General features: G+C 37.5%; 1 long non-coding RNA gene and 3 pseudogenes across 1 annotated transcript; all 4 read left to right on the forward strand.

The window, feature by feature from the left end:
- The first annotated feature begins 22,159 nt into the window (after positions 1-22,159).
- On the forward strand, positions 22,160-28,394 carry LOC139180396 (olfactory receptor 5D18-like; annotated as a pseudogene).
- A 2,313-nt stretch (positions 28,395-30,707) lies between these two features.
- Positions 30,708-38,999, forward strand: LOC139180397 (olfactory receptor 5L1-like; annotated as a pseudogene).
- Positions 39,000-41,620: 2,621 nt separating this feature from the next.
- On the forward strand, positions 41,621-49,538 carry LOC139180399 (olfactory receptor 5D16-like; annotated as a pseudogene).
- A 13,029-nt stretch (positions 49,539-62,567) lies between these two features.
- On the forward strand, positions 62,568-70,292 carry LOC109566373 (uncharacterized). Its single transcript, XR_011564656.1, has 2 exons — positions 62,568-64,480; positions 69,252-70,292. It is a non-coding gene; the product is annotated as an uncharacterized lncRNA (long non-coding RNA).
- The last annotated feature ends 1,797 nt before the right edge of the window (positions 70,293-72,089 follow it).

The following is a 72,089-nucleotide window of genomic DNA, read 5'->3' on the forward strand; positions in this document are numbered from 1 at the left end:
AAGCTTGAGATGGAATCATAAAATTCAGAATAAAGACCTAGGAAAGTAAAAGAAGACAACAGAAATGGAAGTAAGATGACAGAGACTCAAATTACAAACTATGATCATCTTTAAAGGAAAAAAGTGGATCAAAATCAACTGTAATAAAAAAAAATAATAATAATCTCTCCGTAGTATAAAAGGACCTGACACCAATAGAAATAAAGAAGTGTCACTGTGTTCATGGCAGATTTAATAGGTAATGTGTTTCCTATCAGCTTTATTCTTTGAATTCCAAGAAAATAAAAGTCATCTTGAAATCTTCTAAACTTAAAAAAGGTAATTTCCAAGAATTAATATATAATCAATAAAGTTTCTATTTTTGTTTCTCTGCAGAAAACAGTAGAGAAATGCCTTTGGGTTTTAGTAGTAAAGTTATAGAGAGGTGATGGCACAAAAAATATGCTAACCAGTCAATTTGCTAGTCATGGTTGAGAGCAAAATGACAATCTCAGATATGTCTATGAAAAAGATTGCTTAAGATGTTAATTCATCCACTGGAAAATGAAAATGAATCAAATTTAAAACTCTATCATTGGGAAGTCATAGTAGAATGGTAAAGAACTAGCAATAAGCCCTGAAAATTGCAAGAGAAAAAACTTTAGAAATCACTAAAAACTAAAGGAGAAAGATTGATGTCTAAAATAATTTGCGTAACTATGGTAACTAACATAGGACACAAATGACAAAATATACTTTAATAAAAGCATTTATTTACCTTAAACAACAGGGCCTACAACCCCAGATTAAACTAACAAAAAGTATATAAAGAGGGAAAAGAGCAAAAGAGCATATATTCTTCTTACTTTTCCATAAAATGGAGTTAATTGTAATATTTAGTTTTCATAATAACATCACAAACAGAAATTCAATAAATCTATAAAAATTGCTAACCTTACCACTAATAAAATTAAAATCAAGTTCTCCATTTTCCAAATTATTATAAACATAAGAGCATACAGAATATCTTCTATTCCACCAGGGAAGCCCTATCCAATAGAACACACACAAAGGAAGAAACAAACAACTTGGCTAAAAGAGGCATAAAATTAACAAAAGTCAAAACCATAAAAACAATTAGAATCAATTACAATAAAGGTAAATTCAGATGAATCATGTGGTTCAAACAAGATTATGCCCCTGGTCTTGGAATAGCTCTAAGTGGCTATAACTTCACAGGAAACACAGTATAAAATACATTGTTATATACAAAAAAATTTAAAAATCAAAAGACTAATACTACGGCCCAGTCTTCTTGATGAACACAGATACTAAAATTGTAAATGAAGTAACAGGGAACAGGAAACACTCCATGGTCCTAGCTTGTTTCCTCTCCATTTTGGTAGTTCAGCAGAGAGCTGGCACAGGAGACCTGAATCCCCTCAAAGAAAGGAAAGGCAGCCTCAACTTTCCAGGGGTCCTCTTTTCTAGAAAGACCCCTTCTAGGCCTGGGAGCATCCATTCTTGCATACTCACATAGATGCTCCCTGGCTGTCTTCATGAATACATAGGGCAAGACTAAGGCTCCCTCTACAGACAGAGGAGCCTCCATATACCAAGAGCCTGATGTGTATGTGTGTGTGTGTGTGTGTGTGTGTGTGTGTGTGTGTGTGCGTGTGTGCGTGTGTGTGCGCGCGCTCAGTCATGTTCAACTCTTTGTGACCCCATGAACTAGTCCACCAGGTTCCTCTCTCTGTCCAGGGAATTTTCCAAGCAAGAAAACTGGAGCAGGTGGCCTTTTCTTTCGCAGGGGATCTTCCCAGCTCAGCGATCAAACCCACATCGCTTGCATCTCCTGCATTGGCAGGTAGACTCTTTACTACTGTGCCACCTGGGAAGCACATTTTTGTTCAATTGCTCAGTCGTGTCTGACTCTGCTACCCCATGAACTCCAGCACACCAGGCCTCCCTGTCCTTCACTACCTCCGTTCCCTAAACTGTGGGACAGTGAGATTCTAGGTGATCTGTCTGTGTGAGACTGTTCTCTGCTAGGCAATTTCCTCCATATTAAATCTACTCTACATTGTTAATGATGTTGTCCAGGTGTTTTTGTACAACAGGAATAGAAGTCAACAATTTATTATGCCAAAGGACATTCACTTGACTAATGAAAAGCAGATTGTTTATAAAATTGATTAACATCCTGTGCTGTGCTTAGTTGCTCAGTCGTGTCTTACTCTTTGCGACCCCATAGACTGCAGCCTGCCAGGCTCCTCTGTCCATTGGGATTCTCCAGGCAAGAATACTGGAGTGGGTTGCTATGCTCTCCTCCAGGGGATCTTCCCAACCCAGGGATCAAACCCAGGTCTCCCACATTGCAGGCGGATTCTTTACCATCTGAGCCATCCTCAGTTCAATTCAGTTCAGTTCAGTCGCTCAGTCCTGTCCGACTCTTTGTGACCCCATGAATCGCAGCATGCCAGGCCTCCCTGTCCATCGCCAACTCCCGGAGTTCACCCAGACTCATGTCCATCGAGTCAGTGATGCCATCCAGCCATCTCATCCTCTGTCGTCCCCTTCTCCTCCTGCCCCAAATCCCTCCCAGCATCAGAGTCTTTTCCAATGAGTCAACTCTTGGCATGAGGTGGCCAAAGTACTGGAGTTTCAGCTTTAGCATCAGTCCTTCCAAAGAAATCCCAGGGCTAATCTCCTTCAGAATGGACTGGTTGGATCTCCTTGCAGTCCAAGAGACTGAGCCATCCTATGTAACATAAAAAAGATAAATAACAAAAACTTGTATTACCTCCTTAATGGGATGGCAACAAAGCAAATGGTAAAACATGCTCATTTCTAATTATAACCCTTTAAAAAAGACAAAAAGGTTGGATTTAGAGAGTTTATTTCAAAACAACACAGCATCATGCTCAATGAGGAAAGAACTAACGTCTTTTCCTTTCAAATCACCAGCAAAGGAAATATTTCTATTAATTAAAAAATAGTGATAGTTCAGAAATTCTTATCAATTTAACAATTTATAAACCAAAAAAAACCAAAATCATAATAAAAAAGCAGAAAAAAATTTATGATGATTTGTAGAAAGTAACATGCAGAAGCTCTAGAAAACTAACCAATTGAAAAACAGAATTCATAGATGAATTCAGCAAAGTGGAAGAGTAAGAATTAGATATGAAAAACATCAATTCCAATTCTATATACCAAATTCAAGAATTCCCATCAGAGATAGCAAAAATTAAGTAAGAATTATACAAATGAGAAAAATGAGTGGTCTAGAGACAAAACTTTTAAAAAAAGAAAACATATTTATATCTAAGACAAAAAACTATATCAATTTTTTATACTACTCAATAGTGTCAAGATTTTAAATATTCCAAAATTAACCTATAGGTTTAATGTGACTAGAGTAAAATCATAACAGGATCCATTTTCAATACTGAGGAAATAATTTAAACCCCATCTGCTAAAATATCTGGTAACATCTTTGAAATCTTTCCAAAAAGATAGTAAACCATATATTTAAAACAAGTTGTACACTTATGGTAATTAAACCATTTGTTTACTTTTATATATTGATGAGCATACAGATTATTGCAACAGATAAGGTGACTGAAAAGAAATTATATTTGCATGTATGATAAAAGAAGCATCACAAGCCAAGGAATAATGAAAGGATCATTCAATAAATGGGCCTTGGGGGAGTAGGATTCATGAATTTCTTCAGTTTTTACCATGCAACGTAATTCACTTCTGATGAATCAAAAAATTGACTTAGTAAAGAAGATCAGAGAAAACTGATATGAGTACTTATCCATTTTTGAAGAGAGTCTGATTTTCTAGTTAAACAAACATAAAAAGAGGAAATAATCCTATATTTAACTCAATAAAATTAAAACTCTTTCATGTGAAAAAGTTAATAAGATCTAGAAGGTAAATAAAAGATTGGGCTCAAATTTACAAAGAGGTAATAAACAAGTGATATCTTTATAAACCTCGCTAGTGTTTTAATTTCCTTTTATTTAGTAACTACTGAGATCAGCACTTTCTTACATGTTTACTTAATAGCTGTAGTTCTACCCTCTGTCTCACCTGTTTGTATCACTTTACCATGTGTCTGTTAGAGAGTCTTAATATTTTTCTCATCATTTCACATTTGGGAAAAAGATTTTTAATAAATAAAGCAAAACAGATAATGCTTTTAACGCACAGAATTAGACAAACACCAAGCCCCCTAGTTATCAAAGAAATGTAAGCCAAAGCTATAGTGAAAAATGTTTACTTGCTAAATTAGCAAACTTTTTTTAAAAGATGATCCCAAAAACTGACTTAGATAAACTGGAATTTTTTCCTATTTGAGTTTGGTAACAGTGGAAGTTTGAAATTATGATTTGGAGAGCAACTTATAATTATAGGCACTATTTATAAATTATTATAAAAATATTAATAATAGTAAGCTTATGTTCTAAAACAAGTAAACAAACAATTCCAAAATATGGGAAAAGCTATTTAAAATTTTTCTAAATAGCCTGTAGATCCAGCAGCCCAGGAATGAGAAAGCAAATTGCAGCACTCATACAGGGAACTCAGTACTGTCATTAAAATGATGATTATGAAGATTGCATAACAGCATGGAAATACTTATGATGATTTTATCATAGGAAAACACAAAAGCAAAATACAAAATGATGAGAAAAGTAGCAAAAGGGCGGGGGGGGAAGGAAAGAAATGCACTAAGTAAAAAACTTAGTCATTTTTTAAAGAGAATTAAAACGAAGTCCAATTCCTTTGAGTTACAAATTTACAATCACTACTCAGTAATTAAAACTATTCAGTTATAGTGAACTGATTCCACCCCATTCCTCATTCAACAATAAGACACCCCTTACTCCCACCCCAGGTGGGGCTGGAACTTGAGGCCTGGGGAGGAAGGGCTTCTCATCTCTGTTTCCTTCTCCCCCTCCCTAGATTGGAACCCTGGAATGAGACTCCTTGGCTGTTGGCTTCTCCTCACCCTCTGAAGCGGTCCTCTTAGGCAGAATTTCTTTTTAATAGATTTGATTTCTTAGAGAAGTTTTAGACACATAACACAATTGAGTGGAAGACACAGAGATTTCCCACTTACTCCCTGATCCCACATTTGCATAACATCCCCTAGGTCAGCATCCCTCACCAGATGGTGCATTTGTTACAACTGATGGTCTTGCATTGACACGTCATCACCCAGAGCCCACAGCTTACTTTTGGTGGTACCCATTCTAAGGGTCTGGGCAAACATATAACGATAAATGTCCATCATTATAATATCACACAGAGTAGTTTCACTGCCCTGAAACTCTTTTGTGCTCCACCTATTCACCCCTGAGTCCTAATTAGATTTTTTCCTTCTTCTTCTTCTTTTTTGGCCACGCTGTACACAAGGCTTGCAGAATCTTAGTTCCCCTACCCGGGATTGAACCTGGACCACAGCAGTGAAAGCACAGAGTTGTAATCGTTGGACCCCTGGGGAACTGCCAAATTAGGCAGAATTTCTTTTTTGTGGTCCGCAGGAAATGCATCCTCATCGTTCGTCCGTGGAGATTGCAGTAACCAAGAGTGGCCTTCCACTCCCTCTGCCTTGCTCTTGGACTTGAAGTATGAATGGAAGGAACCCACCAAGAGCACCCTGAGCTGCTGGAAGCCCACCCTTCCTGCCTGGAGAAAAGGCAGCAGCACCCCACTCCTTCCGAGGAGGCTGGAGCTACGCACACAATGTAGCTCCTCTCTCCAGAGAGACTGTGTTACTTTTCTAACTGGAGTGTTTAATTTGCAGTGTTGTGTTGGTTTCTGCCATACAATACCATGAAGCAGGCATGGATATGCATATGTTCCTTCCCCCATGAGCTTCCCTCCCTTGCACCCCCGTCACATCCCTCTAGGTCATCACAGAGCACCAGGCTGAGCTCCCTGTGTGATACAGCAACCTCCCACTAGCTGTCTGTTTCACACCTGATAGTGTTTATATGTCAATGCTATGCTCTCAATTCGTCCCTTCTTCAAAGACTCTCCATTCTTTTGAATTGAATGAATGGTCAAGGGGTTTGAGAGCTGTGGATAGGATTCTTGGACCACCACTCTGAGTATTCCTCTGTAATCGGGTCCTTTAATTTTAATTCAGTCGTGTCCAACTCTTTACTACCCCATGGACTGCAGCCCTCCAGGCTCTTCTGTCCCTGGGGATTCTCCAAGCAAGAACACTGGAGTGGGTTGCCATGCCTTCCTCCAGGGAATCTTCCCAACCCAGGGATCGAACCCTGGTCTCCCGCATTGCAGGTGGATTCTTTACTGACTGAGCCACCAGGGAAGCCCCTTTAATTAACAATTTTAACAAGCTGTCTCAAGTATAAAGAACACAGAGAAGCTTGATAGGTCCTAAATGTCACTTCAGCTTATTTAGGTGATTAAAAAATAAATATATAAATAATACAATAAAAAAGAAAGATAACCAGAAATTGAAACTTCGATATCTTCTGGAACCCCTATTTTAATATTTTTATGCCTTGGTCAGTCCTCCCTGAGCTTCTATTCCTTCCTCTGAAATTGGAATAATTAATAATAGCTCTTTTCCTTCTTCAACAGTGTGTTATAAAGAGTTAATTGTTTACTACAAACATATCAACATGAGCTAGTCTTATTATAACAATTGGATATTTCATAAAGAGAAATATTCTGGTGTATTCTGTTTTCTTCTTAATACATGTGAATTGCTATGCTCTTCTAAGTGGTGGAATGATCAGTAGGGAAATAATCAGAAGTGAATACCTAAGTCAAAATTTACCATTACATCTGATGCATTGAGGCTTATCAGAATATCCACCAAGCATTAACAAAAATACAAAACAAAACAAATTACCTGTTAGAATCTGAAGGGGAAAAAAAGAAAATTTGTGAGAGATAGGTTTTGTTTTGCTTTGTTTTTTCTTCTTTTTTAAACCAAAATTAGCAAAACTAAGATGTAACACATCTGGAAACAAAAGCACATCAAAGCTTTTCTTTTAATGAGCATAAAAGACATATTGCTGAGGTTAGATACTTTAAAACGAGTGAAATGAGTTTAGTATTGAAAGAAGCTTTTTGTTGAAGATTACTGCTTTTATTCAGATTCAGATGAAATTGTTTATTTTTGTTAGACAATGAATTTCTTCCTTAAGAGTAATTTCGCTGTAAAGTAATTTTTATCTGTGGCAATTTATATCTAATGTTAGGAGAGAATGATAATAGAGATAATTCATTCTAGGTTTTTCTGGGGTGGTCACCTCAAATGGGAGTCATGTCCGACTCTTTGCGACCCCATGGACCACACAGTCCATGGAATTCTCCAGGCCAGAATACTGGTGTGGGTAGCCTTGCCCTTCTCCAGGGGATCTTTCCAACCCAGGGATAGAACCCAGGTCTCCCACACTGCAGGCGGATTCTTTACCAACTGAGCTATCAGGGAAACCCAATAATTTTGAAATGGGAGTTAAATAACAATAGGGTAATGAAGCATGATAGTTCAACGGAACACGGAAATGTTTACATTGGTGGTTTTGACAGAATTATACAATTTTAATGTAAGAAGCCTTTCAAAACTGTCCTCGTGTCTTGCACATGAGGAAACTGAATGATGAATATCAGAACAAGAGGCAAGGTCTCTTCATTCCTGGCCCATCACCTCTGTGTGTATGTTTTACACAAGATCCTTCAACTCTTAGGTTTTGTTATGAATCATATTGAGAAATACTGGCTGGAACTGTCAACCTGAGACCTGACTGGGCCGTTGTAACTCCTTTAAGAATCAGGAGAGAGGAACAAGGGGAGTGAAGCTGCTGGCCCCTTCCCCCTGCTGACTCACTCCCCAGAGCGACACCGCTCATAAGCTTCCTCCTTTCACCGCCGTGGGAGTCACGGCTCAAACTTCTGCCATGAGTGAGGGGACTCGGTATTCCCGGCAAGGCGTAGCACTAACTGCTCCTGCCATCGCAGCCACCTGGGAGGGCGTCACTGCTTGCCCCCCGCCCCTCACCCACTGTATGCCACCCACCGTTTCTATATGTAAGCATGTAGGCCTTGGCCCCGTGCTTTGGAATTGCCCAAACACGGGTATCCAGCTTCTCCACAGAAAAAACAACCTCAGTTTCTCATTAGTGCTCCCACCGCCATTTCCCACCCCAACGTTGCGATTTCCACCTCACAGGGGATCACGGTGATTGCTATCCTACCCACGGACTGCGACACTCCTGGTACTTCTGGCCTAAGATACCCGCTAAGCAGCAAACTTTGGGTCCTGAGGGAGATTCTCCTTGGGGAGGGCCACATCTCCAGGGCAATTTGATCTTCCCTCTGGGTATGGGAAACATGGCCCAGTACAGAACAGAGACCCTGTGAAGGATCATTGCACTGAGATGACTGTAATTCAACTCAGAATTCTATACTTTCTCTTCCCCCCAACACACTCTCCTCCCCTCCCTTTCCCTACCCACCTTCCACTCATGGATGAATATTTACAAATCTCTTTGCTCAAATAAGTTCTTTGAGAATAAGATCACGGAGGAGATTATCTCAATTACAAAAGAAAAAAAAAAGGCTATTTCTAAGTAAACAATCCAAATGTCCTTCAATGGGTGAATGATTTAAAGACGTGGCCTACAATACTATGGAATACTACTCAGCAATAAAATAGAATGAACATAGGCACAATAACCTGGTTGATTTCAAAGGAATAATGCTAATTTAAAAAGTCAACCACATAGTCTTATGTACTGTATGATTCCACTTACACAACGTACTTGAAATGACAAAAAATAAAGATGGAGAAAAGCCTAGAGTTTTCCAAGAGTTCAGGAAGGATGGGGAAGTATAGTGATTTTGGCTATAAAAAGGTAGCTCAGGAGAAGCTTGTGATGTGAATATTCTGTATCCTGACAGTGGTGGTGGTTGCCCAAATCTACAAACGTGATAAAAATTTCAGAGAACTAAATACACACACGGAGAAGGCAATGGCACCCCACTCCAGTACTCTTGCCTGGAAAATCCCATGGATGGAGGAGCCTGGAAGGCTGCAGTCCATGGGGTCACTGAGGGTCTAACACAACTGAGTGACTTCACTTTCACTTTTCACTTTCATGCATTGGAGAAGGAAATGGCAACCCACTCCAGTGTTCTTGCCTAAAGAATCCCAGGGACGGGGGAGCCTAGTGGGCTGCCATCTATGGGGTCGCACAGAGTTGGACACGACTGAAGTGACTTAGCAGCAAATACACACATAGGTACTCACATGAGTGCATGTAAAACTTACGAAATCTGAATTCGTTCTGTAAATTATGTCAACGTCGGTTTCCTGACTGATATTATACTATTGTTATGCAACAGTTATGTTATGCTTTTGGGGAAAACTGAGTGAAAGAGCCATGGAATCACTGTATTTTGCACAACTGCATGTGAATCTATAGTTGTCTCCAAAAGGTTTAAAAAATAAAAAATGCTAAGAGAATTCCCTGAGGCTCCTGTAATTAAATCATTCTGCCTTTGGACTTACCTTATTAAAAAGGATGTCTATGAAAAATCTCCAAATTAAAAAAGTGGATTGGTAAAAATACATCTTAAAGTTATTGAAAATTCTTTGTAAAATATAAGTGTAGAAGTGATAGACAAATAGATGACTTTGTCAACTATATTTTTCTTTTAAAAATAAAGGCGTAAAATCAGGCATTCATTGACAGTATTTGCAATACACAGACTGAGTTTTGTTAGCTATTGTTGACTTTTCTGATTTCCAGTCACCAAATCCAAAAATAGCTTGTCATAGACTTCTGACATCTATCATCCAGGTGTTGTCTAAGATCAATTCTGCTTGGGAAGTTCACACATACACACAATAAATAAATAAAGTCAGCCAGAAAGTAGGAGGAAATGAGAGCAGGAAACAGATTTTGTTTGTAGATATCTTTCTTGCTCTTCCCACCTGATTTACTTTTAATGCCAGACATTTCTTCTTTGGTCTTCACTTCCCCAAATTATTTACCAGATTCTAAGCCAGAGTTGTGTAAGTCATCAGGGGAGAAAATGCTGACTACTAAAGTTTACCTGAGCAGCATCAACCAGGCTGAAGCAATGTATACCCTGGTCCTGTGAATATTCTAGAGTCTGGCATTTGTCTTAGTGCTGTTTGCTGGATAACTTCTATTCCCTTGCTGCTGTGATGTTCTGCATTATTAACATTCATCCTTTTGTTTACAAGTTTTTCATCGCATCTATGACAGTGGCAAAAAAATCTCTGTATGTCCCTGTCTCCTGCAAGTCCCTCATTCAAGCAGTCATAGACAGGCTGGTGCCGTGAAATCCTCAAAGCCCCTGCTGCCAACATCACATTGACAATAATAAAATGTTTACATCACTGTTGAAAAAGAGGAGGAACTGTGATGTTAGTTTCAAAAAAAAGTCACTGAGCTAATTGATCAACTTTCAATTGGTAAAATTTAAAATGTCTACTCTGGTAAAAACAGGGTTTTCCAAACTTCTGGAGCTGAAGAATCAATTGCAGGCTGATACCCCTTTAAAATTCAATAAAATAAATGATTAGAAAAGCAAAGAGAAAAAAAAGTTATAGATGTAAAAATACAGCCTCAAAATATTATTACTAATATTTTTTAATGTGAACCATTCTTAAGTCTCTATTGAATTTGTTACAATATTGTTTCTGTTTTATGTCTTGGTTTTTAGACTGCAAGGCATGTGGGTCTTACCTCCCCAAACAGGCAACCCCTTCATTGTAACTCTCCAACCTGTAACCCCTACATTGAGAGGTGAAGTCTTAACCACAGACCGTCAGTCCCCAGTTATTACTAAATTAGCATAGAATTACTCTATCAAACTGCCATAAAAATTCTAAACACTTAACTCTCAATTTCTGTACTAATTTCAGTATAAATATTTCATAAGCCAGCATTTTGAGTAACACTGAACTAAAGGACATTCTGTCATCCGGTCACCCTTCCTCACTTCCTTAAACCTTTTCAATACTCACATTTACACCACTCCTCTCCATTTTCTTTCCTCTGCTGCTGCTGTTGGCAAAGAAAGACAATCAGAAAAAGCCCCCAAGTCTACATAATCCTCCACATATATGTATTGTCTCACTTAATAAAAAAAAAAAATGGCAGGTCCAGCTTAATATCTGACTTTTATTCTCTCAGTGGCTAAAAGGACCATGCAAAGGAGAAATTATTTCAGGGAACCCAAGTAAAGTCAACTTGTAAGTTGTGGGAGCAGACATCGAATCTGTAATTTTTTTCAAAAACCTGAATGTTTTCTGCACCATTTCCATTTTCTTTTATAATGTTCTAAAAAATATTATTGTGTCTGCATAAGTCAATGTGATGTGTAGTTATCTGCACAGTCTAGCATAAAGAGTTCAGTACTTTTTTAGAGTTCCTTCCATTACTATTTAATTGTTCATTTATGCATTTCTTTACTCCCTCAAAGAGAACATACTCTCTTCGAAGGCAGAGATTTCACCTATTAACTTTTCATATCTTCCACAGCATCTAACACAAGACATAAATCAACATTCTGCAAATATAAAATAAGGAAACAAGTATTAGTCTCTTATTGTTAGTTGAAAACTTATATATGCAAATTTTCAGAGAAAACTGAAATACTTCAAAACAAAAGCAATATTTTAAATATAGAAATAAAAATAAGACAACATAAATTTAATTCTCTTTGATAATTAAAAAGGCCTTCCAACATCTTAGAAATCAGCTTTTGTTGGCTTGGCAAAGTATACGTACTAGAGCAATTATAGTTATTTGCTTTTTCCTTAATTTGGGCCATTGTAGTTATTTTACAAAGCATTTTGGAGGACCCTGAAGACAGGGCTGAATTGCCCCTGGTTAATAAGGACACTTAGTTAATAACAAGAACACTCCAGCTGTTAGACCAACCTCAAGAAGCAACTGATGACCCAAGTTGGATCGTTTTCCAATATACGCTCACATCTTGGCCTTGCTTCTAAGTTGACAGAATCTCTACATCTGCTTTAAAAGCTTTCTACTTTTTATTTTACCAAAGCCTCTTTAAACATTGCCTATGCATACTGAGGCTTTTTCAAACAGATCAGAGATTTTTATGTTTCTAAAGCAGCTATGAGGACTTTACGTTTTCACAAAGGGAATAAAAGATGGAGGTGGTAAAGAGTGGTATATGGGAGGCTTTGTACTTATAACTAAAATGTCTTAATGAACTTATTGATGCATACAAAATAAAGGGAAATGGTTAAAAAAAAAATATTTACTATTTTGACCAGTGAACTTATGTCAATGAATTTTTCTACTTCTTTGGAGAAGAAAATTAAAAATAATTAACATAATTAAAATGATAATAGTCCTCTAAAATCTCACACATTATAATACTATGTATTAGTTTCCTAATTTAGGTTCTAGACAAAATTTTAATGGAACAGGTTGATATATATTTAATTATATAATTCTATTTTTTTTCTAATATTCTAGGCAAGCTTGAAAGTGACAAATAATATCTAAAAGATAATAAATAAGATTGCAAAATTTATAATGAATCTATTACATCTTATAATAGCTTCTTCATTTATAGTCCTGAATAATCACACAGAACATACATTTCTAAGAAAAACATGCTATTTTACTAGGTATTTATTTGCATAGTAGGTATTTAATTACTATTTCCAACATACCAATATTATTATGTATCAGCAATAAATTACCGTTACATTTTATGTTCTTGATACAGATGAAAAACTCCTCATGATATGACATGTATGTTCAAGAAAAGTAAACATTTAAATTGATAACAAAATATAAGAAATTCAAGAAAAGTAAACATTTAAATTGATAACAAAATATAAGAAATTCAAGAAATGTAAACATTTAAACTGATGCATGTTCAAGAAATGGAGAAGGCAATGGCAACCCACTCCAGTACTCTTACCTGGAAAATCCCATGGACGGAGGAGCCTGGTAGGCTGCAGTCCATGGCATTGCTGCATCGGACACGACTGAGAGACTTCACTTTCACTTTTCACTTTCATGCATGGGGGAAGGGAATGGCAACCCACTCCAGTGTTCTTGCCTGGAGAATCCCAGGGATAGGAGAGCCTGGTGGGCTGCCATCTATGGGATCTCACAGAGTCAGACAAGATTGAAGTGACTTAGCAGCAGCAGCATGTTCAAGAAAAGTAAACATTTAAATTGATAACAAAATATAAGAAATTCTTATATTTCTTATAACAAAATATAAGAAATTCTTTAAATGGCCCAAACTGTTCACCGACCATAACATGGTTTGATAGTCCTTTATAGTTCCACATGTACCATAGCTCTTTCCAGAGATAAATGAAACATTATCCTACTCTATTTCTTATTATATGAAAAGGTATATACCCTGTGGCTAAATGATATCAATGAACTCTCATGAGCATTTATCAAATGAATAAATGAGTGAATATGTGAATGAAGGACTGACTAAACATACAAATACCACTATGCTTAACTAAGACTGAAAAGAGTGTTATGTTGCTTTTTTATTTCTTGAGATCTCATTCTGTATCCAGCATGATGATATTCAAATATTTCCAGCATTAATAAGAATTTATTGTTTTTATTAAGACAACATGATTAATATTATATTATATATTATATATATTATATTAAAGATTATACCATATATTAATTATATTAATATATAAAATATATATATTATATAAGTATATTTATAATATATAACATTATATATTATATATTATATTATACACATTATATTATATTTTTATTATATTATATATAATTATATAATAGTTATATTATTTTATTTATTTATATTTATTATATATAATATATACAATATAATATATAGTATATATAAATATATATAATTATAATTATATAATATTATATCATATTATATATAGTATATCTTATATATCATATATTATATATATATTATATATATATATATATACATATATAATATATGTTACATATGTATTATATATAATACTTATATATAATATGTAATAAAATATTATATAATATATATTACATAAATATATATATTATATATTTATAATTATATTTATAATTATATATTATATTATAATAATATAGTATTATATATTATAATTTATTATATATAAAATATTATACATTATTTATTATATAATATATATAATATATTATAATATATACATATATATATATAATATGCATATAATATAATATATTGCCGGGAGCAGGAGCTCTGCCTGTGGCAAAGGTCATGAGGACAGCTCTGACATTGGCCTGGACTTAGGGAAACTTCATAATCAAATACAGACCCTAGAACACTCTTGACTGGATTTTACCATCGCTGGAGCAGCTAATGACTTTTTTCACACTTTCTCTAACTTTATTTCTGGAAAAAACATTCTGTCTAATATCCTTGGTTATGTCGCTGCTGGTGCTTTAATTTTGCTTCTCATAATCATTCTTCCTTGTATTGTCAGGATTCTTTGGCAGAACATTCATACACTCGCGACTGAGCTGCATCTGGCTGTTTTAAGAAATAAAAAAGGAGGAGATGCGGGAGCAGGAGCTACACCCGTGGCAAAGGTCATGAGGAAGGAGGCTCGGCATATGCAAAGGCGGGATCGAGCCTAAGGAGTCCCCCTGGAAATTCTCTAGCATCTATCCCCCAAAACCAGAGTCTGCCTACTTTACTGCTTTGTGCTCTCACCTACACCTCTGACTTTACGGGGGAGCTGTCCCCCACTACCTCTCTCTGAAAAAAAAGAGTTAACTTACAGCTCCAGTTAATAAAGTTCCTGGGCGTGATAGTGTTTCAACCTACAAACTCCTTTGGAAGTCCTCTAGCCTGCCTAAATAGGTTTTTCCGGCCACATGTGATTGCTCAGAGCCTCCCAACTGTGAGAGGCGTGAGATGTTCTAAACTGTCTAAATACAGATTCCTTTAGAAATTGTATTGGTGAAGGGTTTTTCACTTGTTGGGCCAATGTTTGCTACTAAGTTTCCATATCCCTTACCTGCTGTGTCCCTGGCAGTGTATTGATTAATATAATTGGTGTAAGTAGTAGCTTTAATGTTTGTAACCTTGGACCCTTGAGTTAATTCTTTTTCTTGTTGTAGCCCACCACATCTTTGCCATATAGGAATGGCAACTTTATCTAATGCTTTTGGAGGGTGGCTCCTGACCAATCACCTTTAGAGAAAAATAAGTTTTCTGAAGAAAGGGTCTTAAAATGTTAACAGGCCTCTGGGCCAGAAGATGATGCAAATCACCCAAACTTTTGCATAAGTTTGCAGGAAGAAAGCCTGGCTTGCTGCATGACTCTACCCCTTCCCCCATTATCCTCTATGCATAACTTAAGGTATAAAAACTAGTTTGGAAAATAAAGTGTGGGCCTTGTTCACCAAAACTTGGTCTCCCCATGTCGTTCTTTCTCTCACCTTCTGGCTGAATTATTCAGCCTCTTTTCTCCACTGAATTTCCTCACTGAGCTATCCTTATTTAACCACTCTTTATATCTTTAATTAACATTTAAATAAGCTGTTGTTTCCTGATCACCGATGCCGTCTCCCCTTAGAATTCCCTGGATCCACCGGGGCTGGACCCCGACAATATGTATATAGTATAATACATATAATGTACATATACGTAATACATATATAACACATATAATAACATAATACCTATTATATATATATATATTATATATTATATTAATATATTATTATATTAATATATAATATAATATAACAATATATGTGGTTATAATAATATTAATATATTATATTAAATATGTATTAAAATATTAAATTTAAATGAAATATATATTAATATATTTTATATATTATATACTTTTTAATATATTTATATATTTATGTATATATATTTATGTATATATATTTATATATTTAAATACATATATTTTATATATTTATATATTTATAAATGTTTATATTTATAAATATATATATTTTTATAAATATATATTTATATATTTACATTATATATTTATATATAATTATATGTTTTTATATTCATAATTATATATTATATATATTTATATGTATTATATATAGATATTATATTATATATTATATGTATAATATATATTATATATTACATATACATATTATATATATTATATAATTATATATATGATATATATTACATATATGATATATATAACATACATATATAATATATATTATATAATAAATATTATTATATATAAATTATATTATATTATAAATATTAAAATATTTTAAATATCATAACAGTCTTCACAACTCAGGGATGGAACCTGGACCTCCCACATTGCAGGCAGATTCTCTACCATCTGAGCCACCAGGAAAGTCCTGTATATAAACGTATACCGTAACTTTGATATTTCTTTGAGATTTGCACTCTATTTCTAAGTTTTGATTTCATAAATGAGCAGCAGCAAGCATTTCTGTTAATTTCATATTCACCTCTTTGTTGTCCCTGGTGGCTCAGACGGTAAAGGCTCTCCCTGCAATGGGGAGACCCAGCTTAGATCTCTGAATGGAGAAGATCCCCTGGAGAAGGGAATGGCAACCCATTCCAGTGTTCTTGTCTGGAGAATCCCAGGGACAGGGGAGCCTGAGCATATTCTGAAATGCTGTTCCACTCCAGTAGCTTGTTTAATTCCTTTAGAGTTTTTGGATGGAATACACATTCTAAGCAGAATTATCTTTCAAATTACAGAAATTAGAAGTTGTTTAGGATATTTTTGTCATACAGAAAATTATAATTTATAATTCTAACATCAACAGCTTATAATTCAGTGTTTCTTTGTTAGCTTCCTTTGAATTTTTTAGGTCATTAGGTAATATTTAGCTGAGAAATATATGAATTGAGAAGCAAACAGGCAAGCAATAAGAAAAACACTAGTTTTATTGCATATTTTGTCTGTGTCATTGTATGTGATTTTAAACAAATCTAATATATATATATATATATACATACACACACACATACATATATCAAAACATCAAATTTATACCTTACATATGTATAAATTCTGTTTGTCAATTATACCTGGTAAATCTAAAAGAAGTTAAAAGCATAAAACAATGTATTTAAAAAAGAGAAATGTTTACTGTGCAATCTAGATAACTTTTGCTGCTGGGGCTGTTGCCACGTCGCTTCAGTCATGTCTGACTCTGTGCGACCCTAGAGACGGCAGCTTACCAGGCTCCCCTGTCCCTGGGATTCTCCAGGCAAGAACACTGGAGTGGGTTGCCATTTCCTTCTCCAATGCATGAAAGTGAAAAGTGAAAGTGAAGTCGCTCAGTCATGCCCGACTCTTAGTGACCCCATGGACTGCAGCCTACCAGGCTCCTCCATCCATGGGATTTTCCAGGCAAGAGTGTTAGAGTGGGTTGCCATTGCCTTCCCCGTAACTTTTGCTGTGATGTCATTATGCAACAGTTTTGGAGTCTCTGGGAATGATAATGGGGCTTAATGAGAAGGTGACAGTTAAACTTTTGACTTACTTTCATATAAAATGTTTCTAAGTCTGCTATTGATTTTTCCTCATGTTTTCAAGAAATATAAATTGCATCAGAAAACAATAATTAGCTTTAATTGCTTGTTTTGAGCCTCTGAAGAGGAAGGAAAGGGATTCTCTCTAGGGCCTTGTGCCACAGAAAGTGGAGGAGACATATGGGACTCAGCCTTCCCAGTAAATCAACAAGTCCTCTGGAGGGGGGAGGGGGGCTGCCTTTCCCACAGTCCCATGTAGGGTATCTAACAGATACCTTAGCTTCAGTTATTTCCTCATGAGGGAAATCACTTGGGGGAATTTTGAGTCACCGTGAACGTTACATATCAGGAACAAGAAGTGCATATTTTCCTGAAAGATATGTAGAAGGGCCTGGCTCAGCTGAACTCCTTCATAGCAGTGTCCTGAACAAGTGTTTCCTGGGAGTGAGGACAGAGGGGCCCTGAGACTCTTTGGTGCATGTCTCTGCTTCTGCCAATTCAGGGTAAAACTGTGCAAGGGAGAATAGGCAGGTATTTAAGCAAAACTGAATTTAAAAGAATTAAAAGGTAACTTCTGGAGAAGTAGAATCAACCAGGTTGCTCTAAATAAGATTTTCAGTTGAGTTCAGTTCAGTTCAGTCGCTCAGTCGTATCCAACTCTTTGCGACCCCATGAATCACAGCATGCCAGGCCTCCCTGTCCATCACCAACTCCCGGAGTTCACTCAGACTCATGTCCATCGAGTCAGTGATGCCATCCAGCCATCTCATCCTCTGTCGTCCCCTTCTCCTCCTGCCCCAAATCCCTCCCAGCATGAGAGTCTTTTCCAATGAGTCAACGCTTCGCATGAGGTAGCCAAAGTACTGGAGTTTCAGCTTTAGCATCATTCCTTCCAAAGAAATCCCAGGGCTGATCTCCTTCAGAATGGACTGGTTGGATCTCCTTGCAGTCCAAGGCACTCTCAAGAGTCTGCTCCAACACCACAGTTCAAAGGCATCAATTCTTCAGCACTCAGCCTTCTTTACAGTCCAACTCTCACATCCATACATGACCACTGGAAAAACCATAGCCTTGACTAGATGGACCTTTGTTGGCAAAGTAATGTCTCTGCTTTTGAATATGCTATCTAGGTTGGTCATAACTATTCTTCCAAGGAGTAAGCATCTTTTAATTTCATGGCTGCAGTCACAATCTGCAGTGATTTTGGAGCCCAGAAAAATAAAGTCTGACACTGTTTCCCCATCTATTTGCCATAAAGTGGTGAGACCAGATGCCATGATCTTCATTTCCTAAAAGCCAATTTTTTCACTCTCCTCTTTCACCTTCATCAAGAGGCTTTTTAGTTCCTCTTCACTTTCTGCCATAAGAGTGGTGTCATCTGCATATCTGAGGTTATTAATATTTCTCCCGGCAATCTTGATTCCAGCTTGTGCTTCTTCCAGCCCAGCGGTTCTCATGATGTAATCTGCATAGAAGTTAAATAAGCAGGGTGACAATATACAGCCTTGACGTACTCCTTTTCCTATTTGGAACCAGTCTGTTGTTCCATGTCCAGTTCTAACTGTTGCTTCCTGACCTGCATACAGATTTCTCAAGAGGCAGGTCAGGTGGTCTGGTATTCCCATCTCTTTCAGAATTTTCCACAGTTTATTGTGATCCACACAGTCAAAGGCTTTGGCATAGTCAATAAAGCAGAAATAGATGTTTTTCTGGAACTCTCTTGCTTTTTCGATGATCCAGCGGATGTTGGCAATTTGATCTCTGGTTCCTCTGCCTTTTCTAAAACCTGCTTGAACTTCAGGAAGTTCATGGTTCATGTATTGCTGAAACCTGGCTTGGAGAATTTTGAGCATTACTTTACTAGTGTGTGAGATGAGTGCAATTGTGCAGTAGTTTGAGCATTCTCTGGCATTGCCTTTCTTTGGGATTGGAATGAAAACTGTCCGTTTCCAGTCCTGTGGCCACTGCTGAGTTTCCCAAATTTGCTGGCATATTGAGTGCAGCACTTTCACAGCATCATCTTTCAGCATTTGAAATAGCTCAACTGGAATTCCATCACCTCCACTAGTTTTGTTCATAGTGATGTTTTCTAAGACCCACTTGACTTCACATTCCAGGATATCTGGCTCTAGGTGAGTGATCACACCATCGTGATTATCTTGGTCATGAAGATCTTTTTTGTACAGTTCTTCTGTGTATTCTTGCCACCTCTTCTTAATATCTTCTGCTTCTGTTAGGTCCATACCATTTCTGTCCTTTATCGAGCCCATCTTTGCATGAAATGTTCCCTTGGTATCTCTAATTTTCTTGAAGAGATCTCTAGTCTTTCCCATTCTGGTTTTTTTTTTTTTTTTTTTTTTTTTTTTGTCTATTTCTTTGCATTGATCACTGAGGAAGGCTTTCTTATCTCTTCTTGCTATTCTTTGGAACTCGACATTCAGATGCTTATATCTTTCCTTTTCTCCTTTGCTTTTTGCTTCTCTTCTTTTCACGGCTATTTGTAAGGCCTCCCCAGACAACCATTTTGCTTTTTCGCATTTCTTTTCCAAGGGGATGGTCTTGATCCCTGTCTCCTGTACAATGTCACGAACCTCAGTCCATAGTTCATCAGGCACTCTATCTATCAGATCTAGTCCCTTAAATCTAGTTTTCACTTCCACTGTATAATCATAAGGGATTTGATTTAGGTCACACCTGAATGGTCTAGTGATTTTCCCTACTTTCATTTCAATTTCAGTCTGAATTTGGAAATAAGGAGTTCATGTTCTGAGCCACAGTCAGCTCCTGGTCTTGTTTTTGTTAACTGTATAGAGCTTCTCCATCTTTGGCTGCAAAGAATATCATCAGTCTGATTTTGGTGTTGACCGTTTGGTGATATCCATGTGTAGTCTTCTCTTGTGTTGTTGGAAGAGGGTGTTTGCTATGACCAGTGCATTTTCTTGGCAAAACTCTATTAGTCTTTGCCCTGCTTCATTCCGTATTCCAAGGCCAAATTTGCCTGTTATTCCGGGTGTTTCTTGACTTCCTACTTTTACATTCAAGTCCCCTATAATGAAAAGGACATCTTTTTTGGGTGTTCTAAAAGGTCTTGTAGGTCTTCCTAGAACCATTCAACTTCAGCTTCTTCAGCATTGCTGGTTGGGGCATAGACTTGGATTACTGTGGTATTGAATGATTTGCCTTGGAAACGAACAGAGATCATTGTGTCATTTTTGAGATTGCATCCAATACTGCATTTTGAACTCTTTTGTTGACAATGATGGCTACTCCATTTCTTCTGAGGGATTCCTGCCCGCAGTAGTAGATATAATGGTCATTTGAATTAAATTCACCCATTCCCGTCCATTTTAGTTCGCTGATTCCTAGAGTATCGACATTCACTCTTGCCATCTCCTGTTTGACCACTTCTAATTTGCCTTGATCCATGGACCTGACATTCCAGGTTCCTATGCATAATTGCTCTTTACAGCATTGGACCTTGCTTCTATCACCAGTCACATCCACAACTGGGTATTGTTTTTGCTTTGGCTCCATCCCTTCATTCTTTCTGGAGTTATTTCTCAACTGATCTCCAGTAGCATATTGGGTACCTACTGACCTGGGGAGTTCCTCTTTCAGTATCCCATCATTTTGCCTTTTCATACTGTTCATGGGGTTCTCAAGGCAAGAATACTGAAGTGGTTTGCCATTCCCTTCTCCAGTGAACCACATTCTGTCAGACCTCTCCACCATGACCCGCCCATCTTGGGTGGCCCCAAGGGCATGGCTTAGTTTCATTGAGTTAGACAAAGCTGTGGTGTTAGTGTGATTAGATTGATTAGTTTTCTTTGAGTATGGTTTCAGTATGTCTGCCCTCTGATGCCCTCTTGCAACACCTACTGTCTTACTTGGGTTTCTCTTACCTTGGACGTGGGATATCTCTTCACGGCTCCTCCAGCAAAGCGCAGCCACTGCTCCTTACCTTGGACGAGGAGTATCTCCTCACCACCGCCCCTTCTGACCTTGAACGTGGAATAGCTCCTCTAGGCTCTCCTGCACCCGCGCAGCCACCGTTCCTTGGAGGTGGGGTTGCTCCTCCCGGCCGCAGCCCCTGGCCTCGGGCGTGGGGTAGCTCCTCTCGGCTCCTGCCCCTGACCTCGGATGTGGGGTAGCTCCTCTCAGCTGCTGTCCCTAACCTCGGACGTGGGGTAGCTCCTCTTCACCATTCTTACACCGTTGTTTACACCAATTGGCCTGGCAGGGAAAAACAAGTGCTGACTCACAAGACCACAAACAAAAACAATAGGAAGAAATTGTAAGGATAAACATTTTAGATACCATGCTTCCCAGGATTGATGATAATACAGGTGGCTTATATAATAGTATTTGGGAGGTAAGGAAATAGATATTTAATTGCATATAAGTTAACTAGAAGGACATGAAAATCTACCAGAATCAAGTAAAAGATGATCAGTGGTTTATTCACTCCCCCTCATCTCCCAATGGACAATAGACAATATCTGGAGGCATTTTTGGTGTCACAATGCAGGGACAGGGGTGAATGTACTATCATCTAGTGGACAGAGGCCAGAGAAGCTGCACAGGATAGCTCCCATAAAAAGAATAATCCAGTCCAAAATATCAATTGTGTCAGAATTGAAAATCTCTGAAAAAAAATCACTGATAAAGAATTATGATAGTGAGAACTGGCGTGGAAAAATTGCCTTCTGATTGTTACTTAAATATACTTGTGAAAATACTATGGCAGCTTTTCATAGTATAAAAATTAAATATATGCTCTGATAATCCAGTAACTCTGCTTCTGAATATTTATTTATTTAATTCAAATATTGATTTAATTCAAAAGAACTAAAATGATTTAAAAGAGATATTAGCATTCCCTTGTTCATTGCAGAGCTATTCACAATAACAAATATTAGAAATAACCTAAATGTCTATGGACCAAAAAGTGGATCAAGAAAATGTGGCATGTACATAAAAATGGCATAAAAAAAGAAAGAAATTATGCAGTAAATTACCACATGGATGACAGTATGCTTAGTGAAATATGTCAGTCACAGAAAGACAAATACTGTATAACTCCACGTATAAGTTCATGGAGTCAAAAAGTGGAGTGATAGATGTCAGAGGCAAGAGGAGGGGGAAACAGGAAGTTACAAATCAATGGACATAAAATATCAATTAAGCAGGTTAAATGGGTTCTAGAGATATACTGTACAAAAATCATATTGGTAGTCAACAATACTGTATCGTACATTTAAAATATCTTAATTTGGTAGGTCCTATGTGAAATGTTCTTACCACAATAAAATAAAAATAAATATTAGTACAATATGATCACTAAAATCTAAATTTTACTTGGATTCCATCAGCTTTTTCCCTTTAATTCCCTCTTTATTTTCTTGGACCCAATCCAGGTACCACATTGTACTGTCATCATGTCTCCCTAATGTCTGATCTGTTACAAATTTTGACTCTTTCCTTTTTTTTTTTTTCTTTGGCTTCAATAATTTTAAGGAGTATGGATGAGGTATCCTGTAGAATGCTTGCAGATATGGGTTTGCTTAATAATTTTCTTATAGTAAGATGAGATAATAGATTCTGTGGAAAGAATGTCACAGAGGTGAAGTTTCTCATCACATCATTTCAAGGGATAAATGATGCCCACACTGCACCACTGGAGATGCTCACCTTTATCTTTTACTTCAGGTAATGTTGGTCATATTTACTAAACTTGACTGTGAGATTTGAAATGCACTTGAGTTAATAAAAATTATTTATACTGTGTTAATTTTCCTTATTTAAATTCTGTAGTCCTTGGTTTCTACAATGAATATGTGTTATTTCAATAATTCAATAAACAGAAGTAATTAATGGAATGGATGTGGTGGTGCAATCAAACAGAACAGCTATTTTAAAGGGATCAGTTCATTGTCCAAACTAAATATTTAACTTAGTAAATATCTCTGCTTTAACTCTCAATGAATCATGATGATCTAAATGCTGGACCTTCATATTTCTTCCATATGTTAGAGTAAAAGTATGAAGGAACAAGGTTATGCCTGGCATGTTATAGTCCTTAAATTAATATTTAATAATGATTTCATCTATAATTACATAATTTTTATAATTGTAAAAAAGTATGAGTGTGAGGAAGGGTCTGAGAGAAGTGATTTTAACCTACAAATGTTCATGTGAAATGCCCCTAACGCTGCTCCAGGTTTTATAGAACACAAGAAAGAATTACATCAGAGAATTGTGATTAATTTTAATCATTTCAAGGCTTTAAGAGAATGAGGCAACAGACAGTCTCTAGGGTTTATGCCCCATAGGTTGTGACTTTAGATATAAGACTATATCCATCACTCCCAACCAGGAGAGATTCTACTTTCACCCATCAGCAGGTATCATGGGAAGCTGCTGTGAAACACAGGAGCTCAGCCTGGCACTCTGTGATGACCTAGGAGAAGGCATGGGACTGAGAGGGGGAGGCTCAGAAGGGAGCAGGTATATCTGTATATACCCCTTCCAATCAAAATTATTTTTTTTAATTTTATTTTATTTTTAAACTTTACATAATTGTATTAGTTTTGCCAAATATCAAAATGAATCCGCCACAGGTACACAACCAAAATTAAATTCAAAAATAAGATTCTAAACAAAAATTAATATTATTTTCTAAGTAGGGTATTAGAAAAAAAGTGTGAGGGAAAATTTACCATTTAGACATAGAGAGTCCTTGAGTAATACTGAGTCATTGTGAAAGTTACCAATCTGAACTGTAAAGGAAGAGGAAGTGGACTCAGCCTACAGAGCTTTGTGTGAGAACTGGCTCAGCTGAGCCCTTAAAACAACAGGGCTTCCCCGGTGGAACAGTGGTAAAGAATCTGCTGCTAGTGCAAGAGATGCAAGAGACTTGGGTTTGATCCCTGGTTTAGGAACATCCCCTGGAGTAGGAAATGGTAACCCACTTCAGTATTCTTGCCTGGAAAAAAGTCCATGGGCAAAGGAGTCTGGCGAGCTACAAAAGTCCATGGATTCACAAGAGTCTGAAGCAATGGAGTGACTGAACACAAGTGCCTGGAATGGAGGGTTAGAAGAGCTCTGAGAATCTGTGGGAGGTGCATTATCTGGTGTCTACAAACTTTTGAAGGAGTAGTCAAATTGAAATAAAGACAAATATTTAATAAAAAATATAACCAGAGATTAAACAAATGCTAGTGAAAGAAACGTAAAAGGCACTATTTTTAATTAGGTATGTAAACCAGCCTTGAGAGCAAAAATTAAACAAAATAGAGAAAAAAGATATAGGAAAGATATTAACTGTCATATTTCCTAAATCCAAAGAAACTCACCAGCAATTTAAAAATAACATTTGGGTCACAAAATCCATTGGATGAAATAAAGCATTAGTTTAATATTAATTTTCACGTGGCTTAGACAAATCAGCTATATTTAGAATGTCTAGTTTTGTGATAGATTGTTTTTTTTTAATTTATACTCAAATTTATGAGTATAGGAAGATATAGGGATCTTGAGTGTCTCAGTTTTGCCTATGGTCTGACATCACTGTTGAGCCATATAAAATATATTTCTTGAGTTATGGGACTAGAGACAACCTTATCGGAAATGATAGAGAAAAGTCCTGGTATGGTAGGGTCTAAGAGGTGTAGGTCACCAATTGTGCATGAATGTGTGCTGAGTCGCTCAGTTGTGTCCTCTTCTTTGTGACTTCATTGACTACATAGCCAACCCGACTCTGTCCACATAATATTCCACTCAAGGATACTGGAGTGGGTTGCCATTTCCTCCACCAGAGGATCTTCCCAACCCAGGGATTGAGCCTACATCTCTTGCATCGCCTACATTGGCAGGTGGATTCTTTACCACTATCCCTTTAGAAGTCATTGGTCACCAATTAGAGAAATACAATTCTTTTCTATTAGCATTTTCTCATGAAATATCATCACACTGAAGTACTACCTTAAATGTTTGATCTTTCTCTTTTACAGGTAATGTAGGGACAGAATAAATGTCTTTATTTATGGACATTTCTATGTTAGAATCTTTAGTAGAGTTAGTTACATTTTTCTCAACTTCCTTTCTCATCTCACCTGCTGCTGCCTTCTAGTATAGCTCTCTGATATGTACATTTTCATTGGGCAATTTCCCATAGGTTTAAGATCACTAGTTTGTCACAAATTGGAACATGATTATGAGTAAATGGAATATCTTAGTACTAAGACATTGAACATAGATTCTCTTTTAGACAAATGGAAAATTCCGGGAGTCTGGATCAAGATTCCAGTCACAGACGTGTAGATTGATCCTTATTTGCATGTTACAGGGAAAGTCAAGGATCTCTGTCTTCTGCTTTGTCATGTCTTTGATAAAGACATAGACTGTATTATCCTTATTATTTGTTCAGTGTTATTATTCCACAAGCAATGAGGTGGGGTAATTAGGGCTCCCTGGGTTGAGAAGAACACTATCTGAAAAAAATTAACTAAGGTTTATTTTGACAATAGATTTACTGAGTCAGAAACAAAAGTAAATGTTAAAGTATCATGTGGAATTAACAATAAAGGCACAGATGTGAACTATTAGAGGGGTCATTCTTAGGGTCACATTGTGGACATGTGATGCAAAGTGTAATTTAAAATTTTCTCACTTCTGCTGCTAGTTTTAGGACTGAAATAATCAGTTATGGTACTAGGCTAGGTTAATCTTTTATGAATTTATAATGTTCAAGAGGACCTAAAAGTGTTATAGAAGGGTTTCACTTAAAATAACTTCCAAATCTTTTGATTTCATATCATCTCTAAATGTTGAAATTATAATTCAAACTAAAAATTTCAATAAGGGTACTGTGCTACTTAAAGAAAAGTTTAAATGGTTATCTTTTTTAAATTTTAGACATTTAGCAATCGTGAGTAAGAAACACAGAGAGAGGTTCTAAAAGAGACACTTTGCTTCCTCTTCCAGCTTTGGAAAGGAATAGTTAACCAAGTGTCTTACATCCTTATTTCCCTTAATATTTTTCTTTCTAGGACTGATTCAGATTCTGACAAACAGAAGCCATGTTTCTATCAGAGAGAAGTAAAAGTGGGGCCGTGTTCACTCTCCTGGGCTTCTCCGATTACCCAGAGTTGCAAGTTCCCCTCTTCCTGACATTCTTCACCATCTACAGTGTCACTGTGGCGGGGAATCTTGGGATGATTCCAACCATCAAAATTAACCCCAAACTGCACACCCCCATGTACTTTTTCCTCAGCCACCTCCCCTTTGTGGACTTTTCTTATTCCTCCATCGTTGCTCCCAACACCATGGTGAACCTCACGGTAGAAGACAGAACCATTTCAGTTGTAGGTTGTGTAATACAATTCTTTTTCTTTTGCACCATTGTGGTGACTGAGTCCTTTTTATTAGCTGTGATGGCCTAAGACTGCTTCGTGGCCATCTGCAACCCTCTGCTCTACATGGTGGCCATGTCCCTGAGACTCTGTGCCACATTAGTGGTTGGATCTTATGCTTGGGGAGTAGCTTGCTCCTTGATACTCACCTGTACTGTTATCAAATTATCATTTTGAGGTTTCAACACAATCAATCACTTCTTCTGTGAGTTCTCTTATCTGCTTTCCCTCTCTTGCTCTGATACTTATCTCAACCAGTTGCTGCTTTTTATTTTCTCCACCTTTAATGAGGTCAGCACACTCTTCATCATTCTCCTGTCTTATGTGTTTCTTGTCACCATCCTCAAGATGCCTTCAGCCTGTGGTCACCACAAAGCCTTCTCCACCTGCGCCTCCCACGTGACCACCATCAGCATCTTCCCGGGCACCATTCTCTTCCTCTACTCTGTGCCCAGCTCCACACTCTCCAGGCACACAATCAAAGTGGCGTCTGTGTTTACACGGTGGTCATCCCCATGTTGAATCCCCTGATCTACAGTCTGAGAAATAAGGATGTCAAGGACACAGTCTCCAACATCATGGACTCTAAAATATTTTCATAATAAACATTATTCTGGAAGATTTTGCCCTTGATATGTAAATAAACTGTGTCTGCAAAGGTTGGTTGATAAAAAGAGATTTATTATTAATGAAGTGTTAATACGTAAAATAGAAAGTACATGTGTTTTGCTTAACCATACTAAACTTGACTTTCTCTCTTACTTACTGGGAAAAAAGTTAGCAATCTTTCAAGTCTTTTTCATTTAAAATTTTAGACAAAATAATCTGATTACAAAGGTTAAAGGACATAAATATCATGTGGCATACTTGTGTAATCTTAATAATTGTTAATTTCATTCTCCTTTTTTAATACCTATGGTAGACTAGGCTCTCAATAATAACATGCCTTCCTCTTACAAAAAGTACAAATAGCAGTTAAGACATAGTGTTCATCCTTCAAGGGATGAAAATTCAGTGATGATAGTAGGGCACTTTACAAAGTAGAAATTGTATAAGATATAAAACAATAAGTATAATAGAAGGTTTCAGAGGAAAAATTTCAAGTCCTTAAGAGAGATACTTTTATAAAATAGGTATTATGTACCCTGGTTTGGAAAACAGAAGAGACAGAGTTTTAGGAGACATATTCCAACATTGGAGTTTTATCCAGGAGACTAAAGCCTGAGAAACAAGGAGGTCAGAGCGCAATACTGAGTCAATGATACAACAATAATTTTTTTTAATAGAATAAATACTGTGTTTGCATATTTGGATATTTTTGGATATTGTATATGCAGGTCACTGCAGATGGTGACTGCAGCCATGAAATTAAAAGACGCTTACTCCTTGGAAGGAAAGTTATGACCAACCTAGATAGCGTGTTCAAAAGCAGAGACATTACTTTGCCAACAAAGGTTTGTCTAGTCAAGGCTATGGTTTTTCCTGTGGTCATGTATGGATATGAGAGTTGGACTGTGAAGAAGGCTGAGCGCCAAAGAATTGATGCTTTTGAACTGTGGTGTTGGAGAAGACTCTTGAGAGTCCCTTGGACTGCAAGGAGATCCAATCAGTCCATTCTGAAGGAGATCAGCCCTGGGATTTCTTTGGAAGGAATGATACTAAAGCTGAAACTCCAGTACTTTGGCCACCTCATGCGAAGAGTTGACTCATGGGAAAAGACTCATGCTGGGAGGGATTGGGGGCAGGAGGAGAAGGGGACGACAGAGGATGAGATGGCTGGATGGCATCACTGACTTGATGGACGTGAGTCTGAGTGAACTCCGGGAGTTGGTGATGGACAGGGAGGCCTGGTGTGCTGCGATTCATGGGGTTGCAAAGAGTCGGACATGACTGAGCGACTGATCTGATCTGATCTGATCTGGCATGAATGAAAGTTGATAAGACATGGTCTATATTCCCAATGTGTTTTCAAAAGAGCTCCAGTGTGGCAACATAACCAGCTATGATTGTTGTTGAGTCACTCAGTTGTGTCCAATTGTTTTGCAACCCCATGGACTCTAGTCTACCAGGATCCTTTATCCATGGGATTTGCCAGACAAGAAGACTGGAGTGGGTTGTCATTTCCTTCTCCAGTGATAGAGTCCACCAGAGACTTAAAAATGGTAGACTAGATCTCAGAAAATTTTACATACAAAAAGGAAGCATGGTGAGTACCTGCCTAACATGCATTTCAAGCTATTATTCTGCCTATGAAGACGTCAAAAACATTATCAGGTTTTTTTTTTCTTTCCTGAATAAAATGTCTGTATCCTTCTCAACTAAAGAAAGTGAAAGTGAAAGTTGCTCAGTCGTGTCCAATTCCTTGTGACCCCATGGACTAGTCCATAGAATTCTCCAGGCCAGAATACTGGAGTGGGTAGCCTTTCCTGTCTCCAGGGAATCTTCCCAACCCAGGGATCGAACCCAGGTATCCCACATTGCATGCAAATTTTTTACCAGTTGAGCCACAAGGGAAACCCTCTCAACTAAACTCCTAGCTTTAAAAAAACAGTACTTGGAGTGGCCCTAAGAGTTGAAAACCAGTAGCCTGTTTGACCACATTCAACATACGAGAAGAAGGTAGTTACTAGCATCCAGACCTATTCAATCTGGCGAATAAATATTGAAAAACAGAAATACCAAGTCTTCCAATGTTCTGGTCTGGAGAATTCCACGGGGTCGCAAAGAGTTGGACATGACTGAGCAACTTTTACTTCACCTAACATTAATAGCTCACTTTTGCTTGAATAAATTGTACACTATTCTCTCTATTCAATATATCTAGATAAATTCTGCGATGTCTACCTGTCAAAAGATCTAAACACTCATAATATTTGAGAGCATTGAATGTAAATGGGAATAGAATCTGTCAGAATTTGTGCTGGAATAGGAATGACACAAATATTTCAGCCAATTTCTCACAATGATCTTTCCTCAAATTTTTGAAAGTAATACATTAAAGTTAGATTGCCTTCTAATTTTGCTGAAGACTAAAATTTTGGAAGTTATATCTTTTAAGGTGATTTGCTATCCAATATGGTAGTTTTCAACATGATCCCAGTTCTTCAGTTATCCAGGTATCCACGCCGCTTTCTACTCTTCTGATTAACGGTGGAATCAATCTCTCCACATTCTGAATGTAGACTACTTTGGGACTAGCTTTGACTGATATAAAAGGTAGCTGAAGAGATATTGTGCCATCTTCAAGCATCTGATGGCCCTGTGGCTTTCTCAAAATCTCTTGGAATTTGCATAATCTCTTAGAAAAACTGCCATGTGAATAAGCACAAGCCAGCCTATTGGATAATGAGCAATATGCCTTACACCCCTATTCCATGAAATAGCATTTAGCAACCTCCCAACTGGAGTATGAGGCCTTCTTAGATCACCGAGACTGCAAAGCTGATAATATACACGTAAGTACACCAGCCAAGATCACATGAGGGTACTGACCTTACTGACTCATGTAATAGTGATCCATGCAATAAGCAGCAGTTTTTTGTTTTTTGTTTTTGTTTTTAAACTAGTGTTTTGGAGCAGCTTGTTATGCTGTCTTTAAAACCACTGACATTCTTAATTTCTGATGTTACCACAAAGACATTTTCAAGTCTTATCATATAGCAACTAAGCATATCAGCTTTTCTTAAATGCAACTTGATTAAAATGTGTAATTAAAAAGTTTAGGCAATTTAACTTGTTGATGTCCTTGAATATTTTGATACAATACTTTAATAAAATTATAGTATCTTATTTGTATAAATATAGTTCATCAAAAACTTACAACTTCATAATTTTATTATATATTTTATTAAAATAATCATTAAATAGAATTCAATTATAAGTTTATATTTAAATTACTTTTAAAAAAATACCTGCCTTGCCTTTAAGACTTAGATAAATAGATAAGCAGAGAGTTCATTTTGCCCAGATGATATAAAACATCACTGCCCATGTTGTTCTTTATAGATGTCTTTTTATTCTTCCTGTAATGGAACTCTCTCCCTCAGGGAGATGAATTTTAAAACTGGCAATACTTTCAGGGTATACAAAGAACAACAACAACAAAAATAGATACTAAATAGATATATTATGATCATCAATCCACTAATATCTAATTTCAAAACATCACTGTATAGTCTAAAATGCCTGTGTAAAGTCCTTATTTTTTGAGGGAAAAAAAAGATATATAAACCAGAGAGAAACAAGAAGTCATGTCAAGGGCTGGAAAAATCTTGATTAAAGCTTATGTCAGAAGCTTTCTCTATCTCCTTTATACTTTAATAAAACTTCATTACACACACACACACAAAGAGATAATGTCAGGCTTTCTGGAAAGCAGTACTTCACAGCACTCATGTTTTAAGTTTTGGGAGTTTGTTTTTGCTTTTCTAATTGGGATAATTCACCAGGTAATACATGAATGAATAAGAGGAATCCTTGTTTCTGAAAAATGAAATTGCATGGAATTCTTGAATTCTTGGTATATTCCAGGGCACACACAACAGACTCTCCTTTAAGCACTGTTGGATGAAGGAGAGGTTATGCAGTCAGATAAGAAGTGACTTGGGAGAGATCCTTCAGGCAGACCCATTAAACGGTCTCTGCATTGAGCCGGGAGCACGGTTTCCAGCACCGTCATTGGCTCTGCTCTTCCTAACACAGGGCCAGATGGCAAAAACCAAAGAGCAGCATATAAGCTCATTCTATCAATGATTTCACTTATGACTTTGTGCAAGTTACAGCTGCCAGTGTCTAAGTCATCTTAGATGCTGCATAGCAGTAATCATCTCACTTATTTTCATAGCTATAATCATCTCACTTATTTTTATAAAGATGAAAGGTGTGGGTGGTTGCATTCAGAAGAGTACACAGCACATACAAAGTGATCAGCAAATGTGAGCAATTGCTATTATTCTCAGCAAAGGTGGATCATTATTTCCACCCCTTTCTGGTATTTGGCAGAATGCTATTGTGACTTCAAACCCTATGTCCTCCAGTAAGGAGCTCTAAGTGTAAGACTGGCACAGATTAGAAGACTTATCCACATATTTCATAATGGCAACATAATCCCTGGTTCAGAGGGCAATATTTGAATGCAGCAAAAAATGCTCTGCAGTTCATCATGACATCTGAAAGGAATTGTGTTGAACTGTGTACCAACTTGGGGCTTTCCAGGTGGCTCAGTGGGTAAAGAATCCACCTGCAATTCAGGTGACGCAGGTTCAATCCCTGGGTCAGGAAGATCCCCTGGAGGAGAGCATGGCAACCCACTCCTGTATTATTGCCTGGAGAATCCCATGGACATAGGAGCCTGGTGGGCTATGGTCCATAGAGTCACAAAGAGTCAAACATGACTGAAGAGACTTGGTACATGAACCAGCTTTAAATAGCTTTTCCCATCTGACGACATCTCATACAACTCCTTAATTATTTGAGTCCCAAGATGATGTTGCTTGCTCTCAAGATGAAGTTGTTTGCTTGATGTCTTTTTGGTGTCCCACAGATATCAATGATTGGTTTGGAAGCTTAAGAAATATGAGCTCCAGGGATACACACACATAAAAATGTAAAGCATGTAACATTTTCCCTCATAGCATCTTCACAAACAGGAAGCAAGGCCTATCTCACGGGTTGGTTGGACTACACTCTGTTTTGGGGGAATGGACTGAACTGTATTTCCTGAGGTGTGGAAGCTTGTTTATTTGTTTGTCTTCTCATAAGGGTAGTATTGTTAGTCATGTATGAGAGGTGGAACAATTGTAAAAGAGGGTAGTGACATTAGACATTTTTAAAAGTCTGTAGTTAGCCTGTATTTATAGAGTATTTTAAGAAATGTCCAAATTTTGAGCACTCCATTTTGAAAGTATTTTCACTTTTTGTTCTGAGAAACAATCTCGACAGGACATGGAAACAACTCTATCTGCAGAGCCGAATTTGAAACAGCTGTCAGTTTAAGAGGGAAAGAGTGTGAGCCAACAGGGAGGAATGCTCGATTCCTCTCCCCTCTCCTCCTCCTCCCCCCTCACTTTAACTCCATCCATGGAACCTGGGAAAGACAGCAGGGAGAGTCTCCTGAAGTCACTCTGAGGCTGGGAGTAGGTGCTGAGGGCTCCTCGAAACTGTTCCAGGAGGAACACAGACATGTGAACCACCTCTGAATCAGACAGGAGGGGGATTACTTTGTCCTTGTGCCAAAGGGATTTATAGATGTCTCTCTATAGCAATTTTCTCACATTTGATACCTTTGACATTTTGGCCCAAATTATATTTTGGTCTTTTCATGTGTTGTGGGTGTGTGTGGAGGATGGGGTGGGGAGGGAGATGCTGTTCTGTACCTTCTCAACTATTTAGCAGCATCTTGTGTGCCCAGGGGGCTTCCCTGGTGGCTCAGAGGGTAAAGAATCTGCCTGCAATGCAGGAGACCCGGGTTCAATCTCTGGGTCAGGAAACTCCCCTGGAGACAGGAATGGCTACCCACTCCAGTATTCTTGTCTGGAGAATTCCATGGACAGAGGAGCCTGTCAGGCTTACAGTCCCTGGGGGTCTCAGTCAGAAACAGCGGAGTGACTAACCCTTTCACTTTCACTGGTCGGTCCACTAGATGTCAGTAGCAACCCTCCCGATTGTGACAATCAGCAGTATCTTCAGATATTGCTAAATGTCCTGTGGGGTTATAATCGCTCCTGGTTAAGAACCGCTTCTCTCTATAAGTAATCAGTAGCCTGATTTTTCTTTAAAAACTGGAAAAGGTTTTACACAATTATGTACTACTTTGAAATCAGAAAAAGATGAAGTCACTTGTACTGGCCATTGAGGAAAGAAAACCATATCCTCAGAATAATTATGTTTTCAAACCACAATATTTTAATTCGCATGTCCTTTACCTCTTCAAGGGCTTCCCTTGTGGCTCAGCTGGTAAAGAATCAGCCTGAAATGTGGGAGGCCTGGCTTCAATCCCTGGGTTGGGAAGATCCCCTGGAGAAGGGAAAGGCTACAGTGTTCTGGCCTGGAGAATTCCATGGACTCTATAGTCCATGGGGTCGCAAAGAGTCGGATGCGACTGAGTTACTTTCACTTCATTCACTTACCTCTTTGAGTGGCTCGAGGGTAAAGAATCTGCCTGGAGGATACACCTGAGACGTTCTGTACCTGGGTTGGGGAGATACCCTGAAGGAGGAAATGGCAACCCACTCGGTATTCTTGTCTGAGAAATCTCATGGATGTAGTGGCTTAGCAGGCTACAGTCCCTAGAGTTGTAAATAGCTGGACACAACTGAACACACACGCACACATTAACCTTTCTGAAGTTATTTGAAGAATGTGGAAAATACCAGATGTGTTGGGATTTAGTCCAGATTTTTTACCCCCTGAAAATAACCAACTGGTGCCTCCAAATCATTTTATTGTTACTAAGGGTGAGTAGAGAAAATACCCTTCATTGGCATTTTCAATATGTCAAAAGCTTTGCATATATATCTCCTTTATTAAAAAAAAAAAAAAAAAACATAACCCTTAAAACTTTTATGTTTTGTGAGAATTCAAGCAAGATTCTTTTCTAAAGTTTCTTTTTAAAGTTATCAGAATAAAATACTTATATTTAATGGATGTTGTGCAGATCAGATATACAATGCAGCTTATGTATGCGTGTATAATATTCTGTGTGTGCAACCTGATTTACTACGTTTTTACTTGCCATCTTATCATAATCATTTTTAGATCATTAAAACTTCATTTATGGCAAAGCCACTACAATATTGTAAAGTAATTAACCTCCAATTAAATAAATTTAGATTTTAAAAAAAGCAAACTTCTTCAAAGAGCTGTGATTTTCTATATGTATGCAGTGTATCTTTGAACTTTTTTCCTGTTGCTCGACACTTTATTTCTAAATTTTGCTTTCATAAATAATGGTGCAATGCAGCAGCAAGCATTTCTGTTAATTACATGTTCACATCATTGTTTAGCTCTTCAAATAGAGCTAAAACAGAGGATATATTTGTCAAATAGGTGTTCATAAGGCTTGAGAGTCACAGTTACAGAATGTCAGATTTTGAATATCAGTTCCCTGAAGAATGACAGACAGTGTGTGCCATAATTAACAAAATCGCTATGCAAATTTTATAGGAAAATATACTAATATAGATTATAAAATCTGCTTTCCCAGCTAAACCATATTTAAATAAATGAACACTTGTGAATTAGCAATCTTAAATAAGCATACTTCATATATTTCATTATAAAAGATTTTCTAAAAAATTATCCACTGAATCCTAATACTTTGAGAAATGATTAAATAGTAAGTCAGTAAAAAGGTATTGGAATATTTTTAATAACCATTTTATTGACCTATAGTTAATTTTCAATGCTGTGTTCCTTTCAGGTCTACAGTAAATGATTCAGATATATCTATATCTATGTAACTGTATCTATTCTGTATAAATATAGATATATCATATTCTTTTTCAGAGTCTTCTCCATTATAAATTATTATAAGATATGGAATATTGTCCCCTTTGCAGTATAATAGGTCATTGTTATTTATTTTATATATAGTGACTGAAATTTGCTCAGTAGTGTCCGACTCTTTGCTACCCCTTGGACTATACAGTCCATGGAATTCTCCAGGCCAGAACACTGGAGTGGGTAGCCATTCCCTTCTCCAGAGGATCTTCGCAACCTAGGGATCAAACCCAGGTCTCCCGCATTGCAGGCGGGTTCTTTGCCAAATAAGCCAACAGGGAAACCCTTATATATAGTGCTGTGTATATATTAATTTAATTTAAAAAAATGGATAATTAAATAATATTTGATATCTTTCTGATGATTCAGTTCTAAGCTCTGAATTATATATAACTAGTTTAAGGAATCATACAGGCTCATATGGATGCAAGTCTTTCCTGTGATCTGTGAAGTAAACTAGGGACTCGATGTATTTGAGTGATGCAATTTCTGAGCTTTTCCTAAACTTCCCCAAAGCAATGCCTTATTTATTTGTTATAAAATGTACCCTATATATCATCATGTCTCTTTTAGGAGAATGCTTCTGCTGCTGCTAAGTCACTTCAGTCATGTCCGACTCAGTGCCACCCCATAGACGGCAGCCCACCAGGCTCCCCGGTCCCTGGGATTCTCCAGCAAGAACACTGGACTGGGTTTCCATTTCCTTCTCCAATGCATGAAAGTGAAAAGTGAAAGTGAAGCTGCTCAGTCATGTCCAACTCTTAGAGACTCCATGGACTGCAGCTTACCAGGCTCCTCCATCCATGGGATTTTCCAGGCAAAAATACTGGAGTGGGTTGCCATTTCCTTCTCCCCTTTTAGGAGACAGTCAACTAAATTGGGGATGATCTCATGGAGAATAACTATTAATATTTTTCTGCAACCATGGTAAAGGGAGGACATGGACAAGGAAAACTGCACTGCTGTGGCAGACTTCCTCCTTGGATTCTCAGATGCCCCTGAGCTCAGAGTCTTCCTCTTCCTGCTGTTTCTTTCCGTCTATAGAGTCGCAGTTTGGGGAAACCTGGGCATGATTGCTCTCATTCAGGTCAGCTTTGGACTCCACACCCCCATGTACTTTTTCCTCAGCCACTTGTCCTTTGTGGATTTCTCTTACTCCACTACCGTCATGCCGAAGATGCTAGCTAACATCTTAAATGAAGACAGCCATTTCCTTCCTGGAATGCACTGTGCAATTCTACCTGTTTTGCACATTTGGGATAACTGAGGTCATTCTGCCGGCAGTGATGGCCTATGACTGCTTTGTGGCCATCTGTGACCCACTGCTCTACATGGTCACCATGTCCCGAAATCTCTGCATGGAGTTGGTGTCTTGTTGCTATCTCAATACTACTGTATGTTCTGTTACTCACTTGTGTTTAGCTCTTCAGATCCCATCCTACAGATCAAATGTGATCAACCACTTCTTTTGTGATCTGCTGGGGACCAGCCCCAGCTGATCCAGGGTATTCGAAGGAGAGACGGCCTAGGCGACTATTTATATGCTAATTAGAGATATAGAGAACAATAGAATGAGGATAGCTCAGTAGGAAAATTCAGTGGAGAAAAGAAGCTGAGTAGCTTGGTTTACGCGGGAGACCAATAAAACTTCAAGACAAGAAGTTTGCACCACTTACGTAGGCCGCAGGCGCCCTCTCGAATAGCGGAAGGTGTCTCACCCTAGACTCCTTCTCGAGTGGGTCTTAAAAGCCCAGGCATGATTAGTAAGCGTGGTGGGTTCCGCGCTCCAGATGGAGACTCAGCTGGAAGTTAAAGGGAAGAATGACATGGGGAGACCAAGCGCTGGTGAACAAGGCCCGTAGCTTTATTTTTAACAGGGGCTTTTATACCCTAAGTTACACATAGAGGATAATAGGGGATGCAAAGTCAGCAGTCTTTGGTTCTTATCAAAAACCAAGGTTTCTTTCCTGCAAATGTATCGTATACAAATGGTTTAGGTGATTTACATCATCTTCTGGCCAGAAGGCCTACTAACATTTTATGACTCTTGACAAGGACTTATCAACAAAGACTTACTTTCTCTAAGAGTAATTATTTCAAGGTTTGGCACCATCTTCCAAAGATAAAATTGCATTCCTATAGGGCGGATGTGTAATGGGTTTACAACAAAGAAAGAATTTATTACCTTAAGGGTCTAAAGTTACTAACACCAAGGCCACTACTTATTTTTTCTACATACCCACTATTAATTGATACATATTCAAGGATACAATTCAGGGGATGTGAAAACTTGGCAACAAGCATTGACTCATCAATGAAATCCTTTACTACTTTATTCTGACAGTTTTTAACTCTCTGAGAGGCTCTAAGCTATTTGAATATCTTAAGCTTCCCATGCCTCTCGAGGCTGGGAGACTGTAAACAATCGTATGCATAGCTGCAGGAGTCCGGGTAAACTTGTCAGGCGAGTTAGAGAGCCATCAGAGGGGTTTGGATTTAAACACTCCTAATTGCCCAGGAACTTTATTAATTGGAGCTGTAAGTTAACTCTTTGACACAGAGAGAGAGAGAGATGGTGGTAGGGGACAGCCCCCAGTAAAGTCAGAGGTGAGAGCACAAAGCAATAAAGTAGGCAGACTCTGGTTTTTTGGGGGAAAATGCTCGAGAATATCCGGGGGGACTCCTGAGGCTCGATCCCGCCTTTGCGTATGCCGAGCCTCCTTCCTCATGACCTTTGTCACGAGTGGAATGCCTCACCGGCTCCCTGCAGTGATCTTCCCGCTGTCTTGTGTCTTGCTTTCTCTGATGTCACCGGGAATCAATTGGTGCTATACATTGTGGCCACTTTCAATGAGGTTATCACCACTGTGGTCATCCTCACGTCCTACTTGTTTATTCTCATCATCATCCTGAGGATGCGCTCTGCAGACAAAAGATGCAAAGCTTTTCCACGTGTGCTTCCCACCTCACTGCCATCATCGTCTTTCACAGAACAGTCCTTTTCATTTATTGCCAGCCCCACTCTGGCAACAGCATGGGCACTGACAAAGTGGCCACAGTGTTCTGCACTGTAGTGATCCCCATGCTGAACCCCCTGGTCTATAGTCTGAGGAACAAGGATGTGAAAGAAGTGCTCAGAAAAGTGGTAAGCTCCAAAATATTATCCTAGAGAATATTTTCCTAGCAGGACTCAGGGTTAGAAATTGGAGGCTGATGAAAGGGTAATGATGCGTTTCAGTGTTGGAGTGAAAAGAGCAGTCAAGATGTGAATAGCTATGAGTGAGTCTTTTTAATTCTCTTTGTGCCTTTTCAATTTACAAGTTTAGGATTGATTGAGAATATTGCAAAATGTGCAGCCTACTTCTTTGCTTTGATGCTATATAAAATGTTTTAAATTGGACAGTATACTGGACTGTTAAGGCACACAAATTTAATTTTCTCTTTGACTTTCATGAGTTTAATGGACTAAGTATCACATTGTATTTTAACATCCATTATGGGGACTACGATTCATTTCATAATTGAACACCTATTATTTTACAATAAGAAACACACCTTTGTCAGTTTTTACAGAGAATAAGATTCCATATGTGTATATAAATATAAATATATATATTCTCTTTATTGTTTTGTTCTTACTTCCTTTATTATTTTTTGTTTTTGTCATTGCAGTGTCCAGTGGTTTAGGGGTTTCATATATTATCACATATGAATAATAGAAATATTGATAATAATTACATTACAGAAAGTTTAGGGAAATTAAATTACATGTCAAGTGAAAATAGCCTAGGAATATACCTAACACATAATTGGTCATCTCTTTATGTATGCGTATATGTGTGTCTCTTTCATGCATTGGAGAAGGAAATGGCAACCCACTCCAGTATTCTTGCCTGGATAATCCTAGGGACAGAGGAGCCTGGTGGGTTGCCGTCTATGGGGTCACAGAGTCGGACACGACTGAAGCGACTTAGCAGCAGCATATATGTATGTGTGTGTGTGTGTGTGTGTGTGTGTGTGTGTGTGTGCGCATAGATGTATATTGTCTATTGCACTTGACAGTATTATGCTTTGCAGATACTGCATTTTTACAGATTGAAGATTTGTGGCAACCCTGCATCAAGCAAGTCTATTAGCACTGTTTTTCCAGCAACATTTGCTCACTCATATCTCTGTCACATGTCATATTTTGGTAATTCTGGCAATATTTTAAACTTTTTCATTACTGTGTAAGTTATGGTGATCTGCCATCTCTGATGTTACTATTGAAAAAGATTATAACCCACTGAAGGTTTAGATGGTGTTAGCATTTTAAAGTATTTTTCAACTAGAATATGTATATTTTTTAGTTTTTATTGATTTGCAAAAAGTTTTTAAATTATTTTGTTTTATTTGGCTGTGCTGGGTCTTCTATGTGGCATGTGGACTTCTCTAGTTGCAGTGTTTGGGTTTAGTTCCCCGTGGCATGTGGTATCTTAGTTGCCCCCAAGGGATCAAGCACAGGTCCCCTGAAAAGGACAGTGGATTCTTAACCACTGGACCACTAGGGAAGTCCCAATATATGTACATTTCTTAGACATAATATTTCAGTGTACATACTTAGACATATGCACACTGAAAATGTGTTTGACCTGCTTTATTAATGACATTTGCCTTGTTGGAAAGAGAAAGTGAAATCGCTCAGTCGTGTCCAACTCTTTGTGGCCCCATGGACTGTAGCCTGCCAGGCTCCTCCGTCTACGGGGTTTTCCAGGCAAGAATACTGGAGTGGGTAGCTGTTTCCTTCTGCAGGGCATCTTCCTGACCCAGGGATCGAACCAGGGTCTCCTGCACTGCAGGCAGGCTCCTTACTGTCTGAGCCGTCAGGGAAGCCTAATTTGCCTTATCACAATAAAGTGAATATACCAAACCTATAATATCTCCCAGCTATGTCTGTATGCTTATAAATGTATATGCCTACATGTTATGTAGATATATTAATATATTATATATGTGTATGTATTGGTTGGTTGTTGTTTAGTCACTAAGTTAGGTTCGGATATTTTGGGACCCCATGGACTATAGACCATCAGGTACCTCTATGTATGCAATTATTTAATAACCATTGTTATGAAGAGCAGCATTGCTGACTTTTGCCTCTTTTCTCACTTTCAATTACTTTCTTCTGGCTTACTTTAAAAATATGCATTAAATGCTTACTGTGACTCATAGGTGGACTTTTAACCTCTGTGTACATTTCTTTTCTGTGTCTTGATGAAATGACCTTTGTTCATCCTTCCTATATGTGTTTAAACTTCATTTCTTCCTTCAACCTTGGCTCATATGTGTCACTGATACTTTATTTGTGCTTCCATTATGATTTATGTAAATTTCTACATTAAATTCACTTGCTCAATGAAGCATCTCTCTGTGTGTCTATACTAACGTTAGAAAGCACTACACTGGAGTTTATGAAAACCGGGATAGGCAATTTGACTCTTATTTTTTAATTTGACAAGTAACACAAACTTCTCAATTTCTCAGTTTCCTCAAGTTTGAACAATGGTTATTACTGTTAACCTCTCAAGATTATACCGAGATTACATTTTGACAACATGTAGGTACTCACTGGCACTAGGAAGATCCTTTATGTGTGTTTCAGTGAAATCTTTGGGGCCTGGAACTATTTATTCTTTTCTCTCTCACTATCACATATTATATTTATTTTTTTATTAGATAGATGAATAAAAACTGGTATATAAACTGTATGTATATTGAGCTTTTGGGGGGTGTTAGTTCTAAAAGGTCTTGTAGGTCTTCACAGAACCATTCAACTTCAGCTTCTTCAGCATTACTGGTTGGGGCATAGACTTGGATTACTGTGATATTGAATGGTTTGCCTTGGAAATGAACAGAGATCATTCTGTCATTTTTGAGATTGCATCCAAGTACTGTATTGTCACCCTGCTTATTTAACTTATATGCAGAGTACATCATGAGAAACGCTGGGCTGGGAGAAGCACAAGCTGGAATCAAGATTGCTGGAAGAAATATCAATAACCTCAGATATGCTGATGATACTACCCTTATGGCAGAAAGTGAAGAGGAACTAAAAAGCCTCTTGATGAAAGTGAAAGTGGAAAGTGTAACAGTTGGCTTAAAGCTCAACATTCAGAAAGTGAAGATCATGGCATCTGGCCCCATCACTTCATGGCAAATAGATGTGTCAGTCACTCTCCTAATATATTATTTCCAAGACAGATGTTCAGATCTTTCCATCAGGAAGAATGTCTCTGACCAAGAGAAATATAACCGTTGGGGCCACATTCGCCCTCTTGGGTTCTCAGACTACCCAGAACTGCAAGCCCCCCTCTTCCTGGTATTTCTGGCCATCTACAACTTCAGCATAGCAGGGAACCTTGGGATGATGGTCATCATCAAAGTTAACCCCAAACTGCACACCCCCATGTACTTTTTTCTCAGCCACCTCTCATTTGTGGATTTCTGCTATTCTTCCATCATTGCTCCCAAGACGCTGGTGAACCTACTTGCAGAAGACAGAGCATTTCATTTTGGGGATGTATGGTGCAGTTCTTTCTCGTTTGCACCTTTGTGGTGACTGAATTAATTCTGTTTGCTGTGATGGCCTATGACGGCTTCGTGGCTATTTGCAACCCTCTGCTCTACACAGTCGTCATGTCGCAGAGACTCTGTGCCATGTTAGTGGTCACGTCATATGCATGGGGAGTAGCTTGCTCCTTGACTCTCATGTGTTCTGCTGTCGAATTATCTTTTCATGGTTTCAACACAATCAATCACTTCTGTGGGCTTTCTTCCTTGATTTCCCTCTCTTATTCTGATTCTTATCTCAGCCAGCTGCTGCTTTTCACTGTTGCCACCTTTAATGAGGTGATCACATTGCTCGTCATTCTCACGTCTTGCGTGTTCATTGTTGTCACCACCTTGAAGACGCAATTAACTGGTGGTCGGGCTTCTCCACTCGTGCCTCCCGCCTGACCGCCATCAGCATCTTCCCCGGCACCATCCTCTTCTACTCTGTGCCCAGCTCCACACTCTCCAGGCACACAGTCAAAGTGGCGTCTGTGTTTTACACGGTGGTCATCCCCATGCTGAATTCCCTGATCTACAGTCTGAGAAATAAGGATGTCAAGGACACAGTCAGCAAACTAATGAAAACAAAATTGTTTTCACATTGAAGGCATGTAACTGCTAAATATTTACTTTGGTTATTAAAGAACACTTTTCTGATTTTGAATGGATTATGTCAAAAATTTACTTAACAAATAACTTTAGATTTGAAAAACAAAAACAACAATGGAAAAAATATGAATTTTAGATCAGGAGACTATACCTGGTTCTGACTAAGTCAGAGAAGATGGATTGACCTGACTCAGTCATTATCTACAAAACCAGTTTAATATTATTTTGTTCATAAAGTGGTATATAGAACAAAAGAATATAGATAATATATCAAACATATTGTACATGTGCTGTAAACTCTAGTTCTGTTATTCCTTTTTTCCTGATGACTAATGAGTAGTCTTAAATAAATGACCAATTTTATACTTTAAATTTAGTGAATAGATGACAGGGAAAGATATAGTTTTACTTTCAGGAACCTCCCAAGCCAGTGGTGTTAGTTAATATCATAATACAGTTGGTGGGAAGAGACTGTACAAAATCATTTATGGCTATCATGCCTCTTTTACTTGGCCTTGAAGGATAGACAGATTTTTAAAGAGAAATAAAAGAGAATGACATAAGTTTTACTTGAAAGTGAGAGTTGGACTGTGAAGAAAGCTGAGCGCCAAAGAATTGATGCTTTTGAACTGTGGTGTTGGAGAAGACTCTTGAGAGTCCCTTGGACTGCAAGGAGTTCCAACCAGTCCATTCTAAAGGAGATCAGTCCTGGGTGTTCATTGGAGGGACTGATGCTGAAGCTGAAACTCCAATACTTAGGCCACTTCATGTGAAGAGTTGACTTATTGGAAAAGACCCTGATGCTGGGAAGGACTAGGGGCAGGAGGAGAAGGGGACGACAGAGGATGAGATAGCTGGATGGCTACACCAACTCGATGGACATGAGTTTGAGTAAACTCCAGGAGTTGGTGATGGACAGGGAGGTCTGGCGTGCTGCATTTCATGGGGTCGCTAATGACTTCGGAAACGACTGAGCGACTGAAATGAACTGAACTGAAAGAACATAATGGTCAAGAGTCAATGATTCAAACATATTTTAAGCTATTATTGTATGTCATATGCCTACAAGGTATCTTGCCAGGTGCTTGAAGAAATGAAATTGTGCATACATTGTAGCTACAATTCTAACTTATTTTGGAAGAAAGTTTCAGTATAGAGAATGAAAGAATTTACAAGAGGCTTAAGAAAATTAGCTTGCTTCTTGAAATACTGAGAACAAAAACGTAGATACTTTATACATATTGTATGTTTTGTGTTGCCTATCACTTACCAATCATTATATATATATTATTACTTCACATGGCAGTTTGATCAAGCCTGTATCTTAGTTCTCCTTAACAGGACTCTCTAGAAAGTCTCCATAAAACAATTGAGTAGATTTGCTGTAAAAATTGGGAGCTAATAGCTTTCCTGGGACTTGAACATTGCTTTAAAATAGCTCTAATTTTTAAGTATAATCTAAACATTGAAATAATCTAATCTATATGGTTGTGTATATCAGGGAGGATTACATTTTCCTCTAAGCAATGTGATATTTAGGGGCTTCCTTGATAGCTCAGTTGGTAAAGAATCCACCTGCAAAGCAGGAAACCCAGGTTCGATTCCTAGATCGGGAAGATCCACTGGAGAAGGGAAAGGCTACTCACTCCAGTATTCTGGCCTGGAGAATTCCATGAACTGTGGTCCGTGGGGTCCAAAGAGTTGGACATGACTGAGCAGCTTTCACTTTCACCCTCATAGGCACATATATCTAATTTGAAATTAGCAATCATATTTATATTTTCTTTCATCTGTTGCCTCATCGGTTTTGCTAGAATTACTTATGCATCTGTTTTCTGTTCTATAATCTTTGTGTCTGAATGAAATTCCAAATCTTTTGAGAAAAATATTAAGAGAAATAACTCTATTTTCATGAGAATGAAGTAAAAATTTGAAAACAGTTCAATGGGGTAATTTCAAATGCTTATATGATTTCAAACTTACAAGGATGAATTATGTACATCACTTTTTTCTGGTTAACATTTTGATATGTAGTGATAACCAACATTATTTTATATATTCATAAATAAAATATATTCTTCTACAAATCACTGCTTACTTGATATTTACATTAACTAGAATATCAGTGGAAAGTAGCAGAAATGTTATATTAACCTTGACTCAAATCAGTAATAAATAATCCTTTTTCAGAGCATAAATTTTCATGTTTCTTCTCTATCTTGACAAAGGATGACTAATTTTTTTGATTAATTCAGAGACACAATTCCTTTATTCTTATTCTGAAAAAATGGAAATACATATTACTTAAGTCCTCTGATCGTGATTTAAAAATTAGTGTGTGGCATAATCAAGAGAATTATTTAATATGGCAACACTACAGGCATTGATGCTCTTCAATAAATACTGATGTAAAATTCCATACTCTTCTATTATTTACCCTTAGATTTCAATTCATTTTTGGTAACTCCTATAGCTGCTGTAGAGTATAATTTACATTGATGTTACTCATTTTTTAAACTCATGTGCCTCTAAAATGAGTGACTTAAACTGCTTCTAAAGAAATCTCAATTATGATAATGTATTGAGTTAAATATACAATGGCAGAAAGCATCTCATGCATGAATATATTGATATAAAACAAAGTAGAAAGTAGACTTTAGAACAAGAAATATCACTAAGAATAAAGAGGGCATAAAATGATGAAGCTATGGGTTTATCATGGATTAGCTTCTTCTTCAGAGAAGGCAATGGCACCCCACTCCAGTACTCTTGCCTGGAAAATCCCATGGATGGAGGAGCCTGGTAGGCTCCAGTCCGTGGGGTCGCTAAGAGCTGGGCACGACTGAGCGACTTTACTTTCACTTTTCACTTTCATGGATTGGAGAAGGAAATTGCAACCCACTCCAGTGTTCTTGCCTGGAGAATCCGAGGGACAGGGGAGCCTAGTGGGCTGCCCTCTATGGGGTCGCACAGAGTTGGACACGACTGAGGTGATTTAGCAGTAGCAGTAGCAGCTTCTTCTTTTTAGTCTAAAACTTAAGGAAAGAAATTTTCCAAGTTGGTTTTTCTGTTTTAACTCTGAAGTAGGCAAATCACTCAATTTTTGTTGCTACTGTTGCTACAATTTGTTTTGTTTTGCCTTGATTTGTTGTTTGAAAGTGATATGTTTTCAATTTAAAGAATTGGAGAATTTTCAATGTTAAGGAAATTAGTTCAAGGTATGGAGAATATGCACTTCCCAGGTGGCACTAGTGGTAAAGAACCCACCTGCCAGTGCAAGAGAAGTAAAAGACTTGGGTTCAATCGCAGGGTCTGGAAGATCCCCTGGAGGACGGCATGGCAACCCTCTCCAGGATTCTTGCCTGGAGAATCCCATGGACAGAGGAGCCTGACGGGCCACAGTCCATGGGGTCTCAAAGAGTCGGACATGACTGAGTGACTTGGCATGCATGCATGGAGAATATACCAGGTATACTGGATACCAAGATTTCCAGTACTTGACTCAGTCTCATTACTGTATATATGAAAGCATGTATAATTCTCCTGCTGCTAGGAAGGAGGGCAGAGAATAAAACTGCTTGATTTTCATTTGTTTTTTCCCTCAGGAAAATGTCAGAATGGTAGATCCTACTCACATAGAAACTGCCCTGTAGTACATGAGAGACCTTGGGGAAGTCTTTACTTGCCTTTCTTAATATGGATAAAGGAGTTATCTTTTTAGGGTTGAGCCAAATGAGAGTGATAACATATGATATCTCTGTGCATTCATATCTCTACATATACATCTTCACTTACATCTGCGTATATACACTACATGTGCAATTTGATATCTTTATTTTTTTAACTAAGCATATTTTTTTAAATGCAAAACCATAATTTTAAATAACATAATTTTCTACCCGAGATATGATACCCCATAGTTTTTTTTAAAAAGTTCTATTTTTTTACTGTTAACTTTCCCTATTCTAAACAATGTTACATTGTAGCTTTGGCAATAGTATTTTCTCAATTTTATCAAAATGTAATTAAATTATTTCTTTTAATAACTAACAAATAATAAGTCCACCTGCAATGTGGGAGACCTGAGTTTGATCCCTGGGTTGGGAAAATCTCCTGGAGAAAGGAATGGCTATCCACTCCTATATTCTTGCCTGGAGAATTCCATGTACAGAGGAGCCTGGCAGGCTACAGCCCATGGGGCCACAAAGAGTTGGACATGACTGGGAGACCCATTTTCACTGTCAAGAAAAAAAACTCATTAAAAGATCATATAGCTTTTATGGTTTTCAAGGCTAAGACTTGGGAAATATGTTACCAGTGGCTTTCCAGAAAAATGTATACCAGAGTTACATCTTTCTCAGTCCTTATTGACACTGACCACTACTATTGTAATTAATTAAATCCCTTTGTTAATTTGATAGGTAAAAATGATGATGATCTTCAGCATATATTGAAATTCTCTTTTGTATATTCTGCACAATTCAAAATGTAACTGTCCTTATGAGCCACTATTTTCAAAGAGATAGGTCATACTCCCCAACAAGGGAATTGTACAAACCTACTGCAAATTTATGTGACTGATAACTGAATAGAACAATTAGCTTGGATTATATAGGATCATAAAAGCTGTCACCCTACTTTGGCAGACTTACAACATTTCCCAAAGAAAGAGTCGATCTCCATCAGGCTCTAAATTAGATCACTGATTATGTTTCAAGGTCCAACAAAATATCTAACTGAATTCATCAGCTCGATTTATTGATAGATTAACGTTTGGAATTACATTGATTTCTGCTCATAATTGAATTTTAGTATTTTAGTCAGTGGGATCCACTGGGATATTGAACATATTGAATTATTTGATGATTGCATTTTAAAGAGTGTTCAGTAAAAATAAAAATAAAGCCAAAAAAAGAGAAGACAGTGTTTGATGCCTATAATTTTCTGAAGTTAATATAAACATGTTTTCTCCCTTATTCTTTTTTTTTTTTTTTTCAGAAGAAACACAAAATCTGTCATTTGGTTTCCCAGACCTGACATATGGTAGAAAGCACTCCTGTGGGAGAGTCCACTGTCACTGAATCATCAGAAGCTCCTGAACTCAAAGTCTTTCTCTTCCTGCTCTTTCTCCTCAAAGATGCTGTCACACCTTTGGCCTGAGCATCACTGCACCAATTTAAGGTTATACCAGTTTATTCCACCATTCTAGTATAGCCTGTTAATTGTTTGATAAATTGCTTTGAGCAGGTTAAATAAAATTAGTTAGCAAATATATAATACAATTTTACATATAATAACATACCATTTTGTGAGCCACAATATAATAATATGTTTCCCTTAGACATTCTTAACATGTAGAAAAACATATGACATCACTTAATTTTGTGTTTAAACAATTTCTCAGTAGAACTGTAATTATGCAGGTACATATTCCCACTGGGAATTGGGTATCAGTGTGTGTTCCTGGGATCTGATGTGAGATCAGAAAACTAGTCTCAAAAGCCTTAGAGAAATATAAAAGGTCTTGAATTATCCTAGGGAACAGCAGTCTTCCTGAGGGAAGCACAAATTTCTTCTACAAACACAGAAAGCCATTCAAATCAGATAATTAAAAAATGTTACAGTAGGTCAATTTTTCTCTTTTAAGTATCAAAATTGACTTTTCCTGTGAAAAATGAACCACTGCTGACACAGTATAGAGAGAAGGTGAATGAAAAAGATAGTGATCTTACCTTAATTCCAGGATATTAGAACTTGATGGGATTTTAAGTTCATAGTCACTTATTCTACATGTAGAAACTGATAGTTTGATAATAAATATTCCCTGAGTAACACAAGTTTTAAATGATCAAGATACGTCTAACAAAAACAATAGCAGCAAAAAGGCCCAAACAATACTCTGCAATAACCTATATTGGGTTAGAGTTGATTAACATTAACATTTTGTCTTAGTTTCAGTTGTACAGAACAGTGCCGCAAATAATATCATTGTACAGGTAAACTTGCTCTTGTCTTTAGTAGATATAACATATTACAACTACCAATATGTATAAATCCAAGTCCATAACACAATATTTAATACGGGGCTTTCCACGTAGCTCAGTGTTAAAGAACTGGTCTGCCAAGCAGCAGGCACAGATCCCCTGAAAAAGGAAATGGCAACCCACTCTAGTATTGCTTGGGAAATTTCATGGCCAGAGGAGCCTGGTGGACTACACTCCATGAGGTCAAAAAGAGTCAGGCACAACCTAGCCACTGAACAACAATGTATATAGCTGTACCTATATTTATATATCCATGTATCTATTCTTTGCATATCGACCTTGATTCCATTCAGTTGAGTTCAGTCAGTTCAGTCACTCAGACGTGTCCGACTCTTTGCGATCGCATGAACTGCAGCACGCCAGACCTCCCTGTCCATCACCAACTCCCAGAGTCCACTCAGACCCATGTCCATCGAGTCAGTGATGCCATCCAACATCTCATCCTCTGTCATCCCCTTCTCCTCTTGTCCTCAATCTTTCACAGCATCAGGGTTTTTTCCAGTGAGTCAGCTCCTTGCATCAGGTGGCCAAAGTATTGGAGTTTCAGCTTCAACATCAGTCTTTCCAATGAACACTCAGGACTGATCTCCTTTAGGATGGACTTGTTGGAACTCCTTGCAGTCCAAGGGATTCTCAACAGTCTTGTCCAACACCACAGTTCAAAAGCATCAATTCTTTGGTGCTCAGCTTTCTTTATAGTCCAACTCTTACATCCATACATGACTACTGGAAAAACCATAGCTTTGACTAGATGGAACTTTGTTGGCAAAGTAATGTCTCTGCTTTTTAATATGCTGTCTAGGTTGGTCATAACTTTCCTTCCAAGGAATAAGCGTCTTTTAATTTCATGGCTGCAATCACCATCTGCAGTGATTTTGGAGCCCAGAAAAATAAACACTTGATTAAAATAGAAAAAAACTAAAATATTTAATATTTTTTTACAAATTATAAATGAAATTTGTCAAAATCACACAGGTTTAACAAGTAAGTATCTTTGTTTAGTTATTACATTACAGTGTTTATATAATTGAGCAAGCAAGTATAAAATGACTCATTTGAAAATTTTCAGTACTTCTTCACTTTTCTACAAAAGCAAGTCTCTCTGCCACTTTCTGTATTCTTTAAATTTATCCATTTAGAAACCTATCTGCAATGAACAAGTCTTCAGTCTTTTCATTCTGGTACATGTACCATAGGCAGGTTGTTTTTTATTTCTGTCTGGCAACTGTTGGGACTTAAGTCTCTAAAGCTTCAGCTTTTATATTTTTACGTTATAAGAACATGGTTAATTAGAGCTCTAGTTCTGTATTTTCCCCTGTGGATGCACAACAGCTTTAGCAAGGGTTGAGCTTTTAACACTTCCTTCTTTTCACAAAATTGATCACTGTCAGAAATTTATCAGAATTTATTTTAGTACTATGCTTTATGGATACAAAAAATCTGCATTCTCCTCCCATGAAAAGAGATGCTTAATGAAATTAAAAAAAATTTTTCCACTAACGATTTTCATCTCTTTCTCATTGCTGATCCAGTTTCTTCCATTTTTAAAGATTGCCTTCATTTCTCATTTATAGATATGACAATCTTACATATTGCTTTATTCATTAGTCATGGTCTGAGACCTTTTCCTCAAGGACATGTCAGTCACCCTTATTTCAATAATTGTGTGTGTGTGTGTGGCTTCAGAATAATTTTCCTTTCTTCTAAGTTATGACTAGCCTAATAGTTAAATGAACATAAGACAGAGTAATAGGAGAAAAACAAATTTACTTTTCTACATATGGAAGTCCCCTAAAAAAATGATGAGATTCAAAGTGACCAAAACAGAAAGCTTTTACTCATTTTAGGCAAGAAAGTGGTAATTTGTGAGGGATTGATGAGACAAAGGTGTTTAGGCTTAGGACAGTAATTAGTAAGCATCTGGTCCCACCACTTCATGAGAAATAGATGGGGCAAAAATGGAAACAGTGGCAGAGTTTATTTTCTTGGGCTCCAAAATCAGTGTGGACAGTGACTAAAGCATGAAATTAAAATATGCTTGCTTCTTGGAAGAAAAGCTATGACAAACCTAGAAAGTGAAAGAAAAGTGAAGTCACTCAGTCATGTCTGACTCTGTGTGACCCCATGGACTGTAGCCAACCAGGCTCCTCTGTCCATGGGATTTTCCAGGCAAGAGTACTACAGTGGGTTGCCATTTCCTTCTTCAGGGGATCTTCCCAACCCAGGAATCAAACCCAGGTTTCCCTCCCAGTAGACAGACGCTCTAGACAGCATATTAAAAAGCAGAGACTTCACTTTGTCGACAAAGGTCTGTACAGTCAAAGCTGTAGTTTTTCCAGGAGCCACGTATGGATGTGACAGCTGGACTATAAAGAAGGTTGAGTACCAAACTGGTGCTTTAGAAATGTGGTGCTGAAGAAGACTCTTGAGAGTTCCTTGGATAGCAAGGAGATTAAACCAGTCAATCCTAAAGGAAATCAACCTTGAATATTCACTGGAAGGACTGATGTCAAAGCTGAAGCTCCAATACTTTGGCCACCTGATGTGAAGAGCCAACTCACTGTAAAAAAAAAAGCCTGATGCTGGGAAAGATTGAGGGCAGGAGAAGTGGATGACAGAGGATGAGATGGTTGCATGGCATCACCGACTCTATGGACATAAGTTTGAACAAACTCAGGGAGATGATAAAGGACAGGGTTGCCTGGCGTGCTTCAGTCCATGGGGTCGCAAGGAATTGGACAGGACTGAGAGACTGAACAACAGCAGCAACAAGCAATCAATAAAGAAGTAACAAAGTTTGGTCACGCAGCCTTCTTGGCCCATAAATTCCCTGTTTCTTGTGACATAATTGCCTTCTACCCTCTGGTACAGGGAGGGGAACTTTCACATGAGAGATTTATTTCCTGCTTTCAGGGCTACAAAGGAGAATCAGAGTGTCCTTTTCCCATTGCTCTTTCTTAAGTAACTTTAATTCAAAGTATTAATATGCCAAAGCAGCGTATTTTGGGGTGATATAGTCTGCTCTCCTTCAATGGCATAATATCTATCACACATCGTTCTCTCTTTGTTGAATCTCCTATTCTGTTTATATACAGATAAATCTCATTTAATCATGCTTCATTTTATTATTTTGCAGTTAGTTGTATTTTTATTTACTTTTTTTTTAACAAGCTGAAGGTTTGTGGTCACTCTGCATCAACCAAGTCTGTCAGCACACGTTTTCCAACAGAATTTATTCACTTCATATCTCCATGTCACATGTTGATAATTCTCACAATTTTCAAACTGTCTCATCATTAATCTGTTCTGTTGATCTGTGATCAGTGATTTTTGATGTTACTATTACAGCTCATTGAAAACTCAGATGATGATTAGCATTCCTTTTTTTCAAAATGATCAAGTACTTTTAAATTATGGTATTTGCATTTTTTTTAGACATAAAGCAACTGAACATTTAATAGACTATGATATTATGTGAATGTACCTTTAACATACACTGGAAAACCAAGGATTTCTTTTGACTCTTTTTACTGTGGTATTCACTTTATTGTGGTAGGCTGGAACTCAACCCACAGTATCTCCAAGGTCTGTCTGTAGGTGTACATTCCTACAATCCATAAGAAGATTTCCATAAGTAATTGCTCCATGAATGTGTGTTTTTAAATATTTTCCTGTGGCTATTCTGGTGAATGTTCTTTATCTCTGGTGATATAAGGCTGGCAGATGTTCAACAACAACTAAGAATAAACAGCATTTGAAAGTTTTTTCTACTAATACATTTCATATGAACAAAGATAATATTTAATTAAAAGCATGTGTTGGGATACTTCTATCAAAAAAAAAAAAAACAAGCTAATGTCCATTTGTTTCTAAAATATCCTTTGTGTGTTACTCATAGAAACAGACAGAATGATGGTTACCAGGAGATGAGGGTGGGGGATTGTACATAATTGCATTGTAAGAGAAATTAGTTCTTTATCTCATGTACAGCATTGGGATTAAAGCTACAATACTGTTACATATTTTAAAGTTACTAGGATACTAGATCATAATGATCCCTCAACAAAAATAAACAATTATATGACTGATGCAGGTGTTAGCTAAAGGTATAATGATAATCCTGTTCTAATACATAGATTACTAAATAAATACTGTACTACACAATTTCATGAAGCAAAGGCAATAACTAAAATATTGTCCCTGAAGTTGTGCAGCATAGCAGCCTTAGGGGATATGCTCTTTATTTTTTGTGTTCAGCATGATAATTTATAATATATGAATCATTTCAGGATGCTGACAAGCATAAATTCTATGTATTCATTAAATTCTTCTCCTGAATGTAACAGAAAGTCTTCTTACTGTGAGTTTTGCTTATCACAATTAATTTATTTCTTTACCACAGAAAAGGTAAATGCAAAAATTTTGTGCATGGAAAGTAATTTATGAAGATAAATATAAGCCAGTATATGTTTACAAATGCTCCAGGGAATTTTTTCCTCTGAAACCTCACTGAGAACTAGATAGAGACCTAGGTTTATTTTTAGGGTCCTATAAACCTAGAACCCACTGTAGACTAAAATCATTAAAATAAAATATCCTTGATATGTGATAAAGAGTACCTGAATGATATATTAATTGTTACCTTATTGGAATTATTAGAGTGATGATGTGTATATAAATATACTTAACTTACATTACAGGAGATATTGCTGAGGCCAAGCCCAAGCAAAGTAATTATAATAATTTGCTACATACTAAACTGAAGGTGTTTGTGTCACTCAAGAGCTTTACTACCATTATCTAGTTACATATTTGAAGGTTGGAGTTTGTCCTTGCTCACTTCATTATGATTCCTTTGCAAAATCACTTTTTCCATCAGACACTTCTCTATTTCCTGGGATATAAAATCTCTTAGGATCTCACTCCATTGAGATAGGATTTAAATTTAGCTTCCTAAACATGGCCATCTCTGCAGACCATTTAGTATAACTTCCTGCCATTATGAGGGAATGAGCTGTTGTGGCTACATTATTATTAAAAATTAGATAATTAGCTTAACAAAGGGTTTTACATTTAATTGAAGTTGACTTTCTTACATTACAGAAGAAAATCACGTAGTTAAAACTTAATACATCAGAGACAAGCAATTGAGAAAGAAATATCTACATGATTCCCTTATGCCACTATGCCTCTATTTGTAATACTCTATAGGCAACAGTTTATTTATTAATATAAACATTTGCCTTTAGAAAATAATTGTGTGCCACTGAGTCATGGGCCAATGAGTGTAAGTTCAGTGTACCAAGGAGGGTACCAAGAGGGGTACCAAGGAGTACAAGATTCATTAAATCTCTTTGTTGCTGGGAAAAGTATTAGAAGTACACATGGGTTAAAAAAGGGGTTAAATAAGACATTTTTGCATTACTGAATAATCTATGAAGGTTGCAGTATTTATTTCACAAAAATATACTGCACTATTATGTATATAAAGAATTTCTAGGGATACAAATTTATAATAATAATTCCAAAGTTTCTGGTAATGGGAAACAGGCTTTACTTTTGCAAAATGTTTTTGATGTGCAATGAACAAATTTGTTCAGTCACTCAGTCGTGTCCGACTCTTTGTGACCCCATGGACTACAGCATGCCAGGCTTCCTAGTCCATCACCAATTCCTGGAGCTTGCTTAAACTCATGCTATATAGAGAACACTTAAACAATAACTATATAGATAAACATTTTTCCAAAATGTTACCTGTATAGCTAGGTAAGTAAGACCAAGAAGTAACAATTTCTACAATTAACAAAACCTTCTATAAACACTCTCCTAAATGGCTAATCTCTTACCTCCAAAGAGTAGATACTTTCTTGACTTTTACTGTGACAGATCAGTTTTGTATTTTTTTGAACCAGACATAATTAGATGTCTATAGCATGCACTATTTTGTTCAATTACATGCAATCCATCCCTGCTGTTGCATGCAGTTTCAGTACATTCATTGTCATTGAAATATCTTAATTCTTTGTGCATATGCATCATTTATTTATCTACTTTAATGTTGATGAACAATCATATTTGCCACCAATTGGTAAGTGAGTATACTATGAAAATCATACGAATTAAATATATAGAAAGTGAATAAAATGGTTAGAATTGGAATTAGATCATGCAAGACAAAATATTTTGATGCTAGCTTTCCCTTTCTATGGAAAATCAAGCCAGAAATCTCTTACAAGTCCTTATCTCAAGCCCCTATTTGAATCACAAATTCTGTGGGGTATTCACATTAAATGACTGTTTATCCTCCACATTCTATTTAGGGCCAGGGACCTCACACATTGTACAAGCCAATCAATTTAAGACTCCCTTTATTGAGATTAAAATTCTTCATTTAATATGCAACATTTTATTTTCTTCAGTTCACTCATTAGCCTTAGATTTGCTCATAAGAGCTAAATGCAGATGAAATCTGATTTTAGACACATTAGCATTTTTTATAGGAGAGTAATGTGCTAATTGTATAATCTTTATACTTCTCAGATTGACACCCATCTTTGTGTCAGGCTTCATTCTGAATCAATCTCACTTCTGCCATGCTGCTGTTCAATATAGTATCTAGAAGATAGGTAAACATTTCAGGAGAAGGAAATGGCAACTCCTCCAGTACTCTTGCCTGGAAAATCCCATGGACAGAGGAGCCTGGTAGGCTACAGTCCATGGGGTCACGAAGAGTCAGACACAACTGAGTGACTTCACTTTCACATTTCACTTTCATGCATTGGAAAAGGAAATGGCAACCCACTCCAGAATTCTTGCCTGGAGAATCCCAGGGATGGAGGAGCCTAGTGGGCTGCCGTCTATGGGGTCGCACAGAGTCGGACATGACTGAAGTGACTTAGCAGCAGCAGCAGCAGATAAACATTTCAAAAGGTAATAACATTCAAAAGAACTGAGAAAATATTATAAATAAAAGAAACACTCCCTCATTTTTCTATACCTCAACACATCCCCCTACCTGTCTCAGAATCCTAGAAAGCTATTACTCTGGAGTCTCATTCTCCTGCTTGGGCTTTAGCAAAACCAATACAATATTGTAAAGTAAAATAAATAAAACTGAAAAAAAATAGTAAATAAAATGTTTTCACTCAAAGGCATCTTATGAAGGCACTTGGATAGACTTAGTTACCAAATTATTTTTGGCTTATTTTATTGTAGCAAACACTCAAGAATGCACTTGATTCTTACAGGGTCCTTCAAATGAATGCTAATGTCTCTTTTTACTAAATAAGCCACTTTCAGCAATTCAATCACCAGCAAACTATAATAGAGCTATGTGAAAGTTTTCAAATATCTTCTAACCAGAGAAGAGTTCTTTGGCTTAATTATTTTAAAAAAAAATCATCTGTATGTCTTTACATACAGCAACTTTCCATTACTTTTAGTATTCACAACCAGTTTATGTACTTAGATATAAGGTGTGTGTATTTGTGTGTGAGTTTGTGCTCAGTTGTGTCTGACTCTTTGTGACCCCCTAGGCTGTAGCCTGCCAGTTCCTCTGTCCATGGAATTATCCAAGTAGGAATACTGGATTGGATTCCCTTTCCCTTCTCCAGGGGATCCTCCTGACTCAGGGATCAAACCTGCACTTCCTGCATCTCCTGCATTGGCAGGTATATTCTTCACAACTGTGCCATCTGGGAAGCAGATATAAAGTACAAAACATGTGTTTAAGGCACATGAATTTAAAGCTATCAGTAATTTTTTTTTGCTTTATTATGAATAAATTTTCAATAAAATTAACTTCTTTCTCCTTTTCTCTCTCTCTCTCATTTGTTCATTTACCCACTTGCTATATATCTCCTGGATAACAGTCCTTAAAATCAGGATGTTCATAATCCCACATTGAAGGAAATGATTTAGAAAACAGATGCAACAATGATCTGAAGCACAGGCTGGTGTGCGAATCAAGCTCAGAGCTTGCAGGAGAGACGGAAAATCCCTGGAGGAGGTAACTGGGTTGTAAACTGCAGCACTCCAACCCAGACGCACTGAGTTTCCTTAAATGACACGGTCTTGTCCACCTTACAGTCACTCTAACTGTCCAACCATCTGCACAAAATGCTTTCTCTGCTGACTTGCATCTCTCAGTTATACTTCCTACTTATGTCTTAGATACCAAACTAGTTGTGTTCATTTTCAGGAAGCAATTTTTAACTTTTTGCACTACATTTGAACAATATGCTTTGGGTTTATGTTGTCCAGTCTTTTTACACTATGGTGCAAATATAGTTAATTATAAATAACATCAATAATTATCTAACACCTATCACTTCTGTTAGAAAAGATTAATTTTTGTAAAAACTGCTAGATTTACTGCTAGAGGAAACAAAAACTTGGCAAACTAACAGTTCAGAACTTTTCCACAAATAGGGAGTCTTAAATATAAGTTCAAGACATAAAATGGAAGCATAGAGTATATAGGAAACAACACATTTTGGAATGACTTGAACATAATTAAAAAATACTTGTCGATTAAACCAAATGAATCAGAACAATTTTGATTTAAACCATAGTGTAAGAGTGGGAGAAAAACATATACCTACAACTTTACAATGGAACCACTTTCTATTTTTAAGTTTCTTCAGAGCCTCTTTCACATCCCTGTTTCTTAAGCTATAAATCAGGGGGTTTAATATGGGAATCACAAGGGTATAAAACAAGGAGGTCATATTGTCTTCGTCAAGAGAGTAGGATGAACTTGCCTGGAAACACACGAAGAGTAGAGTTCCCTGGGAAATTGCCACAGCAGTTAGGTGGGAGGTGCAGGTCGAGAAAGCCTTGAACCTCCCTTCAGCAGAGTGGATCTTTATCACTGCTAGGATGATGTAACAGTAAGACAGAAAAAGACCTGACAGCATAATCAGTTCAATGAAGCCAAAAATGATAAATATCACTACCTCATTGACCTGTGCATGTGAGCAAGATAGAGAAGGTAGAGGAGGAACATCACAGAAGAAATGATTAATCTCATTTGACTCACAGAAATGGACATGGAATATTAATATGTATACCTGTGGTGGATTCATTTTGATATATGGCAAAACCAACACAATATTGTAAAGTTAAAAAATAAAAGAAAAAAAGTTAATATTGCATTAATTAAAGCATCCACAATGCTGATCATGTAAATCGCAACCACGAGCAGGGAGCACACCCTGCTGGACATGCTGACCGCATAGAGCAAGGGGCTGCTGACGGCCTAGTACCAGTCATAGGCCATCACTGCCAGCAGGAGACACTCAGAATCTACAATGGTACAGGAGATCAATGACCGCAGAGCACAGCCATAAAAGGGGATTGATTTGTTCTTGGCAAAGAGGTCTATCAACATCTTGGGTCCAAATGCTGTGGAATAGCAGAGGTCACTGAAGGAGAGGTGACCGAGGAAAAAGTACATTGGAATGTGAAGATGGGAGTCCATTTTTATTAAAATGATCACCCCAAGATTTGCAACAAGAATAATGAGATAAACAACCAGAAAAGTGGTGTCACTTTGATTCTAGGGTCATTACTATTTCCCAAGAGAATAAATTCATTCAAGGAAGAGCAATTTTCTCCATCCATTCATCTTTATTCTAAAAGGCTCCAGAAATCATAAAAAAAAAAAGAGTGAGAACAAAGGTTTAACTTTTCTTGACATTTGGAAAAAAGAAAAGATTTATTACACTGCATTATATTTTTATATCCTTTATCCTCATAACATAGCTTAGAGATGTCTCATTGTATGTTGTTGACAAAAATTGAAGTGTCTAGGATAGTATTTTGACAGTTTGATCCATAATTTGGATGTCATCTGTGAGGTATGTGAATTGTGTGAAACTTCATTGCTTTATCTCAGCAGTCAATCATGAGATTAGAGATCACTACAGGTTAATATGATATGAAAGCAACACCCAAATTAAAGAGACAAACTGGAATATACAACCTTGTATTTATAAGATAAATATCCAGTTGAGCATAAAAGTGGTTATACTTCTTGAGTTATTTAAGAATCATATGCCAGAAACCAACACAACATTGTAAAGCAATTATCTTCCAATGAAAAATAAAACTTAAAAAGGAATCATAATTTGCTGAAGATTGTGTATTAAACTCACACAATGAGCATATCTTGGAATTTAAAATGAACAATATGATATTACTATTCTTGGTATCAGATCAGATCAGTCACTCAGTCATGTCCGACTCTTTGCAACCCCATGAATCACAGCACGACAGGCCTCCCTGTCCATCACCAACTCCCGGAGTTCACTCAGACTCATGTCCATCAAGTCCGTGATGCCATCCAGCCATCTCATCCTCTGTCATCCCCTTCTCCTCCTGCTCCCAATCCATTCCAGCATCAGAGTCTTTTCCAATGAGTCAACTCTTTGCATGAGGTGGCCAAAATACTGGAGTTTCAGCTTTAGCATCATTCCTTCCAAAGAAATCCCAGGGCTGATCTCCTTCAGAATGGACTGGTTGGATCTCCTTGCAGTCCAAGGGACTCTCAAGAGTCTTCTCCAACACCACAGTTCAAAAGCATCAATTCTTCAGCACTCAGTCTTCTTCACAGTCCAACTCTCACATCCATACATGACCACAGGAAAAACCATAGCCTTGACTGGACGAAACTTTGTTGGCAAAGTAATGTCTCTGCTTTTGAATATGCTGTCTAGGTTGGTCATAACTTTCCTTCCAAGGAGTAAGCATCTTTTAATTTCATGGCTGCAGTCACCATCTGTAGTGATTTTGGAGCCCAGAAAAATAAAGTCAGCCACTGTTTCCACTGTTTCCCCATCTATTTCCCATGAAGTGATGGGACAGGATGCCATGATCTTTGTTTTCTGAATGTTGAGCTTTAAGCCAACTTTTTCACTCTCCACTTTCACTTTCATCAAGAGGCTTTTGAGTTCCTCTTCACTTTCTGCCATAAGGCTGGTGTCATCTGCATATCTGAGGTTATTGATATTTCTCCCAGCAATCTTGATTCCAACTTGTGTTTCTCCCAGTCCAGCATTTCTCATGGTGTACTCTGCATATAAGTTAAATAAACAGGGTGACAATATACAGCCTTGACGTACTCCTTTTCCTATTTGGAACCAGTCTGTTGTTCCATGTCCAGTTCTAACTGTTGCTTCCTGATCTGAATACAAATTTCTCAAGAGGCAGGTCAGGTGTTCTGGTATTCCCATCTCTTTCAGAATTTTCCGCAGTTTATTGTGATGCACACAGTCAAAGGATTTGGCATAGTCAATAAAGCAGAAATAGATGTTTTTCTGGAACTCTCTTGCTTTTTCCATGATCCAGTGGATGTTGGCAATTTGATCTCTGGTTCCTCTGCCTTTTCTAAAACCAGCTTCAACATCAGGAAGTTCACAGTTCACATATTGCTGAAGCCTGGCTTGGAGAATTTTGAGCATTACTTTACTAGCGTGTGAGATGAGTGCAATTGTGCAGTAGTTTGAGCATTCTTTGGCATTGCCTTTCTTTGGGATTGGAATGAAAACTGACCTTTTCCAGTCCTGTGGCCACTGCTGAGTTTTCCAAATTTGCTGGCATATTGAGTGCAGCGCTTTCACAGCATCATCTTTCAGGATTTGGAATAGCTCAACTGGAATTCCATTACCTCCACTAGCTTTGTTCGTAGTGATGCTTTCTAAGGCCCACTTGACTTCACATTCCAGGATGTCTGGTTCTAAATATATTTATTTACAAAAAATTATGGTTAAATTTGTGTATTATATATATACATATATATATATATATATATATATATATATACACATATATATATATATATATATATATATAAAATCCTAATTTGTAGATTTTCTTTGGCTTCTTTTGTGAATTTCCTTTCCTTTTATTTATTTCCTTTTAAAAATGGGGATGATACATTGAGTGTGCTGGACAACTTGACAGGTTTTAATTTAAGTAGTTTTATGCCTTATGCTTTTCATCATATCTCATGAATAATGGTCTATCTCAAGGCCAAAATTTTTTGAATGTTTATATATGTAGATGTAACTTCTATACCTCTAATACTTTTGTATTAATGTTTGTGTATAGTGTGTGGTAGTGATTCAAGCACATATTTTTGCATATAGATATCCAACAATTGAAAACTGGAAAAGGTCAGTTTTCATTCCAATCCCAAAGAAAGGCAATGCCAAAGAATGCTCAAACTACCACACAATTGCACTCATTTCACACACTAGTAAAGAAATGCTCAAAATTCTCCAAGCCAGGCTTCAGCAATATGTGAGCTGTGAACTTCCAGATGTTCAAGATGGTTTTTTTTTTTTAAACTTTACATAATTGTATTAGTTTTGCCAAATATCAAAATGAATCTGCCACAGGTATACATGTGTTTTAGAAAAGGTAGAGGAACCAGAGATCAAATTGCCAACATCTGCTGGATCATGGAAAAAGCAAGAGAGTTCCAGAATAACATCTATTTCTGCTTTATTGACTACGCAAACACCTTTGACTGTGTGGATCACAATAAACTGTGGAAAATTCTGAAAGAGATGGGAATACCAGACCACCTGACCTGCCTCTTGAGAAACCTGTATGCAGGTCAGGAAGCAACAGTTAGAACTGGACATGGAACAACAGACTGGTTCCAAATAGGAAAAGGAGTACGTCAAGGCTCTATATTGTCACCCTGCTTATTTAACTTATGTACAGAGTACATCATGAGAAACGGTGGGCTGGAGGAAGCACAAGCTGGAATCAAGACTGCTCGGAGAAATATCAATAACCTCAGATATGCAGAGGACACCAGCCTTATGGCAGAAAGTGAAGAAGAACTAAAGAGCCTCTTGATGAAAGTGAAAGAGGAGAGAGGATAAGTTGGCTTAAAGCTCAACATTCAGAAAACTAAGATCATGGCATCTGGCCCCATCACTTCATGGCAAATAGATGGGGAAACAGTGGAAACAGTGGCTGACTTTATTTTTCTGGGCTCCAAAATCTCTGCAGATGGTGATTGCAGCCATGAAATTAGAAGACACTTACTCCTTGAAAGGAAGGTTATGACCAACCTAGACAGCTTATTAAAAAGCAGAGACATTACTTTGCCAACAAAGGTCCATCTAGTCAAGGCTATAGGTTTTCCAGTAGTCATGTATGGATCTGAGAGTTAGACTATAAAGAAAGCTGAGCACCGAAGAATTGATGCTTTTGAACTGTAGTGTTGGAGAAAACTCTTGAGAGTCCTTTGGACTACAAGGAGATCCAACCAGTCCATCCTAAAGCAGATCAGTTTTGGTGTTCATTGGAAGGACTGATGTTAAAGCTGAAACTCCAATATTTTGGCCATGTGATGCTGAGAGCTGACTCATTTGAAAAGACCCTGATTCTGGGAAAGATTGAGAGCAGGAGAAGAAGGGGATGACAGAGGATGAGATGGTTAGATGGCATCAATGACACAATGGACATGGGTCTGGGTGGACTCCCAGAGTTGGTGATGGACAGGGAGGCCTGGCGTGCTGCGGTTCTTGGGGTTGCAAAAAGTTGGACATGACTGAGTGACTGAACTGAGCTGATCCAATTGATCAAGCATTTGTTCAGAAAACTATTCTTCTTTTTTTTTTTTTTTCATCTTTCCTGTTATTTTATTTTTATTTATTTTTTAAATATAAATTTATTTTAATTGGAGGTTAATTACTTTACAATATTGTATTGATTTTGCCATGCATCAACATGAATCTGCCATGGGTATACACGTGTTCCCCATCCTGAACCCCCCTCCCACCTCCCTCCCCATACCATCCCTCTGGGTCATCCCAGTGCACCAGCCCCAAGCATCCTGTATCCTGCATCAAATCTGGACTGGTGATTCATTTCATATATGATATTATACATGTTTCAATGCCATTCTACAAATAATCCCACCCTCTCCCTCTCCCACAGAGTCCAAAAGACTGTTCTATACATCTGTGTCTCTTTTGCTGTCTTGAATACAGGGTTATTGTTACCATCTTTCTAAATTCCATATATATGCGTTAGTATACTGTATTGGTGTTTTTCTTTCTGGCTTACTTCACTCTGTATAATAGGCTCCAGTTTCATCCACCTCATTAGAACTGATTCAAATGTATTTCTTTTTAATGGCTGAGTAATACTCCATTGTGTATATATACCACAGCTTTCTTATCTATTCTTCTGCTGATGGACATCTATGTTGCTTCCATGTCCTGGCTATTATAAACAGTGCTGCGATGAACATTGGGGTACATATGTCTCTTTCAATTCTGGTTTCCTCAGTGTGTATGCCTAGTAGTGGGATTGCTGGGTCATAAGGCAGTTCTGTTTCCAGTTTTTTAAGGAATCTCCACACTGTTCTCCATAGTGGCTGTACTAGTTTGCATTGCCACCAACAGTGTAAGAGGGTTCCCTTTTCTCCACACCCTCTCTAGCATTTATTGCTTGTAGACTTTTGGATAGCAGTCATTCTGACTGGCGTGAAATGGTACCTCATTGTGGTTTTTATTTGCATTCCTCTGATAATGAGTGATGTTGAGCATCTTTTCATGTGTTTGTTAGCCATCTGTATGTCTTCTTTGGAGAAGTGTCTGTTTAGTTCTTTGGCCCATTTTTTGATTGGGTCGTTTATTTTTCTGGAATTGAGCTGCAGGAGTTGCTTGTATATTTTTGAGATTAGTCTTTTGTCAGTTGCTTTATTTGCTATTATTTTCTCCTATCCCAAAGGCTTTCACCTTGCTTATAGTTTCCTTTGTTGTGCAGAAGCTTTTAATTTTAATTAGGTCCCATTTGTTTATTTTTGCTTTTATTTCCAATATTCTGGGAGGTGGGTCATAGAAGATCCTGCTGTGATTTATGTTGGAGAGTGTTTTGCCTATGTTCTCCTCTCTGAGTTTTATAGTTTCTGGTCTTATGTTTAAATCTTTAATCCATTTTAAGTTAATTTGGTTTATGATGTTAGAAAGTGTTCAAGTTTCATTCTTTTACAAGTGGTTGACAGGTTTTCGCAGCACCACTTGTTAAAGAGATTGTCTTTTCTCCATTGTATATTCTTGCCTCCTTTGTTAAAGATAAGGTGTCCATAGGTGTGTGGATTTATCTCTGGGCTTCCTATTTTGTTCCACTGATCTAGATTTCTGTCTTTGTGCCAGTACCATACTGTCTTGATGACTGTGGCTTTGTTGTGGAGCCTGAATTCAGGCAGGTTGATTCCTCCAGTTCCATTCTTCTTTCTCAAGATTGCTTTGGCTATTCGAGGTTTTTTGTATTTCCATACTGTTGGGAGGCACAGTGCTAAATAGCCTTGAAGGAGAAAGTCCATGGGAAAATGGCGAAGGGCCAGAAGTACCCAAGCATTGTGATTGCTGAAGAACATTTCCTGCCATTGGCTATGCTCGGCACCTAGATTTAACAATTAAACATTAAAGATGTTGCTTGAGAAAATGGGTCATAGATAAATACATGGGTCATTAAGAATGTGCTGTTCCTTGAAGTATCTTTTACTGATTATATCCTAGTCTTGTAGTTTTCTGCTGGCTGTATGCTCTAAGCTCTTTGTTCCTTGCTCCTATAAAAAGGCTTGACTGCAGAAATAAACTTGTCAGTCCTTGCAGAGACTGTCCAAGTGTTGTTCTTTCAGGTTCACCGTTTCCAAGTCCTGGAGACATATATCCAACAAGTGGCGCCATGAACAGGGACTTAAAGAAAGGCTGAACAAAGCGGCGAGCCCTGCAGAAAGAGGTAAGCAGGATGGGACAACATAGCAGTACGATTCCTTTCATTTCTGTAATGCATCACTTTCTGAAACAAAATGGTATTAATGTTTCAAGAGATCAGTTCAATGACTGCTATCATATTTTACTGGAACATAATCTGTGGTTCCCAGAGGAGGGGACGCTCGATCTAGACATATGGAAAAGGGTTAAGAATAATGTTTTGCGAGCATATCAGCAAGGAGTCCGTATTCCCCCTCAGTGGTGGGTTACATGGTCACTCATACGGGCTGTCATAGAACAAATTGAAGGGCATAATGTTGATTTGGAAGTAGAAACTGTTCGGTCTTTACATGAATATGAGCTTAAGGAACAAGATATGCAAGGTGCTTTGAAATATAAGAATGTTATGCTTAATCAGACACAATCCCTGGAAAAACAGCTTGGAGACGTATGTATACAGGATGTGTCAAAACTGAAGCCACTTAGAGCAGAGGTCATTTCATTCAACGGACAGCCCAAACCTGAGGTTTTTCCTTCTGCTTCGTTTGTAACAGCAGTTGCTAACTTTGCTCGTACTAATCATTTCACTCCTCCTCGGGAGATGCCTGCTTGCACTTTTGCTTTCCCAATACAGTTTGATCAGCCTGCCCAAGGCCAGAGTGCTTGGGCTGGTCTAGATTTTGGTAAGTTGTCCAGCTTTAAGAAAGCACACACTCTGTATGGACCTACTTCTCCTTACTGTGTAGAATTCCTCAGAGGATGGGCCGATCATTGGATGCCATATGATTTTTTTCAAGTAGCAAAGATGGTTCTAAATCCTCAACAATTACTTCAGTGGCAAATGTGAGTTAATGATGAGGCCCGACAAATGATGATTGACCAGCAATCTCGTGGTAACCCTGCCAATTTAACCTATGATATACTCACTGGAATGGGAGACATGGCCAATATGACTGTGCAATTAGATAATATTACCCCTCAGATGTTGCATTTCATTAGAGAAATTTCTTGCAGAGCATGGGCAAAGGTTGATAATGTTAACTCTGATGGTTCATTTGTCAAGATTACCCAGGGACATGAGGAGAAATATGCCCAATTTATAGGAAAATTAAAGGATGCCATCAAAAAATCTATCAGAGATGAAACCTTACAAAATATTATTTTAAAACAACTTGCCTTTGAAAATGCTAATGAGGAATGTCGATCCATGCTTAGACCAATTCGAGAAACCGGTTCTCTTATGGAATATTTGAAAGCTTGTAGAGATATCGGATCTATGTCCCATAGAGCAAAATTAGCAGCACTAGAAACTTTTAGTGTGCAAAAGGCTGCCAGTGCTAAATGCTTTAACTGCAGGAAGGCCGGCCATATGAAAAAACAATGCTGCATGCCAGTGCAAACAACTAAAAATAATCTTACTTCTAATAAAAAAAGGTCCCCGGGAGTTTGCCCAAAATGTAAAAGGGGATTCCATTGGTTGAATGAGTGTTGTTCCAAATTTGATAAGGATGGAAATGCATTGACACCAGAGGCACAACAAAAACAACAGGGAAACTAATAAAGGGGCTATCCTCTAGCCCCACTACAAAAGGAGGACCCAACATTACGACACTGCAAGCAGCTACATCTAAGAGTGCTTGCATTGATATACCTAGTCCTTATGATATGGAATTAATAGAATTATACAATCCTCATAAAATCCCCACTGGATATTATGGTCCAATCCCACCTGGAACAGTTGGACTAATTTTGGGATGTAGCAGCTGTACAATGAAAGGTTTAATAGTATTGACTGGAGTTGTGGATGAAGATTATGAAGGAGAGATACATGTCATGGTGAATGTCGTAGAATTAAGAAATGTATATCTACAAAAAGGGGAACACTTTGCACTATTATTACTTTTGCCATATGTCAAACCAATGAGAGCATCTGATAAAATTAGGCAGGGAGGTTTTGGTAGCACCAACCTTACCACCGCACTATCTACCTTATTAAAGGAACATCAAAAGCCTATGCTTACTCTAAAGATACGGGGAAAAAAAATTCACAGGTATGTTGGATACAGGAGCCAACATTTCCATTATTAGAACTGAAGAATGACCCCTTGAAGGGGTAAGACTGTGGCTCCTTCCAGACTGTTAGGGGTAGGAGAGGCTGATGCTACACGAACTTTCATCAGTGCATCCTATTTACAAGCTTATGGTCCTGATCAAATTGTAGTTTACATCAAACCATATATTACCAGTATCCCTATTAATTTGTGGGGAAGGGATTTTCTTGAACAAATGAAAGCCATGATCTCTCTAAATGAGCCTTTTTGATGGTGGCCATTGAGTTAACACCGCTGCCTCTGATTGGGAATCTGATGCCCCAGTATGGACACCTCAATGGCCCCTGACTAAAGAAAAGTTGGCAGCTCTCACACAATTAGTAAATGAGCAATTACATAAAAATTATATAGAGCCTTCATTTTCCCCATGGAATTCTCCTGTTTTTGTAATAAAAAAGAAATCAGGAAAATGGCAAATATTGATAGATTTAAGAAATGTTAATAATACTATGATTCCTATGGGGCCCTTACAACATGAATTGCCCTCCCCTTCCATGGTGCCAAAAGGATGGCCTGTAATTATTATTGACTTACAAGGCTGCTTTTTTACTATAACTTTGCATCCTAAAGATAGAAAACGTTTTGCTTTTTCAGTTCCCTCTGTAAATCACATGGCTCCTGTTAAAAGATTTCAATGGAAGGTTTTACCTCAGGGGATGATGATCAACTCTCCTACCATTTGCCAATATCTCATATATGTTTTATTACAACCTAGTAGAGATAAATATCCTACTGCCTTCATAATTCATTATATGATGACATACTCCTTTCCATGGAATCTGAACTTTGTTTACAACAGTTATATGACAAAGTCACCACCACTCTTCAAAATCATGGCCTACTTGTTGCACCAGAAAAATTCAATTGAAAGCACCCTTTAATTACCTAGGACATGTTATGGAAGAGTCTAAGATAAAAGCTCAAAAAACTCAAATCTCTATGCATTCTCTACACACATTAAATGATTTTCAAAAATTGATAGGAGATATTAATTGGCTTTGGTCATCTATTGGCATTCCACCTATGCATTACAAAATTTATTTAAAATTTTAGAGGGACCTCCTGACCCTAATAGTCCTAGACAGCTAACAAAAAAGCAAAAGAAGAATTAAAATTTGTTGAAAAACACATTCAACAATTTTTCTCAACTTAGCTGGACCATACCCAACTGATCTATTTATATATATTCCCCACCAAACATTCACCTACTGCAATCATAGCTCAAAACAGCCCAATAGAATGGGTATATCTACATACTAAGCAGTCAAAGAAAATTGTATCATACATTGAGAAAATAGGACAGCTAATTGCATCAGGAAGGAGCCATGTACAAACCTTAACTGGATTTAATCCATATGCAATACATGTCCCTTTGACAAAAAAGGAATTACAAATTGCCTTACAGTATAACATGACCATGCAAATAGCATTAAGTGACTTTCAGAACATTATCTCATTTCATTTGCCGAAAGGAAAATTATGGGACACCCTACAATTTACTCAATTTATAGTAACTAATATCATTGCCTCCCAGCCTATTTCAAATGCACCTACCTACTTCATTGATGGCAACAAGAAAGGCATAGCTGGGATTGGCGGCCCTGATATCAAAGAGAAATTACCCACTACCTATTCTTCAGTACAAAGAGTTGAATTGTATGCTTTATATGCTCTTTTGTCTCTTCAACCATCATCCTTCAATGTCTATACTGATTCCAAATACCTTGCTTCCCTTTTCTCCAATTTTGTTACTGCCTTTTTATACAACCTAGATGAAGAATTATATATTCTCTTTTCAAAGACTCAAGCCTTAATTCCATCACGTACAGAACCTTTCTTCATTGCACATATACGTGCTCATTCAGGTTTACCTGGCCCCCTGGCAGCAGGGAATGATGCTGTTGATAAGTTCATAGCTCCTATCTTTACATCTGCTATGGACGAACATGCTAATCTTCATACCAATGCTAAAAGATTGCATTCTAAATACCATATTCCCCTCACTGAAGTGAGACATATCATTAAATCCTGTGATGTCTGCACTCCTCTGCACTTACGTACCACAGTTTCAGGAGTTAATCCTCATGGGCAACAGCCTAACTCCCTTTGGCAATCTGACTTCACTCATTGCTCCTTGGGAAAGTTTTCTTTGCTTTTTGTCTCAGTTGATACATTTTCAGGTTTTATATGGGCAGTGCCTGTCTCTTCAGAATCCAGCAAACACGCCATTTCTGCACTTTTACTCACCTTCACTGTTATGGGAATACCTTCGGTCTTAAAAACAGATAATGGGCCTGCATTTACCTCTCGTTTCGTTCATTTCTAGTGGAATGGAATATAACACACATCAGGGGCTACCCTATAATCCCCAGGATCAAACAATTATCGAAAGAACCCATCATACTCTTGAAACTCATCTGTTAAAACAGAAAGGGGGAATATGGAAGAGGAGATACACTTCTTATCCTATGAACCCTCAATTGTTATTATCTTTAACTCTTTATACCTTAAATTTTTAAAATTTACTAAAAGATAGTTCTGATACTCATGCAGACAGACATTTTGCGGAGGAAAACAGTAAGAAACCGTTAGAAGCCAACACACCAATATGGTATAAGCAGTTTAATCAATGGTTGCCAGGAATCTTAAGACTCCTAGGCAGAGGTTACAGTCTTGTCATTGCAGATGGAGAAGAAATCTGGGTTCCACTCCCCCATGTCCATTACTAAGAAGGACCCCAAGACCAGACTCCCCAAACAGGTGATGCAGCTGACATGAAGGGTCTCATCAATGACCATAGAGAAGCCGAAGAGAAAACGTCAGTGTCTGAACCCCTACCATAGGACCTGAGCAATGGCATGTGTGGAAGATTCCTGCTGCATTGGCGCACTTTGCCAATGTGTATGGGACTGTGAAAGCCTTGAAAACCTCAAAACTATACCTTTTTATACAATAGTACAGGTTATATCCAATCTTGTGTGCACCTCCCATGCATGTTTATTGTAGGTAACTTTGATATAGATCTTTCTGCTAAGATTGTTAACTGTACAGCATGTGCCTTGTATACATGTTTAAACCATATTATTTCATATCATTATGTCAACATTGCAATAGTCAAGCAAAGATCTGATTTGTGGCTTCCTGTTAACCTAACAGAACGATGGACCAACTCTGTATTTCTCTCAGTTTTGCTCAAATATGGCTTAAGGAAGTCAAGGCGCATAATAGGATGGATTATTGCTGGCATTCTTAGTCTAATATCTATTGTTACAGTAGGAACCCTATCTGGTATGGCACTACACAATTCTATACAGATGTCTCTACTCAAGACTCCATGCCTCCTATGACGGAATCCAACTAACAGCTGTGATGCTTAAACTAAAAACAAAAGGAGGATATGTTGGGAGGCACAGTGCTAAATAGCCTTGAAGGAGAAAGTCCGTGGGAAAATGGCGAAGGGCCAGAAGTACCCAAGCATTGCGATTGCTGAAGAACATTTCCTGCCTTTGGCTATGCTCATTTAACAATTAAACATTAAAGACGTTGCTTGAGAAAATGGATCATAGATAAATACATGGGTCGTTAAGAATGTGCTGTTCCTTGAAGTATCTTTTACTAATTATATCCTAGCCTTGTACGTGTTCTGCTGGCTGTATGCTCTAAGCTCTTTGTTCCTTGCTCCTATAAAAAGGCTTGACTGCAGAAATAAACTTGTCAGTCCTTGCAGAGACTGTCCAAGTGTTGTTCTTTCAGGTTCGCCATTTCCAAGTCCCGGAGACATATCTCCAACACATACAAATTGTGAAATTATTTTTTCTAGCTCTGTGAAAAATACCCTTGGTAGCTTGATAGGGATTGAAGTGATTCTATAGATTGCTTTGGGTAGTATACTCATTTTCACTATATTGATTCTTCCGATCCATGAACATGGTATATTTCTCCATCTATTAGTGTCCTCTTTGATTTCTTTCACCAGTGTTTTATAGTTTTCTATATAAAGGTCTTTAGTTTCTTTAGGTAGATATATTCCTAAGTATTTTATTCTTTTTGTTGCAATGGTGAATGAAATTGATTCCTTAATTTCTCTTTTTATTTTCTCATTATTAGTGTATAGGAATACAAGGGGTTTTTGTGTGCTGATTTTATATCCTGCAACTTTATTATATTCATTGATTAGTTTTAGTACTTTTCTGGTGGAGTCTTTAGGGTTTTCTATGTAGAGGATCATGTCATCTGCAAACAGTGAGGGTTTTATTTCTTCTTTTCCAATTTGGAATCCTTTTATTTCTTTTTCTGCTCTGATTGCTGTGGCCAAAATTTCCAAAACTATGTTGAATAGTAGTGGTGAAAGTGGGCATCCTTGTCTTGTTCCTGGCTTTAGGGGAAATGCTTTCAATTTCTCACCATTGAGGATAATGTTTGTCATATATAGCTTTTATTATATCGAAGTATGTTCCTTCTATTCCTGCTTTCTGGAGAGGGTTTTTTTTTTTTTTATCATAAATGGATGTTGAATTTTGTCAAAGGCTTTCTCTGCATCTATTGAGATAATCATATGGCTTTTATTTTTCAATTTTGTTAATGTGGTGTATTACATTGATTGATTTGTTGATATTGAAAAATCCATGCATCCCTGGGATAAAGCCCACTTGGTCATGGTGTATGATCTTTTTAATGTGTTGTTGGATTCTGATTGCTAGAATTTTGTTAAGGATTTTTTCATCTATGTTCATCAATGATATTGCCTATAGTTTTCTTTTTTGTGTGTGTGGCATCTTTGTCAGGTTTTGGTATGAGGGTGATAGTGGTCTCGTAGAATGAGTTTGGAAGTTTACCTTCCTCTGCAATTTTCTGGAAGAGTTTGAGCAGGATAGGTGTTAGCTCTTCTCTAAATTTTTGGTAGAATTCAGCTGTGAAGCCATCTGGACCTGAGCTTATGTTTGCTGGAAGATTTCTGGTTACAGTTTCAATTTCTGTGTTTGTGATGGGTCTGTTAAGATTTTCTATTTCTTCCTGGTTCAGTTTTGAAAACTTGTATTTTTCTAAGAATTTGTCCATTTCTTCCACGTTGTCCATTTTATTGACATATAATTGTTGATGGTAGTCTCTTATGATCCTTTGTATTTCTGTGTTGTCTGTTGTGATCTCTCCATTTTCATTTCTAATTTTATTGATTTGATTTTTCTCCCTTTGTTTCTTGATGAGTCTGGCTAATGGTTTGTTAATTTTATTTATCCTTTCAAAGAACTCTCTTTTGTCTTTGTTGATTTTTGCTATGGTCTTTTTTTGTTTCTTTTGCATTTATTTCTGCCTTGATTTTTAAGATTTCTTTCCTTCTACTAACCCTGGGGTTCTTCATTTCTTCCTTTTCTAGTTGCTTTAGGTGTAGAGTTAGGTTATTTATTTGACTTGTTTCTTGAGGTATGCCTGTATTGCTATGAACCTTCCCCTTAGCACTGCTTTTACAGTGTCCCATAGGTTTTGGGTTGTTGTGTTTTCATTTTCATTCATTTCCATGCATAT

The sequence above is a fragment of the Bos indicus genome, chromosome 3 (genome assembly GCF_029378745.1).
Source record: "Bos indicus isolate NIAB-ARS_2022 breed Sahiwal x Tharparkar chromosome 3, NIAB-ARS_B.indTharparkar_mat_pri_1.0, whole genome shotgun sequence".
Lineage (NCBI taxonomy): Eukaryota > Metazoa > Chordata > Mammalia > Artiodactyla > Bovidae > Bos > Bos indicus.